We start from the raw sequence: 71472 nt of genomic DNA on the forward strand, positions 1-71472 counted from the left end.
GATGTGAGTTGGGAGGCATGAGAGAGGATGGTGAATAGATCCACCATAATTGATTTATCTAGTCTGCAACAAACGACTCGCGGTAAGGACAATGACAAATCCGCTGATGGCTGAGGTTTTGTCAAAAAACCCAAGAGGGTGAATAGATCCACCATAACGATCTATCTAGTCCGCAGCAAAGTGGGGTGACAATCTATAGCGGAATGACAATCATAGATTCAGTCCGTGCTTTTGATGCTCCGCTTGTTGTCTGTGCTTTTGATGCTTCATTTGCTATCAGTGCTCTTCATGGTTGAGTATTCTTGCTTGTTGTCCGTGTTCATCATTTTGTAATGCATGTAATGGTGTTTGTGTGATGTTGTGTGTGTGTGTGTGACGTTGTGTGTGTGTGTGTGACGTTGTGTGTGTTGGAACCCCAAGGTTGTTTTGGTGTGATCAACAAGTTAAGTTAGGTCATGTGTGTTTCTAATCTTGTGTCTAAGTGTGCAAGAGTTTAGGAGCACAGGTACTCGAGCGGAAGACGCAACTAGCGAGAAGGACGGCATGCGGTGCGTCCGAGGGACGAGGTGCTGTTGAAGAGTACCCCGGTGGACGAGAAAGAAGCGTGCGGTGGTTCCGAGGGACGAAAGCGGGAGTGGAAGATTGCTCGGGGAGCAAGAGACGCAGCTAGCGAGAAGGTCAGCACGGGGTGCGACCGAGGGACGAAGACTGCGGATGAGTATGCTGGTGGACGAGAAGGAAACACACAGCGATTCCGATCGACGAGAAGCCGGAGCAGAAGGCTGCTTGAGAAGACCGGAAGTCGGGTTCGGGTGAGCCCTTTTTCCGGATGGCAAAGATCACCCAAGCGAGCGGATCCGGAGTAGAAGACCCGGACTGAGCCGAACCGAACCAGAGCAGTGGTCCCGGATGAAAAAGTCAACACGGGTTGACTTTATTGGTCCGAGGCACCCAGAAGAGTCTGGGGCGCCCGGACCAGCCCGGGGTGCCCGGAACCCCTCCGGGCGCCCGGACCAGCATGTTTGACCAGAACGCGTCTAATGCGTTCTAATCTCTGGAGGATAAAGTTTTATCCCCCCCCCCCCAGGGCGCCCGGAACCCTTCCAGGCGCCCCGACCAAGGCTATAAATATAGTCTTAGTCCAGAAGCTTTTCAACGAACTCCAAGTAATCATTTCCAACGCTTGTATGCTTTAGAGTTGTAGTTAAGCTTCTGTTTCTGTGCTTCAACGTTGTAAGAGACTTCTCCGCCTGAAGGAGTTTTTAGTACTTAATCTTCCTTGGATTAACAACCACATCGGTTGTAACTAAGTAAATACTCGTGCCTCGTTCATTATGATTTTAATTATTGCTTTACTTTTATTATGCAAGTGTTAGCTAAAAGAGTTCGAGAAGGGTTGTTTGCTTTTGTTTTTTACAGGACTATCTAACAACTCCCTCCTAGCCGGCTGCAATGGTCCTACAAGTGGTATCAGAGCCGAGACGCCTCAGAAGGACTAACTGCCGTCTGAAGCAACAAAATAATGACCGGAGCTAGCGACTACCCACCAGCATTCGAGGGGGAGTTTGCCGTTTGGAAACAAAAATTCGAGGTATACCTTAACTCAAATTTTGGTATTTCTTTAATAATGAAATTTGGTTATGAAGAACCGAAGAACGCATACAGAGAAGAAATCGATAAACGTCTCTGGACCCACAAGCAACGTGAAGAGTTTATGGCAAACGGGCGAGCTAAATTTCACCTCCTAAGCACAATACCAAATGAAGATCTTGATAGAGTTGGTGAATACAAAAGCGAAAAAGAACTTTGGGAAAAGTTCTTGAAGATTCATGAAGAATCAGAAGAAGCCGAATCCGAGACTAAAGAAATTGTCGAAACAACAATCATAGCATAAGACCCACCTAAAGATGAAGAAAGCTCAACCGAGACAAGCATCGATGAAGGGGGAGAGTCTTCGGAAGAAAGTAATTCAACAGGGGGAGAACCAACGGCCGATGAGGTAAGTAAGGTATGGCCTCTACCCTTCCAGGCGCCCCGACCAAGGCTATAAATATAGCCTTGGTCCAGAAGCTTTTCAACGAACTCCAAGTAATCATTTCCAACGCTTGTATGCTTTAGAGTTGTAGTTAAGCTTATGTTTCTGTGCTTCAACGTTGTAAGAGGCTTCTCCGCCTGAAGGAGTTTTTAGTGCTTAATCTTCCTTGGATTAACAACCACATCGGTTGTAACCAAGTAAATACTCGTGTCTTGTTCTTTATGATTTTAATTATTACTTTGCTTTTATTATGCAAGTGTTAGCTTAAAGAGTTCGAGAAGGGTTATTTGCTTTTGTTTTTACAGGACTATCCAACAACCCCCTCTTAGCCGGCCGCAACAGTCCTACAGTGTGTGTGTGTGTGATTGGAGATTGGTTTGAATTTGTTTTTACTTGTGGATTGTCCCACATGAAGCTTGATGGCGAGAGGGAAGTTGAGTGCATGATGATGTAAGTGAATATATTGATGATAAAGGAGTTGCCCTCAATCATTGAGGATAAGCTCCTAACTATCATGTATGATCTGACATTCGATTTGAGAGTCTTTATCTCTCAAATCAGTTTTATATAAATGTACCTATTTCCATGAAAGTTCAAGTGGTTGCTTGCCTAGTGGTTAATATCACAGATTTTTCATTCCACATGAGAAAAATGCCCTATAGTACTAGCTAATATTCAAACTGTGGATGCTTGGGTAGTCTACTGTGATAATTTAGGTGTCTAGGCATTGGGCTAAATTGTTAGTGTAATATTCCCTAGGTCAAGGTTGACCGGGTTGACTGAGCTTGAATTGAGTCAAGCTCGAGTCATGATGTTTGGGTTTCAATGTTTGACAATACATGTAGACAACACATGAAGATTGCAGGTGCAATTATTCATGTAGGGAGTTTGTGAAAGAGAGTCAAGTAGGTCAAGGTTGACTGGATACTTGACTGGAAATCCTAGTGAGTGAAGCTAGGTGAAAGTTCTGGTGAGTGAAGCTAGGCAAATGGAAAGTCCTAACTGGAAAGTTAGGCAGAGGAAAGTCCTGGTGAGTGAAGCCAGGCAGATGGAAAGTCCTAACTAGGAAGTTAGGCAGAGGAAAGTCCTGGTGAGTGAAGCCAGACAGATGGAAAGTCCTAACTGGGAAGGACTGGGAAGTTAGGCAGAGGAAAGTCCTAGTGAGTGAAGCCAGGCAAATGGAAAGTCCTAACTGGGAAGTTAGGCAGAGGAAAGTCCTGGTGAGTGAAGTCAGGCAGATGAGAAGTTCTAGTGAGTGAAGCTAGGCAGAAGGGAAGTCCTGGTAAGTGAAGACAAGCACAAGAAAATCCAGATGGGTCAAGGTTGATCAGACATCTGGTGAAAGTCCAAGTAGGTCAAAGGGATTGACCAAATACTTGGCACAAGGAGAAAAGTCCAAGTGGGTCAAAGGGATTGACCGGACACTTGGCGAGGGTGTTCTAGTAGGTCAAGGGTGACCGGATGCTAGGCAAAATGAACCAACAGGTCATGGTTGACCAGATGTTGGTTTAGGAGGATTGAGACTTGATTTTGGGAGAAATCATGAGCTGGATCGATCAGCCGATCGATTGGCTCATGCCCAATCGATCGGCCGATCGATCGGGCAAGTCTTCGCGACAAGTCTCCTCTCAATCGATCAGTGGATCGATTGGGACGAGTACGCGATCGCACAGAATAGCATTAGATCGATCAACCGATCGATCTAGAGCCCCCAATCGATCAGTGGATCTATTGGGAAGTGTGATTTCGCACGATAAGCCTTTGATCAATTAGCCGATCGATCCAAGCAATTCCTGAGAGCACAGAGGCGCTTTGGATCGATCAGCCGATCGATCCAAAGCCTCCCCGATCGATTGGGAGCAATCCAATCGATCGAGATCCTACCGTTGGCGCAGATAAAGGCTGCAGGCGTGCGATTCCTTCGGCAGAACTCTTGGCCACTTCACCCGATCTTCACCGGCGAGCACAGAGCCTCTCCACAGGGTTCTCATCGCCAGTTCTTGAAGCTCTTAGAGGTTTTTCCAAGTCAAGAGGCGGACCTACAGAAAGAGGAAGAAAGCTAGGGTTAGGGTTCTCTATACTCATTGTAAGTTTTTGCTTGTATTTGTGTATCCTTTCCCTTTCTTCTTGTAGTGTGAACTTGTAGGGTTTCTCCGCCTTTGGTAGTTACCGAAAATGAGTGTTTATTAGTGGAGGTGTGTGTGAGTGTGTGGATCCTTGGACTAGTCACCTCCTTTGGAGGTGGATACCAAGTAAATCTACTTGTTAGCGTTGTGTGCGTTGTCTCTTGTATATTTCCGCTGCACATCTTGAAGAAACAAGAAACGCCGACCACGAGCACGCGACGAGCTATTCACCCCGCTACATTTCGGTCCCAACAAGTGGTATCAGAGCGAGACCGCTCTTCATCGGAATCATCGCCGGAAGGGGCAAAGCTAGAGGGTGAAGAAGTTGGAGCAATTCTACAAGTCGAAGACTTCATCAAAAGGCTCAACTTCAAATGGAATTCCAAGACGAGCTTGGATTCGATACAAGGGTGCCTCCATCGTTTACTTCAACAAGCTTCGATCTTTGGAAATCAAAGATCGAGAATTTCTTGATGATGTAGATAGAGCAATGGTTTGCTCTAATGAAAGGCTTCGAAGCTCCAAGAAAATCAAAAGGCAAGATTCTCAAGAGGAGCAAGTGGAGCCATGAACAAATCCAAAAATGTGAGGCCAATGACAAAGTGACCAAACTTTTGGTCAATCTATTGCCTAGCCACATTTTGGAGCAAATCGGAGAATTCAAATATGCCAAGAAGCTTTGGAGCAAATTGGCAATAATTCATGAGATCCCCAATTCATGAAGAATCCAAAGAGGGAGACTCATTGGAGCAAGATCAAGAGGAAGAGGACTCTGAAGTTGAGAGATGCTCAACTTTCGAAGAAGAAGTCCAACAAGCTTCATCCTCAAAGGAATTAAATGAAAAGGGCAAAGAGGGAGCATACTTTTTGTTTCACACACAAGATGAAGATGAAGAAGCCTCCACCTCTAGGATTGAGGAGGAGCAATTTCCATTGACACATGATCAAGAAGAAGGAGAAGTCTCCACATCCGGGTCAAGAGAAGAAGAGGATAAAGAAGCTTCCACCTCCACAAGTCAAGCAAAATCAATGGGAGGAAAATCATTTCCGGATCAAGAGGAAGCCTCCACCTCCGGATAAAAAAGAGGATCATGTGACATCCCTACACAAGAAGGTATAACTAGTTCAATTAATAGTAAAAATCATATTATATGTTTTGAGTGTAGGGAACGTGGGCACTACAAGAGTAAGTGCCCCAAATTGATCAAGAAGAAGAGCCAAGTGGCACTTAAGGGCAAGGAGAAGCTCATGGAGACCCCTCCCGGAATAAAGAAGAGCAAGGAGCACATTGTGTGCTTCTTGTGCAATCAAAAGAGACATTATAGGAGCCAATGTCCCAAGGAGAAGAAAGCGGTCAAGGCTCTTGGAGGAAGCACTAGTCAAGGGGGAGCCTCTAAGGTAAAAAGAAAGGTATCATTTATTGAGTCTATCCCCTTAAATAATGGTAAAAAGCATGCTAGTTCAAACTTATATCATTTCAATGCTATTTACCATGAAAATAGGAAGCATGGTAGTATTAAAGAAAAACATATGGCTCTTCATGCTAAGACTACCACACCTAGGGTTAGGAAGGTGAGTAAAAATCTAGGCAACAACACTAAGGACCATAGTTATAAGCCTAGAAACAAAAATGCTCAAGGATTCATTGAAAAAACTAAGGTTAAGGACTTAATGATAGAAAATCAAGTCTTGAGGTCAAGGCTTGATAAAATGGAAAAGACCCTAAAAAGGATGGAAAATATCCTAAAGGGCAAAATGAGCAAAACCTAGGTCTAGGAGTACAACAAGGGTCATCCAAGGGCCATAGAGGTTTGGGATACAAGCCTAAGGCTAAGAAGGATGTAATTTCTTACCATAGGGTTCTATATAACTATGGAACCAACCCTAGGTCTAGTGGTCAAGTGAAAAATACTAGGGAAGTTATCCCTAAGAGTATTTTTGCAACAAATGTGACTAAGACTTCTAAGAAGTCTAAGAAAGTCGAAAAGAATGTCACAAGAGAAGCAATTCCTAGGGTTGACCTAGAAAAGGTGACCAAGGCTTCTAAGAAACCCAACAAGGTCACTAGGAAGTTATCTAGGGAAGTTACCTCTAGTGAGTACCTAGAGCATCCAAGGAGCACAAATAGATGTTGGGTTCCTAGGAGTATTTTCTCTACCCCATAAATGGGTTAGAGAGTGTCAACTCCGATTGAAAAGGTAGTTAATCCAATCATGATGAAGTTGACACTCAAGGAGCATTTTCAAGGTTATTATTAACCTTTGAAAATGAAAAGGATAAAGGGTTTATTCTTGGAAAGAGTAAAATGTATCATATTTTGAGAAATTGGATGAAATTTTAAATGACACAATTTGAGAAAATCATAAGAACTACCAAGTTGAGATTTTGGTATGTTCTTAGGAAGTTAAAGGCAAATTTAAGCCTTAACTCAATTGATTACTCTTTAAAAGAGTAAATTGTGCCAAAATTTGAGGAATATGCTTAATTTAAATTGGCACAAATTAGGAAAAGCAAAAGAAATGTCAAATTTAGTTTTTGACATTTTCTTGGGAAATAGTGGGCAATCTAGGGTTTAAATGTTTAAGTTAGCTAAGAGTTAAGAATACTTAGGTAGGTAATCTAGGTATTTTATCTATGCTAACTTGTCATGCTTTGCTTGCCCATCAAATGCCATGACATCATATTTATTTATTTGTGTTTGCACTCATGCCTTATTATAAAAAAAAAAGGTACAAAATTACCATGTCATGTCATCCATACATCATATAGTTATAGGAAATTTTCTTTTGAAAATTATGTCTTTTTGATGTATGTCATAACATCATCATGCATCATTTTAATTCCTCGTTTATTAAGGACTAATGACATTAATTAATAAGTAACATCCTTGATGGATGTCTATAATTCAAAAATGCCTAAATAGATATGCATGATCCCTAGATTAGGGCAAAACCAAACTTTTCATCTCACAAAAATCCATAAGGTGACTTGTATGTGTTTTAGTGCACATTAGATACAAGTGAGGTGTTAGAATGATGAACAAAACTCAAGATGTTGACTTAGTGCATTCTTTTGAGTTTTAGGTTCATCAAAACACATAGTTATGTGTTTTCCCATCATTGGGAAAGCTAATGTGCAAGTGATGTGCATTAAGCCCAAGGAACATGGTGGGATATTGGTTTTGAAAATTGTTTTAAAATGCTTTTAGAAAACCTTAGCGAAGACTATCTTTTGATAGTAATCATCTTTGAATAGTTAGGCACAAACTAGAAGAAAACACTAAAGCTTTTGCAAGTTTTCTAGTTTGTGTAAATCTTTGAAAATATGAAGTATTTTCTTATAAAACTATTTTTTCATGATAATATATACCCTAAAAAGTGTCTACACAAATTTTCATGATTTTTAGAATTTTAGGAAATTTTTGGGGAGTTTCTGAAATTCACCGCAAGTGAATTTCAGAACTATCAGGCATTCAATCGATCACCCGATCGATTGAAGGGTCTCAATCGATCGGGTGATCGATTGAGAGCAAGCTTCTCGCGAACAGAAGCTTCCTGGATTGATTCACCGATCAATCTAGCCCTCCTGAATCGATCAGTGGATCGATTCAAGCTGGTTCAATCGATTGGGACCCGACTCCAATCGATTGAGGAAGCTGATTTTGGCTGGGAAAGCCTGATTTCAGCATTCCAAACCAAGTTTAGTCTAGGAAACCATTCCTAACCCCTCAAAATGTTAGCTAGAGCCCTAGAGCCAATCATTTGATGATTGTATTTTGGACTTATTGTATCATATTCTATATAAATAAAGGCATTTTGATTTTGGTTATTATACTTACTTGTATTGGTGCCAAATAAACTAAGTATAATAATATCCTTGAGTAGACGGTTCTCACCTATATCAATCGGTTAGTTGAACCGATAGTGAGATGATATAGGGAACACTACTATTAATCATTCCTAGTCGAGTATTAACATTCAGGGACAATGTTAATGCAATAAGACTAGCATGTAGGTCAACTCGATGACTTGATCTCATAAGTCATGGATATAGAGATATCAAGTTGACACATGGGTATACATTAGAGAATGTATACTGAATGACCCGCCATGAGAAAGTATCATGGATCGTTATATAAGTGTCATATACTTTCTCATGTGGCTATTAGTATGACTACTAGTCCTTAGACCTGAAGTCACCATAGATCCCTACATAAGGAGTTATGTATTTTGGTTTCGTCAAACGTCACCCGTAACTGGGTGGACTATAAAGGCGATTACTGGGTATATAACAAATTATGCAGAGAGATGTGAGTGATGTAGATGGGATCTATCCCTCCTATATGACGGGAGAGACATCAGTATTCTTGATAGAGTGAGACCACGAAGTGCATGGCCATGCCCAAATGAGTCAATATAGGATATTGAACTCATTTGATTTAGTGAGTCTACTTGGAGTTCAAGATTTAGATTGGTCAGAGGATGACACAGTCTATACCTCACATTGACCAATCTAGATGTCTAGGATAGAAGGACACTTGTCATATATTGTGAGGAGTCACAATTAGTAGTCACAAGGTGATGTTGGATCTCAACATTCTTGTAACTTGGGTAGTAATGATGTGTTGCTAGATACCGCTCATTACTTATGCTCCTAAATGGGTTTAGGGCATTGTCAACATTACAAGAACCTATAGGGTCACACACTAAGGACAATTAGATGGAGATTAGGTTCATATGATGAACCAAGAGGATTAGATTCATTTGATGGATCAAATTGGATTAAGAGTAATCCTAATTGGGCTAACTTGAGTTGGACTCAAGTGGATTCATGTATTCAATGAATCTAATTTAGATTATGACTCATTAAATCAACTTAATTTAATGAATTAGATTCATTATATTAAGTTGGCTTGAATCAAATGGTTAGATTAGATCAACCATGGAAGAGATTTGATCAAGTTTGACTTGACTTGAGAGGAAGATTAAAAGTCAAGTTTGACTTGACTTTATGCCACCTCATTGTGAGTTGACATTGATGTGGACCAATGATGTTACTCCACATCATCATGGGTGCCACCTCATGGAAGTTACAAAGCCATTTTCTTTAATAGCTTCACATTAATTGCACTTAATGCAATTTTTTTGGGAGTTACACAACTTGAAAGTGGCCGGCCACTTTTGAATGGGAATCAAATCGATTTTCCTCATTCAAGTGCATTATTCCTTCTTCTTCCTCTTGGAGCTCTCTTCCTCTCCCTCTCCTCTTCTTGCCGTGACCTATCAAGGTGCTGACACACCTTTGTTTAGGTCTTCTCCACCTAAGTTGTCTGTGTGGATACTTCTAGAGGAGTATCTATCTTGATACTCTTGAGATCCGGCACCGTTTGGACGAGAGGGAACGCGAAGGGCTTCGCTTCAAAGGTATAACTCTTTTCATGTAGATCTAGGAGTATATCTAAGGAGAAACTCGTACTCGTAATTTTATTTTTAAATTTTTTCTTCGCACGAGATCCGTTGGCTAGGGTGATTCGGGGTTTTCGCGATGCGAAAACGTAGTTTTCGCGGCCCGAAAAACCCAACAACATTTGTATACAAAAAGGTTGTTTTCATGTTGAAAACAAGGATGGATTGGTTGAGGAAGACTAAATTGAAGTTTAGGTTGAGGTTTGGTTTCAATATTGAATTTTTGAACCTCAAACTTCTAAATTTGGGTTTCCTAAAGGTTTAGGGATTCCAAGTCATTGTTGGTGCAATAACAGAAGTTACGTGCATGTCTTTAGGGGGAGTTACTCTTTAAGGACATGAAAATATAATTTTCATACACCTTAGAAGGTGGTTAACCTTCTGTCGTGAAAATGCTCAAGGTTGGGCATTTGACTACGATGGAGAGTAGATATCTTCATTGTTCAAGTAGTGCATGCTCATGGATGAGCATGTGATAATAATGAAGGTATGAGACCTTCGTTAGTGTGTTGTGAGCAACGAGTGAAGTTGTGAACAACGAAGGGTAACTCTTCAGGGGGAGAGTTTGTTTTTGATGAGTGCCCAAAGATGGGAACTGTTTGTGATGTATGCCAATAGGGGGAGAATGAGTGTGGTTAAGTTAGGCCTTTATTACCTAAAGGGGGAGTTTGCCCTCTAGAAAAGGAGGAGAATGAAGGGAACCATCATTCACATATTGGCATGAAGGAAGTTGAGGCTATGGGATTAGCCTAACTTAAAGGAGGTATTGTCAAACATCAAAAAGGGAGAGATTGTTGGTGCAATATTCCCTAGGTCAATGTTGACCGGGTTGACTGAGCTTGAATTGAGTCAAGCTCGAGTCATGATGTTTGGGTTTCAATGTTTGACAATACATGTAGACAACACATGAAGATTGCAGGTGCAATTATTCATGTGGGGAGTTTGTGAAAGAAAGTCAACTAGGTCAAGGTTGATTGGATACTTGACTGGAAATCCTAGTGAGTGAAGTTAGGTGAAAGTACTGGTGAGTGAAGCCAGGCAAATGGAAAGTCCTAACTGGGAAGTTAGGCAGAGGAAAGTCTTGGTGAGTGAAGCCAGGCAGATGGAAAGTCCTAACTAGGAAGTTAGGCAGAGGAAAGTCCTAATGAGTGAAGCCAGGCAAATGGAAAGTCCTAACTGAGAAGTTAGGCAGAGGAAAGTCCTGGTGAGTGAAGCCAGACAGATGAGAAGTCCTAGTGAGTGAAGCTAGGCAGAAGGGAAGTCCTGGTGAGTGAAGCCAGGCAGAAGGGAAGTCCTGGTGAGTGAAGCCAGGCAGAAGGGAAGTCCTGGTGAGTGAAGCCAGACACAAGAAAATCCAGATGGGTCAAGGTTGACCAGACATCTGGTGAAAGTCCAAGTAGGTCAAAGGGATTGACCGGATACTTGGCACGAGGATAAAAGTCCAAGTGAGTCAAAGGGATTGACCGGACACTTGGTGAGGGTGTTCTAGTAGGTCAAGGGTGACCGGATGCTAGGCAAAATGAACCAACAGGTCATGGTTGACCAGATGTTGGTTTAGGAGGCTTGAGACTTGATTTTGGGAGAAATCATAAGCTGGATCGATCAGCCGATCGATTGACTCATGCCCAATCGATCGACCGATCGATCGGGCAAGTCTTCGCGACAAGTCTCCTCTCAATCGATCAGTGGATCGATTGGAATGAGTGCGCGATCGCACAGAATAGCGCTGGATCGATCAACCGATCGATCCAGAGTCCCCAATCGATCAGTGGATCGATTGGGAAGTGCGATTTCACACGATAAGCCTTGGATCGATCAGCCGATCGATCCAAGCAATTCCTGAGACCACAGAGGCGCTCTGGATCGATCAGCCAATCGATCCAAAGCCTCCCCGATCGATTGGGAGCAATCCAATCGATCGGGATCCGACCGTTGGCCAGATAAAGGCTGCAGGCGTGCGATTCCTTCGGCAGAACTCTCGGCTACTTCTCCCGATCTTCACCAGCGAGCATAGAGCCTCTCCACAGGGTTCTCACTGCCAGTTCTTGAAGCTCTTGGAGGTTTTTCCAAGTCAAGAGGCGGACCTACAGAAAGAGGAAGAAAGCTAGGGTTAGGGTTCTCTATACTCATTGTAAGCTTTTGCTTGTATTTGTGTATCCATTCTCTTTCTTCTTGTAGTGTGAACTTGTAGGGCTTCTCCGCCTTCGGTAGTTACCGAAAAGGAGTGTTTATTAGTGGAGGTGTGTGTGAGTGTGTGGATCCTTGGACTAGTCACCTCCTTTGGAGGTGGATACCAAGTAAATCTACTTGTTAGCGTTGTGTGTGTTGTCTCTTGTATATTTCCGCTGAACATCTTGAAAAAACAAGCAACGCCGACCACGAGCACGCGACGAGCTATTTACCCCCCCTCCCCTCTAGTTACATTTCGGTCCCAACATAAACTAATTCTAGAGAAGGGCGACTTTCTCTTATTCATCCATTGATTGAAGCCGGTAGCACAAACGAGTCCATGCTTAACATCCAATGTTTCATATTTTTCATTTTACTAGAGAAAAATGTCTTGCAGTGCAATGTAACTAAGATTCCAACTGTGGATACTTGAAAGTTTGCTAAATGCTTTTACTGCACTGGAATAATACAACTGACATAATCTAAACTGTGGCAAAAAGGTGATTGGCTCGCCCTAGTACCTCCACCAATCCGTTCCTAGGCCAATACAGAGAAGGTAAATCATAGGTAACTATTAGCCATTAGTGCAGGTGGCCAAGACATAAAAAAAGGCATGCTTGGACGTACCGAATTTCGACCCTAAAATCTCATATGATAATACTTCATGTCTTAACCACCGTAATGCACCCTCCCGAGGGACTAAATAATGATAAGAATAGCCTAAAGCTATGATTATGCAAATTACATGATCAGTATTGGTGGCAGAACTCATAATAAAATAACAATAATTAAAAGGTGTAAGAGGAATTGATTCTTAATTATCTTGTGAAATTTCCATAAACAAGGCTACAACTCGGGGTGATTGATATTATTTGACCAAAACATAATTAATATTAATTATATGACCGAAACGTGAATTGATGACTAAGAGAAACTTAATGACCAAAAATTACAGCTCTGAAGAGAATGAAGCAACATTTAGAAGTATCAACCCACTCCGAGGATGTATCAACAAATCTATACCTAACATATAAAGTACCTAGCATCAATGAGATGTCAACTTAGTTGATCGATATCTTATACAATTGATCTTACAATTTGTACCATAGTGGAATTAACTAAAGATCAGCAGCAAGTAAATCTATGATTATTAGAGAATAATCATCTCCATGCCAAATTTGATTAACCCAAAAAAAAACTTTCTAGTTTTTCATGCTTCAAATTTAAAACTCATGTGTACATATATACAACATTCGACTTGCCTCCCACTTCTCAAAGAACTCAATAGCTTTAGTATTCGAGACATCTGGTGTCCTGCCTTGTATCTTGATTAGCCAAATAGCATTTCCTATAAGGGGGCAAAACTGTTTCATACAAATCACCGTATCTTTTTCTATTTTTTTTATAATTTAGATATCGAACTATTCAAATTGATTAATTATGGAGGCAGTTGCTCTATAGAATCATAGTCTCTTTCTCTATTTTTAAGAATAATTAAAGTTTTATTAAGAGAAATTTTAAAAAATATCAATTAAATTTTTTACTAGATAAACTAAAATTACACTTTGCCTTTCATAATTTTTAAAATTTTAATTTAGTATTATGCTTTCATTTTAACCCATATTTTTCATATTTCTTCATTGACTCCTCGAATAGTAAACTCTGAAACTATAAAATTGATTTAGATTAGTTCAAAGTGAATCAATTTTATACATAAATCTTATAAAAAAAAATTTTGGCCTTACTAACAAATTACTGTGCATGATGTATTCAAAAATTAATTGAAATTTTATAAATAAAACAAAAGATTATTTACTTAAAAATATAATTAATTATGAATATTTATTTGTAAAGAGGAACAAATTTAAATCATGACATATCAAATTGAATTTATTATATTTAGAAAATTTTAAATAATAATTTGATCCTTAAAATTTTATTAATATAGTATTTTTCAAAGACACAAAACCTCCGTGAGAAGAAAATGCCATTCCAGCTTGTCCGCGGCCTGTCTCCGCGATCTCGTCTTCTGGGACTGGAACGACGCCAGCCAATCAAATTCGTTGCATTTCTCCCCGTTTGTTCTCAATCACCGTTCATTTAGTTTGCCACCCAAATGCCAGGAAATGAGAGTGCGCTTAACGGGTGAGCCGAAGTTCAGCGACGTGCCCGACTCCTAGTGGTCCTTCGTCTCCATTTACCCACAGTGCGATATAGCGGATCTCAGGTAAAGCCTGCGCGTCTACTTAATTCATTGTCTTCAGTCCTCTCACCCACGTCCCCATCCCTTTCTTTTCCCTGTCCTTTCTCTTTCTTTCGTGTTTATCGACTCCGGCTGCGGCGGACAGCGGTGAGATCCCGAGTTGGGCTTCGATTCCTTGCGGGATCGATAGGCCGGCGTCGGAGTCGGGGACGGAGGCGTTATATTGGTGAGGACAGAGGCGAGATATGTCTTTCAATTTCACTGGCACGCAGCAGAAATGCAAGGTCTGCGATAAGACTGTCTACCTGATGGATCAGCTGACCGCCGATGGCGTCGTCTTCCACAAGTCCTGCTTCAAGTGCAAGCACTGCAAAGGAACCCTCACGGTGCCGTCGCTCGTCTCCGTTTGTTTTATTTTATTTAGCTTTTTCTCCTCTGGGATTTGAGTTCATGTTCAGAATAACGTAACGTTTCTTGTATGATAGTCCGCGTAGAAGTAACGAGTTTGACTAAGCCGACCTCGTCTGATTTGACTCAATAAATGGGAAAATATGGACTCCTGATCAAAGATAGATGCCGCGAGTTTGTACTCGAGCTAGTTCTGCATCGATACTATTTGATATTCGTTTTTTATGTTATACTGAAAGCGAAACAATTTTACCTCCAAATCTGTTACAGTGCTGTTAAATGTAATTCAAAGACATGTTTACTCTCTAAAACTTTTGCTACGAATTCTTGGTCATACGAATTAGTTTCCTTTCTAAATCTATTGCAACATTTTTTTTTTGATTTTTTGATCTATTTTCTTATATGGAGCAAAAACTTGTTAGGGTTTAATCTGATCTGGTAGAGTTTCCAGGTGCATGAACAATATGAAAAGACTTGAGATACGAACCGAATCTAGAACCATTATTTATAGACAGCATAGAACAACCAAGATAAATGTTCGAGTTAGAACTCAGAGTCCGCGCTGTGAATATTTAACAGCAAGGAGAAATTGCTGAATGCTGAGTGATACATTAATAGTATAGGGTTAAAATGGAACTTCTAAGTCAGAAGATAGGCCGTCACACACATCTGTTTCCAGTTTATGTTGATGAAAGATATTTTGCATAATTGCTTTATCTACACTTTAGCCCCTTTGCTGTTGTAAGTCTTGCCGCTGTATGGGAAGCTTACAAAGCTTCGGCTACACTGGTTTACAATGCCCTTAGTTATGAGACAGTATTGTAGTGTTTGCTAATCATGTTTTTCAAGATGGGAATTCCCATGCTAAATTGGGTAAAATTTCTGTGATCCTTTTTGTTCAAGGAATACATGGAAACTGCAGAAGTAATGATTATTAAGTGGAATAGCTTGTCTGCTGTTTATTTTGCTCTATCTTTCTGCTTTAGTTCTTTAAGATAAAATAGAATTGACCCATGATCCATCAATGCATTAATACAAACACTACTTGGCCCTGGGACTGGTTGGCGGGGGCGTTGGGGGCAAGCATAGTCACCTTTTGCCACCATTAATACAAACACTACAATATGATTATGTTACATAACTACAAATAAAATTCATAACTTGGCCCTGGGACGGGTTGGCGGCAAGCATAGTCACCTTTTGCCACCATTAATACAAACGCTACAATATGATTATGTTACATAACTACAAATAAGATTCATATCTTGTAAGCAACGTTCAGGATACATTTTAGGATACACAGACATTTGAATCTCAAGGTGATACGATCTGCAGAAGTTTCACTGCAAGTTGGGTTTGGATCTTGTTTAATTCTTTTCCTTATCTCAGGATGTATTCCATGTTCCCAATCATAAGAGACGACTTTAATAAATAAAAATATAGGCACTGGTCTTTAGTCATTCAATTTTACTTCTGGATCTCAAATCCATAGTTAGATGACTGAGTATTGGTCACTAGTTAATGTCAAACTGTTCTGCAAAATTAGATTATCACTTATATTTACCTAACCAAGAAATCCTTTTTTTTTTCCTTTTCCTTTTCCTTATAACCTACAATATTAGTCTAATTGATGGTGTGATTAATTGCTTGATAAGCACGCTTCTATGTGATAAAAAAATTAAAAAATAAGCAAATATATATTTATAAATATATACAATATATTTATAAATATATACAGTATAATTTGAAATTATTCTATTTACTTGTAAAATTGGTAAGGAGCTGAAAAAACAGTTACTTTTCTAACTACTTGTGCTAACCTTTCAGCTGAGTACATATTCATCGATGGAAGGTGTTCTGTATTGCAAGCCTCACTTTGAACAACTCTTCAAGGAGTCTGGCAACTTCAACAAGAATTTTCTGTCACGTGAGGATCCATAATCAGTTAGAGCTAATCTGATAATACTTGCGTATATACCTGAATTTTTGCTTGTTTTTCTGCTTTCAGCTCCAAAATCAGCTGATAAAGCTCCAGAACTGGTTAGTGAAATGTTCCTAACTACTAATTTCTAAACAAAAATTCAAGTCGCTTATCCAGCTTGTTCATAGTCTAACCATTTTTGAATCACTATATAATCTGCCTATCGTATCTGTCATTCAGACTAGATCTCCCAGTAAAGCTGCCAGTATGTTCTCTGGGACACAAGAGAAATGTGCTACATGCCGGAAAACTGCATATCCTCTTGAGAAGGTTGAACCAAATTATACTTATTCCATTAGTTTTGCTTGTCTTATAGTCGAGTGTCACATTTAGTCTGAATTTAACAAGCTTTGCTAGTTTATTCAAATTTCAAATTATGATTGATGACCATTTTTTTATTCAAGCAAATTACCTTTAACAAAATGAGATTCTAACACCATGATTTTCCATTAAATATGTTACTAATATTTTCATGCTACAACAACTACCAAATGAAGTTAGATGTCCCAACTATTTAAGGTTTGTGTGATCTTATTCCACCATTGAATTTGACATGTAAGGGTTTTTTTTGAACAAATATCAATTGTGTGGTCATATTTCCTTGGTTTCTATTGCTAACTTCAAATGTTCAACATAATCTTAACTGCTTAACTATTATTGTGCTTAATTACCTGTGGTATCTTTATTACTTTCTCCTTGTTCAACAATAAATTCAAGATATATACTTGAAAGACCTATTTCGTCACTGCATCAAAATCCCTTATATATTCATTTTGATTTAATCTTTATTGAAATTCCAGTCATTTATTACATTTAGTTGTTAATTTTGAAATCTTTATTTCCAAAATCTTGATTTCAAAATTCAAGTTCATATTTATTCTAACTTATTATAATTTAGCATAATATCATATGCAAATAAAATACAACATGGAGGCTAATGTTAAATACACGATAAGGTCTCCTTGTTAGATGTAAAGGTATGAGCACAAATTTATTATTAATTGATGCTAAAAATCAAAAGGGCACTCTTTAGTTTTAAAATAATCTAAAGGATGCTCCTGCTTTTTTTTTTTGTATTATTTTTTTGATAATTGTAAAAAGGTGCTTTATTACCACTAATATGTCCATTATATCCCTCTTTTTATTGATATGTCCATTATACCCTCTTTATCTTGATTTATTGAAACGTGAACAATTTCATTAAAAAAAGTTCATTATTATTAGAATTCATTATAATTTTTTTTTTTAATTCTAGATATGCTAGAATAGAATACTCACACCTTAGTTAAGGACAATTGCAATTTACACATTATATTCCTAAACAATAAAGGGATCAAGTTCAATGAAAGTATTCAATTTTGCTAATTTAAAGTGAAAAAGCCTGCCATGGTCGGATCCAAGCCCAGATGAGAAAAGGTGAGGGTTGCGTTAGGTTGTTAGCCAAACATTGAATTCAAGTAAATGTTCAATAAATGAAACCATCAAATTATTGTGCTAATGTTAGGTTGTTCCTTGGAAGGAATGCGTTGTAGGGTCTAATTGTAACACCTCATCAAGGATTGTTACATCGAGAACTCAGGTATAGTGTTAAATATGTAAGGGTTTGCATTGTAGGGTCCGAATATAACATATCAACAAGGATCACTACACATGAGAACTTGAGTGTAGTGTTAAATATGCAAGAGTTCTTACACACTATAGGTTTGATAAGAACAAATATTATAGGAGAACTAATGTTCTAAGATCTGGAATATGGAATATAGGAACACTTACTAGTAAAGCAATAGAGGTAGTAGATACGATAATTATGAGAAACAAATATTATTTTGTGTGTACAAGAGACAATATGGGTATTAGAGAAGGCAGAGATGATAGAAAACTAGGTTTTTAAGTTATGATACACAGGAAGAAGTAAAATATAAAATGAAGTAGGTATTGTTGTAAATAGTTCGTTAAGGGATAAAGTTGTAGGAGTTAGAAAGGGGATATGATTATTCTCAAGATACTAGTAGCAAAAGAAACTATTAACGTAATTAACATATATGCACCTCAAGTAGGATTATATGAATACACCAAATCTAAGTTTTGGGGCGACCTATATGAGGTAGTACAAAACATACCGTCAAATGAAATGATTTTAATAGATCTACATGGGTATGTCGGAGTGAAAAATGAGGAATATGAAAAGTTGCACGGGGGTTATGGGTTTGGAATAAGAAATGAAGAAGAAAAAAATTATATTGGATTTTATGATAGTATATGATCTTATACTGGCTAATATATTTTTTTAAAAAAAAGAGAAGAGCAGTGGTCACGTTTAAAAATGAGAATAATAATTACAAATTGACTTTCTTACGGTTAGGAAAAAGGATTGAAAAATTTATAAAAATTACAAGGTCATCTCTAGAAAAATTTAACTATCCAATATATGTTAGTACTTAGTAGTGTTGGATATACGCCTTAAGTATGATATCAATAAATGAAAAATATTTATGACTCGAAGAATTAAGTGGTGGAAGTTAAAGGATGGGAAACAAAATATATTAAGTAAAGGGTAGGAGTACAAGTATTAAGAGAAATATATGACTCAAATATGACATGAATAGATGATATCAAAATTGAAAATAGTAGTCAAGAGTATATTCGGTGAGTCAAAGGGACGTGTACCACAAAATAAAAATCTTGGTGGTGGAATAAGAAAATACAAGAGAAAGTGGGAAAAAAACGAATAGCCTATCATACATTCTATAGTTGTAAGAATGAGTAAAACTTTTAAAAAATATACAGTAGCTAAAAAAAGGCTAAAAAGTAGTGAATGAAGAAAAAAATGAAACTTTTGAATGCTTATATTATAAATTAAATACAAAAAAAGGGGAAAAACATTTACAGGATAAGTAAAACGAGAGAAAAGAAGGCAAAATATTTTATCCAACTAAGATGTATTAAAGATAAATGCAATATAATACTAGCAAATGATGAGAAAATAAAAGGTTTAAGTTAACTTAGCTAATTTAAGAACAAGCTTTAATGGGATGCAAAATAGAAAAATAGTTGGACTAGATGATATTCTAATAGATGTATGGAAGTGCCTAGAGAAATAAAGTATTGAATGACTTACAAAGTTATTTAACTTGATGCTAAAAATAAAAAAAAACTGATTAATGGAGGGTAAGGATTCTAGTTCTCTTATTTTGGGAGTTAAATTTTGGGATATTTAACTGACTTACAAAGAAGAGGTACAAAATTGTACAAATTATAGAGATATTAAACTAATAAGTTCTATGAAACTTTAGAAAAGAATAATAGAAAAAGATTAAGTAAGGAGATCATGTTGATCGAAAATTAATTTGGATTTATTTCTGGAAGGTCGATAATAGAAGTTATACATCTTCTCAGATAATTAATTAATAAATATTGGAAACAAAAATAAGATTTACATATGATATTTGTTGATCTAGAAAAAACTTATGATAGAGTGCCAAGAGAAATTATATGGAGAATTCTTGAGAAGAGAATTATTAGCGTAGCATATATTGAACTCATAAGAATATGTATGAAGATGTAACGATAAGAGTAAAGACTTCAGATGGATTAACCGAAGTATTTCCCATAAAAATAAGATTACATTAAGCATTAGATTTAAGTCCCTGTCTTTTACACTAATCATGGAAGAATTCATTGGATATATGTAAGACGTGGTACTATGGTATATAGTATTTGCAGATGACATTGTTTTGTTAGATGAGACACATGAAGGAGTAAATATTAAACTCGAATCTTTGCGGAAAACACGGGAAGTGAGAGGTTTTAGATTTAGTAAAGAAAAAATATATGGAATTTAAGTTTAGCAACGTTAACCGTAATGAGACAATTGTTAAGATAGAAGATCATGAGTTGTTTAGAACCAAGAACTCTAAGTATTTAGGATGTTTTTTTTGCATAGGACAATTTAAGTTTAACACTGTGTTAAACCTATTTTTCATCTAATACTTTTTTTCTTCTATGATAAAGCCTTTATCATCTCATATTTAATATGCTCTGGGTGGTTGTGTAATTTCATCAGGTAACTGTTGAAGGACAGGCATTCCACAAGTCCTGTTTCAAGTGTTCTCATGGAGGTTGCTCGATCACCCCGTCCAACTATGCAGCCCTTGAAGGGATCCTCTACTGCAAGCATCATTTCTCCCAACTTTTCAAGGAGAAGGGGAGTTATAACCATCTTATCAAGTCTGCCTCAATGAAGCGCAGCCCAGCAACTGCCCCAGATATTTAGTATCAGTTAGATGTCGCGGCTATTTATACTGCAATAGAGTTTTTATCTCATGTTTAGTATCTGTTAAGATACTTACAGCCATGTTGTTGTCCATTGTTGTTGTAGCTCTTTTATTCTGTCGACTCTGTAGCAAAACTTGACCCAGAGAAGCAAGTCCTATGTTTTAATCAAATGATATTTTACTCGGAAACTTTCTCATTTTGCGTGCTTAATATTTGCTCTAATTTTCCCATGTCTTTCTTTATGGTATGATTTAATGTGTCATTCTGTTGTTTTTGGTTTTTTGAATTTTTAATTCAAATATTAAGTTTTTATCTTAAATTTTATATTTTAAATAAAAAAATTATTTATGAGTTAATCTATCTTTTTAAAAATTTAGATGTTAAAATAAATAAATAAAATTTATTCTTTAAATATTAAAATATTATTTAATTTAGAAAAGGGAAAAAAATGAAAAGGTGAAAAAGAGAAGAAAATAAAAAAAAAATGAAGATAATAAAAATTTTAAAATAGTTGATATAATGTATAATGAAAAATAATAGAAAATAATTATTTAAATTTATTTTAAATTTTAAAGATATTATAAAAAAAATATAAGGATATTGTAACTATCAAATTATTCACTACGGAGTAATTCTATTTTTTTTTCTTTCCACACGTAAGTTGAAGGATATGTTATAATTCTAATCAACATTTATATAGCTTTAGTTAATATTTGAATAATTTTGACTAAAATTATTATAATAAGTTAATAACAATATTAGACCTATGGAATGAAAGAAAAGATAATTAAAAAAAATGGAATGACTTTTTTAAAAATATTCTTTAATACTCTTAATGCAATTTCTCCTATGGACCCTGTCGCGGTAGCTGGTAGGTCCCCAACGGAAAATCATGCACTCATGCTCCTACTTAGCCACTAAGAAAAAGAAAAAATTAGAAAACTCTCAAACGGAAAATGTTAAAAACTCGCTACCAAATAATCCACGCCCCAACACCACCTACGATCTTCTATCGTCCTATTTGGCGGCATATGCAAATGTCATGTTAATCCTGAGAGTGTGTTTGATTAAAATGATCATGTATAATTTTAGTTATGTGATTATTAGATAATTACATAACTAAAATTATGGGGATTAAAACATAATTAAATGTTGTTTGGTTCAACATAAGTAATGCAACAAAAACTTATTTGTTTGAAGGTTTTAATGAATACCTTAGTTTAATATTTTACCGTATTACCCTCAGTTACAAAATCAACTATACATAATAATAATAATAATAATAATAATATTATTATTATTATTATTTATTTTTTTATGTTTTTTTACTTTTCTTTTTCTGGTATATTTTTTTATTTTTATGTGCTTTTTTATTTTTTTTAAATATTTTTATATTATTTATATTTATATTTTTTTTACATTTTTAAATTTTAATTTTAATTTATTTATTTTATTTTTTAATTTATAAATTTTTTATTTTTTTATTTTTAAATTTTTTTTAAATTTTTAAAATTTTTGAAATTTTTAAAATTTTAAAATTTTTTATTTTTATTTTTAAAAATATATTTTTTAAATTTTTAAAAAATATATATTTTTAAATTTTTTTATTTTTTAAATTATTTATTTTTAAAAATTTTAAATTTTAAATATTTTTTTATTTATATTTTTTCTCTTTTTTTCATATTTTTCCTTATCGAAAAGTATTTTTGATAAAAAAAATTCATTGTTCTGTGCTCCAAATTGTGCGCATTACGGGCTGGAAATTGTGGGCCACCGACTCGACGGGACAATTTCATGGACGACGACGAACTATAAATACCATCACTCAGGTGGTCAATTTCCTTCGACTTCAACTGGACCTTCCCCCTCCGCGCTTTGCTTAGCTGATACTCTTCGATTTCATCAATGGAGCAGCAATCTCTGCTTGCATCAGGTACAACTCTATCTCATCTGCCCTCCCTATCAAAGATCCATTTTTTTGTTTGTTTTTTCACCTTCAGTAATCAACGATGTCTGTGTCGGAAAAGCGAAGCGGAAGGGAAGGGAGAGGAGTCTTGGAGGTCGTACCAGTTCGTAGGGAGGATTCCCTCCCTACACGTACCTCCCTCGTCCGTCGCCGCTGGAGAGGTGTTGAGCGTCGACGAGATTCGTGCCGCCTCCGTCCTCTCTTCTGATCATTATTACCCGCCTTCAATCCATGGTGTTCTGGTGGGATCGCCCGAACCTGATGATCCCCAAGGTACTTGCTTTACAGTTTTGGCTGTAGGGGTTGTTTACTTTCTTGTGCCCGTTGATTTCAAAAAATTGTACTGAAATCCCTTCCTCGATTAGAATTTTTGTCAATGCTATCTACGAATTAGGGCTTGTGGTTCTCTTTGAAAGTACTTAACATTCAGGTAGCTTTTCCCCCTTCTTATTAAGCAATGCAACTCCAAAAAGAAGGCCTTTTAAAAGAAAAGCCTCCAAAGAGAAGGAAGATTCTTTGAACCGTAGACTTGTAGTCTGCAAATTTTGTTGACCGCACTCTTATTTCAATTGAATTTTGGTTTCTTACACCAGTTGACCCTTTGTTTTTTTTTTTAAATGCAGCATGCCCAATTTCTAGATTTACACTACATTAAGCCTATGTTTTTTAGCTTGATGTAATGTCCTTTTCTCATTTATCCTAATATTGAGAGATCTGTTGAGTTTTGTGTTTAATTCAAAGTATTTTTCTTGGTTTTAGTTGTTATGGTAATGCATATGTGAATGCATTTAGTCCCACATTGCTAAGCTAAGAAGGTTGGAAGACCTTATATATGGATCCCTTCCATCCTTGTTTAGCAAAGTTAAGGGGACCTACACGCATGCTCAGGCCGAGCCCAAATCAGGTGGTTTCGGGGGGTTCGAGCCGGAAATCCATAAACCGGGCGCGACGCACACGATCATCGCGCGCAGGGGGGAGGGGCAGCTCGTGGGCCTCACGCTTGCAGGCGGCCTGGTTTGTCTTTGGTTTGGTTTTGTCCCGCGCGTAAGGAAGCGACACACTTCGAACCAATGCTTTGGTTCACTGGCGAAGTAGTATCCCGCGGAATCGACGCTTTTGTTCGCTGGCGAAGCAGTGCTTACTGCTTCGAAGTGAATAAATACTGCACCTCTGTTCCTCGTTCAGAATCACTTGAATTCTGCTCTTCTCCTTCTTCCCTCTCTCTGTGTGTTATGAGGCTTGGTTCTGCGATCTGAGGTTGAGTCCGAGTGCGCTCCTGAGGCTTGGTTCCGCAATCTGAGGTTGAGTCCGAGTGCGCCGTTCGTCTTGGAGTGCACCTACGGACGACGCGAGTGGTTGTCGGATTTTGCCGGAGAGCCTCTGCACCGTTGGCGGCAATAAATTCTCTAAAGACAGTCGGCACGCCGACGCTTCAACCGGAAGATACCAATTTTTGAATCTTACTCTTTTATTTACCTGTTTATTGCATGCTTGCTATTTTGGTGCAATTTCCTACTGTTTAGTACTCTTGTACAACAACAAGATCTATTTAATCTAACTAGTCTTTCCTTATGTGCAGTTATCACAACTCAAGCTCTTGTACCTCAGGGAGGGTACGACGGGTACTCTGGTGGTTACAGCCCAAAAGAACTTGGGAGGTCAGTTCAGCAGCTTTTCTTTTAGATCTTCCAGAATGTTTAAGTCATGTTCGTTTGTTCAATTTTCTATTTTTCTAATTCTCATGTGGTACTTGATAGGGGAAAAACAATATCTCCTCCTGTTCTGTTTTCTTTTGAAATTTTTTCTAACTGAAAACGTCAATTTTTCTGCTCCTTTACGTCCCAAAATTAAGTAAAATCTTTCATTGATCTTCTCAAATGTTTTTCTCCAACAGAATTGCTTATTCTCTACGGATTTTTCATCTTTCAATATGTTAGTGTCCATGTATGAAGTTCAGAACACAATAATATTGCTGAAGAATTTATACCCTTTGTCCTTAACGTTCCCAAACCTAATCTAATAGCAGAATATCACTACTAGTTATTTGGAAATTTTGTCTCATATAAGTTATGTCATTTTGGGTCTCATCTATTTGTTGTCCGTTCAATATACAGTATAAGATTTTTGACAAGACCAACTTATGGCCTGTTCCCAGTCATAGTAATGTCTATAATGTGCTAGCAAGAGATGATATTCTGACTGCCTAATTCATTTTACAGACAAATTCTGGATGAAGTGGAAGTGCGACAGTTACTTATTGATCATGTTGGGCATAGCTGTTGTTGGGGAAACCAACCTGCCCGAAAGTGGAAAATATCCTCTATTGATGACTGTAATGTATATGTTGGGACTCTAGAAACTTTTATAGAGGAGAGAGAAACTATTGAACAAAAAGAGCCATACTTGGGAGGCAAAGTTGACGGTAAAGAGGAAGGCCAGGAAACTGGGGTTTGGGAACTGGATTTGAGGTCTGAATTTCCAATTCTTTTTGTGCCACATAAAGAAACCAGAGTTAATATGCCCCATTCTGAAGCTGTTGAGAAATGCTGTGGTAAGTTCTAATGAAATGTCAGTTGTGCCTTATGATTTTCTTTTAAGTCAATGGTTATACTGGGAACAAAACCCGCAAATGTGCATTTTTGAAATTCAAAAACTAGTCCACCAGTTTTTGATTAGTTATTAGCCAGTAGATCTTTGCAAACTGAAAATGCATTTTGCTAATTCCTTTACATATAGATTATCCTTGAGCACTTTCTTTTGCTTCCAAGTCTTCAACCTTTTCTTACCAATACATGCTTTGTACCAAATTTTCTTTGTAAATTATACCTTGACATTCAAGTGATTTGCTTTACTCTGTACATACTATGTATTTCATCTTATGGTTAGAGCTTAGATGTACCTCTTTTTATATATGGTAATGCCGGTTCAAATGACCTCCGATCTTCCACCAGACTTCAAAGAACAATTAAAGTGTAGGGAAACTGCTACTTTTCTAATTCTAGTCACTTGCCAAACTAGTGGGTGGTAGACTCTTTACCTAAAAGCATTATGATAAACTCTTCAAAAGTCATATCAGACTACAAAACTTAGTTAATACCCTCTTGATAGTAGCTTTTGTTAAAATAATTCTTTGATTTCTAGTTCCATTCTGTTTACTTGATATGATTTGCATTATCTCTCTCATATGGATTACCATAGTATTCTTATTTGCTTAAATTTGCATTGTTGAAACTGGAAGAGTGTGATGGTCGAGGACAAATTCCCTGCCCTACTTGCAATGCTGTTCAAAAAAGTGGTTTTTATCTAGAAAATAAGATGACTGAATGCCCCTCTTGTTACGGAAGGGGACTAATTGCTCATAAAGATGGATCTGATTCAATGTAAGCCTGCTGAGCATTCTTCCTTTTGAGTATCTATTAATTTTTTTTATAGCCTTTGAGTACTTACTATTATGAAGATCATGACAGATGTACGAAATGCTCTGGTAAGGGAAAATTACTGTGTGGAACATGTTGTTCACGTGGGCTTGTAGAATGCCAGCTATGTGCTGGACAAGGTTCTCTCATCACACACAACATTGCACTGGTCAAATGGTATGTTTACAACTGATGTTAATTTGTTTGAATGCTTATATGTGTCTTTATTTTATTTATTGTCAAGTTTAAGCTTGCTCAAGAATTTATAAATATCATTGTACCTCCCTAATGGATCTAGGGCGCTTCAGAATGAACTAGGAAGATGCTTGGAAGTCTTATTTAGCACAAGCCTTAATGAGCAATTGAAGTTTGGTTTTTTATTTATTGTTTTTCTTTAAAAAAAAATTGCTGCTAAAAGTAGTTATTTAGAAAATAAACCCTGGTTCGTAAATCTTGCACTACCTGCCTCTACAATATGCGAGAGTTGCCTTCAGATCTATGGAGTTGGGGACTTGCACTTTTAGATTTGCTGCGTTAATTGTTAAAGAGATAAAAGTTGCTAGATTTCCTATAAGTTCTTTCTTCTCAATAAAAGAGTAATCACCTTCTTGAAGTCGGCTTTCACATTTGTTCTTAATTCTGTTTCCTCGAAGTTGGCTTTTCGAGGATGCCCCAGATGTCATGCTCCAAGAATGCGCCAGAATTAACCAATTCACCATACATTGGTTGTATCATATGCAGGAGGACACTGTCCAATCGGAAAATTAGTGCCACCAGCGCTGCAGCATCAGTACCAGACGAGGTGTTCCATAGAGCCAGGGGGGTTCAGCTGTGCAACATCCAGGCATACCAATGCACCCCTGCCTTCTTTGCTGATTCCTATCAGTTGAATAGGTTCTCCTCTGAAGTCGTTGCCAATCGGTCTCCTGTTCCTCCCTCGGCGAGGGTCATCTGCGAGAGGCACATTATCTCCGTCGTACCCGTCACTCATGTTACAATGGCCGACCGCAATCGGTCCTTCAGCTTCTACATAATTGGGTACAGCAGGGAGGTTTTCATAAGGGACTACCCTAAGAAGTTCTGCTGGGGACTGTGTTGCTGCTTTGACTGGCTGAAAGGTTAGAGTTTCTGAAGCAGAACTTGAAAGGAAATATAAATCGAGAGATATAAATTATGTATGTGATACGAAGAGTCTACATTGAAGTTGTTTGTATCCAAAGTATTTCCAATATAATAATTGTCTGTTTGCATTTTATTTGTATAGTTATTTTTGAGTTTTTAAATAATTTCACAGTTAGAATTTAAAAACCTAGGCATACTCCAAATTAGTGTACCACATAATCCAAGTTATCGAATACCTTGTAAAATTACTAAATTAAGTATCGAATTTCATTTTTCCCATTCACATTCGCCAACTAATCAATTGTTATAGTGCAGTGATCATTTGGATATTGTTCCTCAGTACATTGATCATGCCCTTACGGATTAGTTGAGATGACTATGGATTGTTTCTCGGGATTGGCGGGTATAAATCTCTGTAACTCATGTAAATCTCACCTCACCTGTCACTTGCCTTCTTAGTTACTATGATTTATCTCCTCCGTGTTGGTACTGGAGGTGAGCTGTGAGGGTGTTGTGAGCGACCGTATGCATCTTTTGCCATATCAGTATATTGATCATGAAAATTACTGTTAAAAAATAAAAACAACTATTGTAACACAGGACCGGGTTCATGCTAAAAAAGATTCAAAAAATGAATTTGATTCATGTTTACAAAAAAAATACCACTCTCAATATAACATATCAAAATTATATAGGAGGACATGAATATAATAAGAAGAACCAGTCAAATACTTAAGATCTAATTTTATATTATTCTAAGTTTTCTAGCTTTCATCAATTAATTTTGATCGAAACTGACTGATATTCTATATATATATTTCATATATCAATTAATTTTTTTTAAAATATGAATTAAATTTTTAATCGATTGTTATATGTTACTATGCTAATGAATAATATCTGATTGATTGTAGCAATCAATTTGAGAAAAGATAAAAGTGGAATTGAGTAATTTTAAAAATTAGACAATGCTAAATGGTTAATATTTGACCAGTCAAAATATACTTTGTAAATCATTATTAAAGATATTTTAGTAATATCATCTCTATATATTAATTACATGTATATATTATAATTTAATTTTGGCCAACTTCTGGCTAGATAGATTTACCGTTAAAAATTATTCGTGTGATTTAGATATTCAATAATTTTGATGAGATAAAGTTGTTACTATGTGATCAAAAGATCACAGATTTAAATCATGAAAATAATCTTTTGTAAAAAGTAGGATAAAATTATATACAATGAATCATTCTCTGGAACCTCGTATGATAAGAATTTCGTACATTGGACTGTCCTTTATAATTTTGACGAGGTAGTTTAGTAAATTGCGGCTTATTATTTAAAATAACTTGGTTAATGATTAACCGTAAAATGACAATAAATTGAAAAGGGGCATTTTGGTAATAAAGGTAAAGAACGTGGGCGTTTACGAAATTTTAGCTGCCCTAGAAGGCTAGAATTACTTGGGAGACGCCTTCCAAGCTACTACCGACTCTCTCGGCGCTTCTGCCCGCTCCTTCCTACGACAGTCATTCCTTCTGTTGTAAGTCTACTTCGATCTTTGTTTTTTCTTCTCGAGAGTAAAAAGTTGAAATGGCATGAGCAGCAGCGACTCCTCTTTGTTTGATCGTCGTTAAGAGTATCTAAATATGCTCTTTAAGCTCAATCAGGCGTCTTATTTGCTTGAAGTTTGGTTCTAAGGGCTATAGTGTATTTGGTTCTCGTATTCTGTTTCAATTGGTTTTATTTTGTCCAGTTTATTTATTTGGGGTCCATTTCATGTTTTATTAATTTATTTTTCTTGGCGATTTGTCGTTCATTTACCTCATCAAGATTAAAGCTTAAAATTCTTTGGTGATCTTTCTCTCAGGAGTCAGGATCTTCAACAAGTTTCTCAATGGCCGCCAACAATGTCGCAGATAATATTGGAAAGGAGCAGGTATGGAAACGGTGTTTTGTAGATTACTGAGAACCCTCCTCATTTTCTTCAGTGGAACGAATAGATAACAGTAAGAATCTAGAGAACCGTGGTGGAAACAATTTTTTTGTGCTCTTAGTATATATACACTCTTCTGAATACGTTATCTTTGTTTTCTGCAAATTATTTTAAGGTCAGTTTCATTGTCTAGTATTATCTAGTATAGGTTTACTGGAAAACATTTTTTTTCTTATGGGGAATCTACCGCATTGTTTGGTTTTATCATTATATTATTAATATTAAGTGTTTTTACCATTACAAAACAAATGAGTATTTTGATTTATTCAAAATTGTAATGTGGTTTATTAGTAGCTGACTGTTCTAAAATAGAGTGAATCTTTCGTTATATCTCTAATTAAATAACTCTCCTCATTAATTCTGATAAGGTGGGATAGGACAAATTCAATATAGTATTCATAGTATATAATTAATTAGTAATTATAGAATATTTCTTTTATTTTGTTATCATAGGATGAAACTTGGGGCTTGTTTCTTTCTATAACAGAAACATAACCTTGTCACTTCAATTTGGTGCAAGCAGTTTTTTTATACGTTCTTAGCTGTTCCTTGTCCTTATCTTGAGGTTATGCTTATGAAGCATCCTGCATTATGTAACATTAAGAAAAGGTATAACTTTACAGAACAATGTGATACTAGCCAATTCTGATTCCTATATGTATGATGATGCACATTTAAAATCCACTCAAGATAGACTTTGATAGGCATATCCATGAAGGATTAAGTCTCCATAAGGTGGGCTAATATGAGATTAATAACAACACATAACAATTTTGCCATTAAGGAATTAAACCTCAATTAAGTGATCTAATACTTTAAGTATGGAGGGGTTTAGATTATTGGATGTGGATTCAATATGTAGATCCAATAACCAGTTCATTAACATTAATGGGTTGTTAATGGGTTATGGACTTTAAGTGGATAGTCCTAGGATGGGCCAAGGTATAAAACTTGATTTGGACATCTTGACTTTGGCTTCTTCTTCTTCTTCCTCCTCCTCTCTTCCTCGTTGAGAAGGCACTCTGGTTGTTGCCCATTCTTGTAGAAGACTTCCGCTATGCTTGCAGGAATTCATACGGCAACAAGTAAGAAGCAATGATTTTAGCGATGGATTCAGGTTAGCCATTAGTTTGCCATTGCATTCGATTTCAGTTTTGCCTTATTCGAGTTAGGTAGCTAGATCCTTTAAATGATGCATCATATGGTTTTGTTTCAATGTATCGCTATTGCTTTCAATTCAGGCTTTTGTTTATGGCTATTAGAGAAAGCCAATAAATTGTAGAAAATCTTTATATTCCAAACAATAATTCAGTGGAACAAATAAATAATTTCTTTCTCTTTCTGCAATTAAATGAGCATACAAACCAATCAATATTGAGTTAAGTAACAGAAATATTTGCTGTCGGATCTTGTGCCTTCACTTGAGAAAAAACAAAAAAAAAACCTTAATTTTCTTTTCCACTTCTCTCTTTTTGTCCACCTCTCTCTTTTGCCATTTCTCTTTTTTTTTTCTCATCTATTTTCTTTAGGGCTTTATGTATATATATAAAATAGACTGCCTTAATTTATTTTAGTTTTTAAACAGTGGGTCCCTCCACCTTCTCGTGGAAGGGACCACACCAATAATGCTCATATTATGTTCAACATTTCTTCATTAATCATCTTTTACCATTATAATAAATGCTCAGATACCATGTTTTTACCTTGTATTTGCATCTTCCAATTATACATTTGTACTTGTTGGTATCATTTCTAATTTTTCTTTTTCTCAAGTGACTTGCTGTGCCAACCTGACCTAAAAATGTGCAGATACTTGAAATTGCAAAGAGCGAAATTGAGCTGAAAGTGGATCTTTTCAACAGGTATTACCTTCTGATACAAATATTTGCATCAAGATGCTATCGTTAAAGCTCCCATGGCCTTGCAACATCTATGGGTCTCTGAAAACAGAATTATGCTTAAGTATGCTGCCAATTTATTCACACTTTTATGTTCTTTTGTTTCCCTTCTTTCTTCATTGGGCATAAGGCTTTTCTCTAGTGCCATGCTACTTTTTTTGTCCCTATTATTGTTCATGAGTCTGCAATGCAAGTTAGAAGGTTAGTTTGGATATGAATAAGATCCTATTGTTCATGAGTCCGCAACCCATGTTGGAAGGTTTGCTTGCATACACATTAGATCCTATTATTGTTCATGAGTATCCAGCCCAAGTTGAAAGGCTTGTTGGCATACACATAAGCTGAGCTGATTCTTTGCTTAGATGACTTGATACATGTTTGCTTTTGCTGGAAACAATATGATTCCTGTTCTACTGCTTCTTCTGTTAGCTTTGGAAGGTCTTCCAGATCTTGAATTTGTCTCAGATTTTCCAAACAGTTCCCTTTGCTTCTCAGCAAATTTGCGGATTGCAGTGTAAAATCATTCATCATACGGATCCCTCTAGGATCTGGAGCATCCCCTTCATCAATCCAACAGCTTTTGTTGGGCTTATGATGGGGCCTGAAGAGTGTCTGCTGGTATTGGGTAGGTGGCAATTGGGACCAGCAACATCCCTAGCAAGGCCCAAGGATATACCAATTTAATCATCCTTTTGGTTTAATCACATGGTACTTACTAAATTTCTTGAAGAGCTTATGTGGCTTACAAATTCCTTTTCCCCCTCTCAAGGTATTTTGGCTTGAGGCAAATACATATTTATCCTTAAAACTCTGAAGTATCATATTTTTTCTTTAGCATAAACTTATATTCCATATTTATCTTTTAGCTCTGGATCCAGGATAATCTTCGCTAACCTGAACTGATAAAAAATCATGGTCATGGGTGTTAGATTAATTTATACCTAAAATGCTTTTATTGTTCTTTTGTTATTTGGTTAATTTGATCTTTTTTCACCTCTTTTTTAGATTAGATTTGTTTTAATTATGTTTCTTTGTAGAGTGCCTGTATGTCACCCCAAAATATTGAACAAATATAATAGATCAAGGATAAAATCTAGTAGAAAATATTGGCCAATTTCAAAATTTAGAGACACTTGTGTAATGTTTAAATGCTAAATGACATTTTTGTCAATTATGATATTAAGGAGGAAACTCTCTGTGACATATACACAAGCCTCATCATCGTCATCAAATCATTTTTTTTTTCCTACTGTTTGGGTTCAGCTTAACTTTTACAATGATATTTTTGTTAATTTGAAAGGGTAAATAAGACTACAATCATATGTACATATGTGCGTGCAAGTAAAATGTTGCTAAGGATTCATCAATAAAGTAATCAATTGATTCCAAGTATTTATATAATATTTTGCTTTGCAAAAATAACCATCTGAGTAATCCTTCTTTATTTATGAAACAGACTGACAAACGTATGTTTTGACAAGTGTATTGAGAAAAGGTATGTTATGCTTCAGTTACTTATTATGTTGCCTGCTAGTACTTTTTGTTCTGCAGATAAGCTTTTCAAATTTCATCCATTTCAAATAATGATATTATCATCTTGTACCTGTTTTTTTTTCCGTTCCCTACAGACAAGTACCAGTTTACTTGATGAGAATTGTTTTGCACCACAAATTAGAATTGTTGTTTTTCTGAGGAAGTAACTAAAGTGATGATATCTTTATGTCAGGTATAAGGAATCTGAGCTAAACATGGGTGAAAACAATTGCATTGACCGTTGTGTTGCAAAATATTGGCAGGCAAGATACTATAGTTATTCATTCTATGGAATGCTTTATATGCAAGTAGCCTTGATGCATACACTTTGCTTAAATAAAAAAGGAATAGATACATCAAAATTAAATAAAAGTACCTTTAATATATGAATTCATTAGTTAAACTACAGCCAGCGCAATAGAAGGAAAGAAAAGAAACATATTGCAGTTTCAGTTAGAATCTGTATTTAGTAGCTGCTGAATGAACAACAAAAGTTATTTATTTTATGCTGAAGCCCAAAGAAAAGGAACTCAATAGATGGATGATTTTGAAAGGTTAAACTTCAATTTGTTGCACTGTTAGTTCACTAAATTCATACCTCAGCGTAATTTTCAAAGTTGTTTTCCTTTGGAAGAAAGAAAATCAACTTAAGTTTTGTTAGCTGTTGTTTAAGTTTCTGTGTATCAACAACTTCTCTGAAGATTTTATCAAGTTAGTAAATGTTAGTCTTTAATATCCTTGTATTTTCAGGTGACAAATTTAATTGGGCAACTACTTGGTCCGAGCCAGCCTTCCATGTGAAACATCTTATCTGATTGAGACTGAAATACTATCTGGCCCATAGGCAACGCACTCAATTTTTGGTGCTAAAACATGTATTGTTTTGCGACATTTTGCTTAACACCACTTATTTCTTTTCATTGCTTCTATTATAGTTCAGAAGGCCAAATATTGTTTAGTTTCGTATTAAACTATATCACCTAAACATGATGATTCATGGTCGTTAACTGGCTGTTGAATGTAATTTTGACATGGCACATGTTGCTCAAGCGCCCTAGTTGAGATGTTATACAAGGGAGATGAAACAAAATGATACAATGCAAATCATTGTGTAATGCAATGGAAGCTACCTCTTTATTGTGCCACAGTTTGATAGTAACTTTGTTCCTTTTGAACTCTATCAAGTTGCTGAGCAATGACTTGCTAATATTAGAAGAGGAATTTCCTGGATTGATCAAAGTGTTTTGGGTTCAAAAAAGGAAAATCAGAGTTTTGTGGGGCGGTAACGGAGAGGCATATGAACACTCAGGTTTGGAGACCTGTGCCAAAGCCAGTTGAAGAGTGAAACTATTATCAAAATAAGGCAGTTTATTGATATTTAACTTTGGGGATGAAGGCTCATTTCATGTAGAAATTTCTTGATTCAAGCAATTTTTACATGAAGAGTCTTTGTTTAAGTTATCTTTGTAACGAGTTGGCTCATATCTTCACAACTATGAAACCCCCAAGTTGTGCGCCTGCGTTTTGACAATTCAGTTTTTGATTTTTTTTTTTTTTCCATCTAGTCTTGCTGTAGTTGTTTCATCTCAGATAATGTGCTTGAGGTAGAAAAACACCTTGGAATACTTACAGTTTGTTAGAAATAAGAGAGTTTGCAGACAAAGTGAGGTGAAATTTCATCTATTGTCTATCAGATTTGAGAGAATTTTGTATTAAGTATGAGCAAGAGCGTGTTCATATTTTTCTGTGCCTTTTATATCAAGTAGGCTGGAATTTCTCAGTGGAATAAGCTTTAGATCAATGCCATGCTATGCCATTCATGTTGTCTTAATTGTCGTGCTGGAGAAAATTGCATTCTTCTTCACAGATTGTGGATTCATAATGAGGGTCTGATCTCGGCATTCTAGATCTGATCAATCCCGATCTGTAATGGACGATTTGGGATGGCAAATTCAAACATCTTTCTTGTAGTGATTCATGCTGTTTACCATTTCTCAATAATATAGGTGCCTGCCATTATATCGTTTTGTCATCAATAAAAGAAAATGTCGACTGCCAGTTTTCTTAGCAAACTTAATTTGATGTAATGACTGGATTGCAACTAAGTTAAACTTTATCTAGCACAATGCTTGCCATACAAGTTTGATCAAGCATTCAAGGAGGCACACTATGGCTAGTAATCTTAAGCCATTCGCTCAAACAAGTTAAACTCCCACTAATAGTGAAACACACAAATTTGTAACTTTGCATTCACCACTTGTAATCCATCAACACATTTTACTCGGCCTCAGATTACTTGAGCTTCAGCTTTCATGCACTAAATTTCTGCACACTGAACAACATTACCAGAGTTCTTTCCCTTCACCTGGGCACTCAAATAACTCGTCAAGATTTTCTTCATGCCTAATCCGTGATTGTGGGACTTACCGTTTAAGATGGCGAATCTCTCTTCTCTCGCCGGATTAGTTACAGCTACAGGGGAGAAATTCTGTGTGGAGTAAGCAGTCACACGAGCAGTGTCTAAGCTAGGCACTGAGTGCAGAAATGATGGTCGCTTTGGCTCGACAAAACCAATCTTCAAATGCTTGCTGAGGTCATCTACACGAAGCAATTCATCGATACGAGCAATGATGTTGAACGCAAGGCTCTCTAGTACTCTAGAATATCCTTCGAGAATGGATTTTCCGATATCCTATTTATTTTTCAGATACAAAAGGCAGCATTATCAACGGTCTGAGTTTGGAATCAGCATTCATATATGTAATGGTATTGCAAGGCACACAAACCTTGTTGAACTGGATTTTGCAGACATCCAAGTTGGTTTGTGTTAGACCAGGGAACCTTTGCTTCAAGCACAGCAAGATGTTCTCAGCTCTATCTGCAAATGCTGCCCTTTTTTTGGCATCGACGACCATGTCCCTCACGAGGCCCCAAGATGTCCTGGTGGTGCTATTTTGGTGGCTACTTGCTGATTTTCGACTACGCCAAACATATATGGAAGCTTCAATGTGGTTTGAGATTTCAAGAGCTTGGTGTTCAGAGGACAGATCCAGACAATCCAGAAAGCGATTCGGTGAGAATTGTTCTGAAGTAAGATAACGGTATAACAACTCGCCCATGCTTGCTCTTAGATTCTGTATTCGAGGTGATGATATGGTCAATTCAAAATTTGTTGAGATAAAATTGAGCTTTTAGATAAAGACATTCGAACTCAAGTTGCATTTTGATACCATATCGAAAATTCTATTGAGTAACCAGGATCTCGAACTTAAGCTGTTATGACAAACTAATTCAAAACATACAATGTAGCAATCGATGTGATGCAATGAGTCGTGTAAATAAAGAATGAAGAGAAGAAAACACACCTTAGGAAGTGAATCAAGGTAAGAGTCAGGAACTTCCATTTCTGCCAAAGTATTGCTATTGATTGCAACTGAAGCCTTCAAAATCTGGTTTGCACAATCTCTCTTGTGTTGCAGATGTTTTCTCGCGCTCTCTCTCAGTCCATTGAGTGGGACACGAGGCACCGGAAGCCACCATTTCTCATTGTGTTGGTGAATCTTTTTTCTGAAAGATACCAAGCTATCAGAATCTGATCCCATTATCCCCTGATCAACGTACCAAAATTCTGGATCACTGAAGCTATCTAGTATTTCCTGCAAAAATCGAGTTATCGGTATGTTTAAGCTGAAATGAGCGATTACTCAGTCAAACTGGATCTCACAAGAAGCATATTGTCCAGTTTCCTGAGCGCTGGCAGATTGATGCATAAATCTGGCCTTGGCTTACAAGTCATGACCTGCGTATTGGAAACAGTTAACTAATGAGACGATATCAACAGGTTTTGAGATAGATCATTTATGACTGGCACACCTCATGCTTGCTTCCATCAGGAGATGTTTGCGAAGACGGTATGAGTTCAACAATGTAGTCACAAACACAGAGAAGCCACTCCATCTCCCTTCGCCACATCGATTTCTTCTCGGGAGGCAGAGGTTCCAACCTCCAGAGCTGCCCAAACACAGTAGCTGTGGAAGAATATGCGTGTAGAACAGCATTAGGATTAGGTGAATGATATGTTCCAGATTTTGCAAGAAGTAGAACGATTACCACACAGATTGGTGATTGCATTGGAGATGGTCAGTGCCGTGCACACCCCTTTGCCACAACCTGACATGTCTTCCCCTAGCAGCAATTTAGACAGCCTCTCCCTCATCAGCTCAATCTCTAAACGAATGCAAACGGCATGTAAAATAAAAGCATCATTTCTCATTTGCACAACTCGATCGCAAGCACTCATCATCTGAAGTGCACCTTTTAGCTTAGAAACTGCGTCCGGTTTCGAATCAGAATCAGACACCATCTTGCTCTCAAAGCTCGAGCAGCTTCTGCTGCTGTTCTCGTCTTCAGTCGAACAACTGAACGCCTCGCCTTCTTGACCAGCACCGCCGCAATTGCTCGTGGCATCCTCCATTGAGAGAAAGTGATCGATCACAATTCACAAGAGGATGGCAAGAAGCATTGGTGGTCCTCGTTGCATAATTAAAGAGGGTGCAGGGTGGTTGGCGTTAGGGCTCTAAAGTGCTCCGTTGGGCCCTCCTCGCGCCCTGCTTCTTCTGAGAAGGTGACCATTTCTGCAACGATCGATGGAGAAAAGCTGAGAAATGGGAGGACGTGTGTGGGGACTCTGAGACGGCAACTTTAGAGAGGGTTGATGGTGACCATGATACCTAAAGCTGGAACTGATACGTGAGTTGGGGAGGAAGGGGGAGGTGTACCGCCATTCTTTTCAAATTTCTTCTTTCCTTGAGGATACAATATCGATCGACGCAAAAGGTTGGGATTCAAAATTTTGAAACGAGGACGAGCGAAGCTAACGCAGGCTTTTGGTTGACTTGGAAGTCTAATGTAAGGGGTGAGTTAAACTGAATTAAACAATATGGAATTCGGAAGTTTAGTTTGGTCCATTTAAAAATTCAGATTTTTTTAAAAAGAAACTCGGTTATTTTAATTTATTCGATCAATTAAATTTCTAATTTGATTGTCCAATATCAATCGACTACTAAAAAAATAATTTAATTTAGTTATTAATTAAATTAATTGATATTATATTAGCTCGATTTATTTGATGTTCATTATAAAGTTTGATTGATGCCGTTTGTAAAAAAAGAATCAATTTAGTTGTCTTCAATTTAATCTATTTGATCGGTCTAGTCATTAGTAGAGCTCGCTCGATGATTTTAGAACAACAAAGATGAATTCTCGATTCAAAGGTCTAAAGCTGGCATGTTAGGTAGGGACCTCATTTGTTATGGATTGCTATTCCAGGTTAGCCAGTCTAAACTGAACCGGCGTCAGTAAGTCTCACTCAATTGGCTTTAAATACAGCCAAATTTGAATTTCTCATTGAATAGGAACGTCTTAATTCTTTCGTTTCGTTCAACTTTTAAAACAAAAACACCTGAGATTGCACGTAGAGCTCTTTGTTTATTAAAATGCGTGAAATGCACATGATTGTTTTCGTTAAAGACTTAATTCATCCAAATTTGGTTGCCCTATTTGACTGGGCATACTCATGTGCACCATAGAGCTTGATTAATCGTTCAAACCACTCGGTTCACAAATCTCCCCCTCCGGATCATTTAACTCACATGACTCATTTGGACTACTAGACCTGGTCAACTTGTTCAAATTATTTATCTAATTCAACTCGGTCGACCTATTCAAATGGCCTAACCCAACTAATCTGCTCTGCATATTGTAATTGTTTAACTAACTCGACTTCATCCTCTCTCTTCCTAGTTTTCTTAGAAATTTTTCCTTCAAATGAAGCATGTAATTAAAAGGATATTGGGCTCCTGCGATGTTCGTTACGAGCGCTTCCTGATTTATCCAGATGATCAGTGGAAAACTTCCGTGAGACTAGACCGGTCATTCCAGACTCAACGTTACCCAACTTAATTAATCATTTTTTTTCCACTGTTCTTTTGATCATCATCTGCGTTGTGACTTGGCCTTGTTACTGGAGTGGGCCAAGTGACACATGAACCTAGCAAATAATAGGGTGAGCAAAAATTCGATTAAATAGAATAAATGGAACAAATGGATAAAATTTTAAATTTTAATACGATCTATTTAGAAATTTAATCTTTTTCTTAAAAATCAGTTTATTGTTTAGATTTTAAATTTTTTATTTGATTAAATCGAATAAATTGAATTAATTAAATTTTTAGATTAAAAAAAATTTAAATCCTAATTTTTAAAAATAGAAATTGAATTTTATTTTAAAAAAATTAGTTAATTAAGTTTTTTATTAAATTAATCGATATTTTATCCGTTTAATTTATTTATTTATTTTTTAAAATTTGATCCATTCGATTTATTTTAAAAAAAATTAATTTAATTTAATTCGACTAAATTTTAACTTCTATCAATTTAGACGGATCGGATCTATTTTGATTCGGGCAAAAGGACAATGCCAACAAATATCGGGCCCAGTGGATATCGGGCCCAGAAAAGCTATTTCCAGATTCAAATATCCACCTTTCCCGGCCGTTCTTAACTTCTGATGTCCTCCCTCTCGCCTCCCGAAAACGCCGGGATCGCGGCCATTCTTTCCACCGGATCTGGCCTCAGGCAATTTATTTCTTCCTCTTCTATTCAAATGGCGATCTCCTTTTTCTCGTTCGATTATGGTTGTGGTTTATTTTCAATAGTTTGAGATGGATTGAGTTCCTGTGATCGAGAGGAGGAGGTGAAATGGCTCACCGAGTCGATACTGAGTACGATTACCTGTTTAAGGTCGTCCTTATCGGGGATTCTGGCGTGGGGAAATCCAACATACTCTCGAGGTTCACGCGCAACGAATTCTGCTTGGAGTCCAAGTCAACCATCGGCGTCGAGTTCGCTACCAGGACCCTTCAGGTACTCGACGAATTGCTTGCGTTCCTTTTTGGCTTCCCTGAATCCTGTATATATAAATTTAGATACCTGCACGTCCAGCTTGCTTACTAAGATTGAGAATAAGCCTTGTGAGATCACGACTTATAGCCTCGTTGTGATTACTAAATTTTCATCTTAATGCTTGAGAAATAAGCTGCATGCCTGCATAGTATTTTTCTTAAAATAATTGTTGTTCCGTCTACTGAGTGGACCGGAAGAATAAATATGACGCTCAAAATAGTTAATGCTTAATAAAGAGAGATTCAACTTTCAAGACCTTAATCTTTCATGGAGGTGGTAGAAATCCAAGGAAAGTTCAATTTTAAAAAAAAATTGTCTAAAGATCTTATGATACTTAAGGCCTTGTTTTCTTAGAGAGAGGGTAAACTGAAATAATGGATATATATGAAAGGTAGAATGTTAGAGAAGAGGAGTGATAAAAAAAAAATATCTTTTGAGTTGTCTCCTTGAATGGTATAAATTAAGAGGACGGATCACTTCTTAATAACTAATAACTAGTGAGTGTCAGTTTTCTGTCCAAATGATTGTACCAAGGATGAACGCTTAAATTTATCTCATTGAGTATTTGTCTTCCCTCTTTATTCTTCAAAGGAACAATAGATAAAGAATCCACCCTTTGACTTTTCTCTTTCTACTAACCCTTCGACCTATCTCTTTAAGAAAACTGATCACTTGAGGCTAATAAGAGACGAGATGGCTCTTATTACTCCTCTTGCTCCTACAATCTCAACATCATCAGAGGTGAAGAACTCAATCTGTTATCATGTAGAAGTCTAGGAAAATGCCCATGGAATGGAGGACAATCTAGTTTGTTTGAACAACAAGAGCATACCAACAAGAATTCCTTTTGTTTGAAAAACAAGAGCATACCATGGAGGACAATCTAGTTCAAATGTCTCTTACTAAAATATTCTCATTCTCAATATCATTAGAATTGAGTGGTGGACATACAGATGTCTCTTGACACATAAGCATGTCCAACAGGATCTCACTTACCATGTGAGTCTAACGGGAGTAAAATGTCTCTCTCTTAGCCTCAACATGGTTAGAGATAGGGGAGTGAATTTGATTCTATGTAGAAGTCCAAGCAGAAGTTCAATTCAATCTAAGGTGGCGTTTGGTTCTCTCTTAGGAATCAGAATGGAAATGGATATCATAGTATTGTGGAATGGGAATGGATATGAGCTTGGGTATCATTCTTAAAAATAATGTTTGGTTAGTTGAATATTTTCAATCGGAATGAACCTAAATTTCCTTTTTTACCATTAGAGGAAAATAAGAGAAAAAATTAGATGGGAGAGAAAGTTGAATGTGAGAGAAACATATGATGAGAGAGAATGTTGAGAGAGAAAGTGTGATGGGAAAAAATGAAGAGAGAGAAAGTGTGATGAGAGAAAATGAGGAGAAAGAGCATGATAGGAGAGATTGAGAAGAGAAAAAGTATGATAAAAGGGAAAGTGTGCTGAGAGAGAAAGAGTGATGAGAAAAAAATGAAGAGAGAGAAAATGTGATAAGGAAAAATGAGAGATTGAGGAGAGAGAAAGTATGAAGAGAAAGTGTGATGAGAGAGAATATGTGATGGGAAAAAAAGAAGAGAGGGAAAGTGTGATGAGAGAAAATAAGGAGAGAGAGAGTGTGATGAAAGATAATAAAGAGAGAGAAAGTGTGATGAGAGAAAATGAGGAGAGAGAGAGTGTGATGGAAGATAATAAAGAGAGAGAAAGTGTGATGAGAGAAAATGAGGAGAGAGAGTGTGATGGAAGATAATAAAGAGAGAGAAAGTATGATGAGAAAAATGAGGAGAGAATGAAGAGAGAGAAAATGAGGAGAGAGATTGTGTGATGAGAGATAATACATAGAGAAAATGATAGAGAATGTGTGATGAGAGATAATGAGGAGAGAGAAAGTATGTTGAGAGAGAAAGTGTGATATAGAATGAAGAGAGAGAAAGTATGATGAGAGAGAACGAGGAGAGAGAGAGTGAAATGAAATAAAAATTGAACAAATATATTAAGGGTATTTTCGTCCAAAACTTAATTCTCATTCCCATTCCATCAAAACCAAAGGGAGAGGGTGAGTTTCATCCATACCCAAATTTTTGGATTTCATTCTAAAATCTTGATTCCATTTCCATCAACCAAACACAAGGTTTGGGAATGAATCCATTCCTTCATTCCCAAACCCCTAAATCAAACGTCACCTAAATCTTAAGGTAGTTGAATGAACTCTTGATATATAATCATGTCCAAGAGAATATTGCTAATACTGACCCTAGGGGGGCTGGAATGGGTCCACCCTTTAGATTATAAATTTTCAAGAGCATTTTTTTTGAGTAATTATTTAGTATATGATAATGATAATTTGCCCCTCCTACTTTACCTTCCTAGGTTTACCATTGCTTACCAATCATATTGGACTAGGATTAAATAGAGAAGGTGAGTATTGAAACTCTCCTCTCCTAGAATACTTAAATCTTTATTTTCATTTCCATTATTTTATATGTACTGTATGCACTACAAAAAATATGAATGATAAAAGTTGTTTTGTGCGTAGTCAGCTAGGATCATGATTTGAATCATAAAATTTGATGAATTGACTCGTGTCATAAAACATGATGTTTGTGATAGAACTGAACATAAAGGAGTAGTTTGGGGGAAAAAAATTCAGTTAATGTTTCTTCCCTCTTTCGAACAAAGTTAACATCATATAATTTCTTTCGAGATTATCACTATAACTGCATAATGAACTTACAGTAAGATTTATGTCACGCTCACTTGAATATGCCATGTGGATGATTCATCAACTATACTTTAGCCTTACAATTGGCAATAGTTCAATTCCAAGAAGTTTTTTATGCCTGTTATTGATTGATGTATGCATTTTGTTACTCAAATTTACTGCCATCTTACCTTTTCCAATAGCCTCATCCATTAAGCAGTATCAGGCTCATTTCAGATGATATTTTTACATAAATTTCATATTGATTCACACCTTTCTTGATTTCCTTTTTGCATCTTATTCCTAAAGTGAGTTGACTTGATTTCATAAACAGCTAGAGGGAAAGACAATCAAGGCTCAGATATGGGACACAGCTGGGCAGGAAAGATACAGAGCCATCACCAGCGCTTACTACAGGGGTGCAGTTGGAGCGCTCCTGGTCTATGACATAACAAAGAAGCAAACTTTTGAAAATGTTCAAAGGTGGCTCCGCGAGTTGAGGGACCATGCTGACTCTAACATTGTGATTTTGATGGTCGGGAACAAGGCAGATTTGAGGCATCTCCGAGCAGTCACAGAAGAGGAAGCCCAGATGTTAGCTGAGAAGGAAGAACTATCTTTCCTGGAGACATCAGCTTTGGAGGCGGTTAACATCGACAAGGCATTTCAAACTATTCTAAAAGATATTTACCAGATAATTAGCAGAAAGGCACTTGCTGCTGCAGAGGCAGCAGGAGCAGTTCCCGGCCAAGGCATGACCATCAATGTATCTGATCCCGGTGGAGGCTTCACAAAGAAAGGTTGCTGTTCAAATTAGCTGATTTGCCTTGTGTCCATGGTTTACCCAGAAATGAGGATCCGCTGCACAAGGTGCTAAGTATGATCCAATAATTGTTCATTTATAGTTTTCAAATTTGCATTGAAAAGCCTGTTTTGTTTCTTTTCTTCTGGAGGCTATTAGATGCTGATTTCCTCCATATATTTTGTTTTCACTTTTCACTTAAAAGTAAATGAGCGTGTAAAGTTCATTTGAATATTGATTCTGTAAATTTCAAGCGTTTGTAACAGTAATATCAATCTCACAGTTTTGTTATTCTTCTCTTGAATGTTTATGCGGCAAAAACTTGATGGGCTTCAACTATTGTTGAATCAATTTATGGATGATGTTTGTCAGAAAATTTGAGTAATCATAGCGGAATTGCATCAAGAGATAGTTGTTTACTCATATTTTCATCAAACTGATAAACAACATGAATCATGTGGTCCATTTCATTTCACCATTAAACAATGAAAAGAATAGAATTGTGATTGGCTTCTATATGCTCACTTGTCTGAATGCCAAATCTAAGGTAGATGGGCATGATCTCGAGATAAAGAATGGACAATTATTGGATGAAGCACATTCTTCTCTAAGTGTATACCAGAAGCATCATCGCCCCCACGAGCATAATAGATTGTCACATGAGAGCAAAGATCAAATCTTCTTGGGAATAAAATCCCTGTCACCTAAAAAGGTCACTCGATCACTATGATTTACTCCCTTTATTTCACTGTGGGGCCAATGATGAGGGGCGCTTGGGTTGGGTGAGTCACCTGTTTGCCACATACTAGAAGCATAATCAATCATGCACAAATATGAAGGCCATAAACCATGTGACCAAACTTCCAACAATTTGAATCCCTCAAATTTTTTTCAGTAATATAGATTTGGTTTCAAAAATACGATCAGAGTTTAATTATTTTAAAAAATATTCTTAAGATTTAAATGTTGACAAAATATTTTTATATTTTTTTAATTATATTTTTAAATATCCCTTCGAATTAAGAAGATTAAAAAAAAATTAATGTTCATCGGCATCACCTCCGGTGTTTGCCCTTAGTGTTCACCCTCACATTGATAATTAGCAAATTCATACATTCTTACTATCCACAAACAATCATAGACATGACTCATCTTCACGGAAATAGGTACATATATATATAATCTAGTTTGAGAGGTAAAGACTGTCAAACCGCATGTCAAAACCATACAAGCATCAAGAGTTTAATCCTCAACATCTGAGGTAAACTCCACTATTAGCCTTCTCTTTTGTCACAAGACCAACTCCACATGAGCACATGACACCCAATGTGGTGGACTCACATCGCACTTGCATGCAATCAAAAACAAACCACACATGACATTACACGTTCTTAAGCCCACAATTGGACTTTGCATTCACACTTATATCAAGAAAAACTACAAAATCAAGCACCATGTAGTTACCAAGCCATGCACGGATGCAAGCCAAAGCCACAAGCAAAGTTCGGACAGCAAGCAAAAGCCATGAATGCAAGCCAAATCCAAATGCAATCTTTGGAAAGCAAGCACAGTGAGCTCAAAAACAGCAACATTAGCATTGTATCTTCCGTTTCCTTCATTTTCAATCAACATTATACCTTCAAACACCATCCAATCAGTGGCCCACAAACCTCATCAAAAATCGAATAGCACTTGCAAAGCATCCTGTCATAGATCGTCACTCCACTTTTAGCAAGTGGTCAGCTATAAACGGATTTGTCGTGTCTTTACCGCGAGCCGTTTGTTGCGGACTAGATAGATCCTTATGGTGGATCTATGAACCCTCTTAAGCTTTTTAGCAAAGCCCCAGCCATCAACGGATTTAGCGCCGTCCTTACCGCGAGTCATTTGCTGCGGACTAGATAGATCATTATGGCGAATCTATTCACCCTCTTGGGCTTTTTGGCAAAATCCCAACCATCAACGGATTTGGCACTGTCTTTACAACAAGCTGTTTGTTGCGGACTAGATAGATCAATTATGGAGGATCTATTCACCATCCTCTCCCAAGCCTCACATACAAAATCAAAAGACAAATACAAAGACCTGCAACAAAAATCTATCAAACCAATCATCATGTGCCACCAACGTTAAAAATTGTCCAAGCATGCATGTGCCCCCAACACCACTGATGTAAAATCTACTCAAGCCTCCCTTGTGTCACCGAATTAATATTTGCTCCATTCGTCGATGAAATCAAACATTAAATTGTAAATCATTCTCCTTTCGCCGATGAAATTGATTCGCCGATGAAATAATATCAACACTATCTGCACCATTCTTATAATTTGTTCCATCTATGCTTTTGTGAGGTGAATCACTTCAATTTCTACATAAGTCCACAAAACGATGGACATGGATTTGAATTTTGCGAAACATCCTCCCTGCAGAAATTAAGAGAAGGAAAAAACTAACCATCTTATTAGATCTTGAAATTGATACAAAGTATAAAGTCTTATATAGTTAAGTTAAGAAACCCTAAACTCTATAAAAAAAGGAAAAATCAAAATTGCCCTAAAAGCTATAAACAAATAAATATATAATCTAACATCCCCCCTCAAACTCACGATGCTACAGCTAGAAGCATTGAGAGTTTGTCAGATAAGAAATGAAAACATGAAGTGGAATGCGCCTTAGTAAATATATTAGCAATCTATAGCTTTGAAGGAACAAAAGGCAATGTGATGGTGCCAATCTGAAGATGGTGACGAATAATATGACAATCAATTTCAATATGTTTCGTCCGCTCATGAAAAACTGAATTGCGTGTAATTTGAATAGCACTCTGATTATCACAATATAACGGAGTAGGTTGATGAAGAGAGACACCCATATCCACAAGCAACCAATGCAACCAAACTATCTCACAAGTAGTTGATGCCATGGCACGATACTCAACTTCTGTGGAAGATCTAGAAATAATATCTTGCTTTTTACTCTTCCAAGAAATGAGAGAATCACCAAGAAAAATGCAGAAGCCAGTGGTAGATTTGCGATCCGTGGGATCACCAACCCAATCCGCATCAGAGTATGCACGCAGCTCAAGAGATGAAGTAGAAGGAAATAAAAAGCTTTGAAATTGAGTGCCCCGAAGATACCTGAGAATACGAATGACAGTAGCCCAATGAACCGTAGTTGGTGCAGCGACAAATTAACTAACCACATGAACAACATACGCAATATCTGGACGAGTCAATGTGAGATAAACCAAACTTTCAACAATAGTTATGTACAAAGTAGGATCCGGCAAAGGTGAGCCATTAGATGGAGAATATCGAGCATTAGTCTCAATAGGAGTATCAACAACTCTATTATCAGTAAGACGAGCACGCTCAAACAAATCAGATATATACTTTGACTAAGATAAAAGATAACCTTTCGGGGAATAAGCAACCTCAATGCCCAGAAAGTAGCGTAGTATACCCAAGTCTTTCATAGCAAAATAATGAGCCAACTCAGACTTCAAGGAAGCAATTCCATCAAAATCATCACCAGTAATAATCATGTCATCAACATATAATGATAAAAGAATACGACTTGCACTCGTACATCTGACAAAGAATGCTGAATCATGATTACTAGGATGAAAATCAAACGAAGTAATTGCTGTAGAGAACTTCTCAAACCAAGCACGAAGTGCTTGTTTGAGACCATAAAGCGCTTTACAAAGCCTGCAAACTTCACTAGGTTTGTGTGAAATACCAGGAGGAGGTGTCATATAAACTTCTTCATGAAGATCACCATTTAGAAATGCATTCTTGACATCCATCTGAGATATTCTCCATCGACAAACAGAAGCAACAACAATCAGAGTACGAACAGTTGCCATTTTTGCAACGGGAGCAAATGTTTCTTCATAATCCATGCCATACTCCTGAGAATAACATTTAGCAACAAGACGAGCTTTGTATCGTTCGATAGATCCATCAGATTTAGTTTTGATCTTATATACCCAACGAGAACCAATAGTATGTTTTCCTGGTGGCAATGGAACCAAATCCCATGTATGACTCTGATGCAAAGCAGTTAGTTCCTCAATCATAGCACTGCCAAAGTGGGTTACAAACAGCTTCTCTATAGGATTCAGGCTCAGAAAGACAATGAATAGATGTAACAAATGAAGCAAAAGAACGAGAATAACAAGAGTACGCACAATCTGGTAGTTTAGTAGACTTACGAACACGAGTGGATTGACGATGGTGGAGAGAAGGATCATCCGCAACCTTAGGAGATAATTGGGTAGTGGCAGAAGGAGGAACATGTGGAGCGGATATCTCAGGAACCAAAGTACTAGATTCAGTTGAACTACTAGTAGGATTTGTGGATGAATCTTCCTCAGTATTGGTATTGAAAGGATCAATACAAAGCAGATATGACTTTGTCATATTATGCGAACTAGCCGGAATAAAAAAGAATGGAATATGCTCAAGAAATACAACATGACAAGAGACATACAATTTTTGATTAACGGGATCAAAGCAACGATATCCTTTTTGACTAATACCATAACCCAAAAAGACACAAAGAGCAGACCGAGAGGCTAACTTATTAAGCTTTGTATGTGGATGAAGGACAAAACAAGTACAACCGAAAACACGCAAAGAGGAATAGACAGGAGCATACCCATACAATTTTTCAAAAGGTGACAACCCTGAATTATGTGAGGTTGGAATTCTATTAATGATACGAGCAGCAGTAAGGATTGCTTCCCCAAAAGGCAATAGGAACACTGACAGACAATAAAAATGAACGGGATATTTCAACAAGATGTATATGTTTCCGTTCAGCCACGCCATTTTGTTCAGGAGTATCTGTACACGAGGTTTGATGAATAGTACCATCAGAAGCAAGTAAATATGAAAATTGATTCGAAGTGTATTCACCCCCCAAATCACAACGAAAACACTTTATGACACTAGAATGTTGAGTTTTTACAAGAGCTCTAAAGTTGTTGAAAATTGTAAGATAATCAGACCTGTGTTTCATAAGATAGACCCAAGAGTAACGAGTGTAATCATCAATAAACGAAATATAATACCTTGCCCCCCCTTATGTAGGAATAGGAGAGGGTCCACACACATCAGAATGAATAAGATCAAATGGAGCAGAAGAAAAAGAAAGACTTTTAGAAAATGATAAGGCGTAAAATTTGGCCAGTTTACAACTACTACAATCAGAAATATCAGAACTTTTTAAAGGTCCTAATGCTCCTGTAGAAGCTAAAAACTACAAACGAGGCGCTGAAACATTACCTAAGCGAGAGTGCCACAAATAAAAATCAGAAGATGAATGACTCAGATGAAAAGATGATAAATCTACACTCGAAGCTACAACTTCTAGTAATTTGAGTTGATCTAAAACATAGAGTCCTCCTTTCTTATGACCTGCCCCAATCAACCACTGAGATTGCGGATCCTGAACATAACAATTGGATGAAGAAAAAGAAACTAGGTATTCAGACTCACATAATTGACTAATAGAAACAAGATTTAAAGTAAGACTCGGAATATAATAAACATTAGTAAGAGATAAAGAAGATGTAATAATTGAATCAACACCTACTAATGACATAGGAGTACCATCAGCAGCCACAATAGATATAGATGAACTGGGAGAAAAAGAAATAAAAAATGACAAATTGGATGACATATGATGGGAGGCACCAGAGTCCAAAATCCACAAGGATGAAGATATACCTGAAATATCAGACGATGACAAACCTATATGAGAGAAAACTGATATGACAGAGGGCTGTGAAACAAGGAACTGTTGAAACTGCTCAAACATATATGAATCAGATTTCCATGAAGCATCTGCACGACTAGGCATGATGATAGAATGAATAGTTCTCAGAATAACCAGACTGTAAGGATACACATTTGTATGATCCGCAAAAACTGATGTCAAGATGACCCGTGGTCACACAAAGAATCTGAGGCAGAAAAGGATGTCAAATGTAGAAATCAGTAGCACAGGGCGTCAGTGTCAAAATCAATAGAAAAGGACGTTAGTGCCGAAATCAGCAACATAGGGCTTCGACACCGAAATCAGTAGAAAAGAGTGTCAGCGTCGAAATTGATAGCACAGGACATCAGTGCCGAAATTGGTAGAAAATAGTGTTGGCGCCGAAATTAGCAGAAAATAATATTGGCGCCGAAATCGGTAGGACAGGATGTCGGCGTAGAAATCGGCAGAAAATAGATGTTGGCGCTGAAATCAATTGTAGTAGGATAGAAAATAGATGTCAGCGTCGAAATCAATAGTAGCAGTAGGAGACGGCAATGACAACATGAAGGAATAATAGGGGGCGGTAGAAAAAATTAGGTTAGAGAAAGAGAACCGCTCTGATACCATGTAGAAATTAAGAGAAGGAAAAAACTAATCATCTTATTAGATCTTGAAATTGCTACAAAGTATAAGGTCTTATATAGTTAAGTTAAGAAACCCTAAACTCTATAAAAAAAAGGAAAATGCCCAAATTTAAAAGCTATAAACAAATAAATATATAATCTAACACTCCCAACATTAGGAGCTATCCCCTCATATATTGCGGGCTTCCCATAGAGTATAAATCATACTGGAAATGCTAAGGTAGCGAGCCTTCGTTTTGTGATTGCCTCCTTTATAATGTTGTCTGAAAACTTGCAACAACTCCCCTACTGATCTGAAATCATGTTGAAGCCCCAACCAAGGCTTTACCTTCCTCCATAGCTCACACGTTATGGGGCATTCAAAGAACAAATGCTCATTTGACTCATCTTGTTGTCGACAAAGCATACACTCCTGGTTTGGTTCATAGAGCATCCTATCCGCAATTCGTAACTTTCCATGTACAAGTAGCCAAACAATGAATCAATGCTTTGGTAAAATTTCTGGCCTCCAAATCAAGGATCCCAAAGTCACTGAAGCCCCTCTCGATCTAAAGAAATCATAGGCATTTGCTACCCCTTTTTTCCTCACCGCAAACCACTCAATCAACATCGTATTTGCTGCCCCATTTCCATTCATAGCGACTTGAATCTTGTCCCGAATTTGTACAAGTCTCTTGATAAGTGGCGAATCCGAAGCCTTAGTCTTCCATTGCCAAAAATCAGCCCCTTTGACATAGTGATGATGAACTCATTTTACCCAAAGTGAGTCCGTCTTTGATTGGATTTCCCAAAGGGTTTTGCTTAAAAGAGCTTCATTCCACGCACTTAGATCTCGGAGGTCATATCCACCATCATACTTAGGGAGACAAAAAGTGTACCATGCAATTGGAAGGAACTTAGTAGACCATACAAACATCCGACATATTACTTTAATTTTTTCAATAACTCCTTCAGGTATAGGAAGCAAAGAAAGCTAATAACATTCCATATCTTGTAGCACCGATCTCACCAATTCAAGCCGCCCCACATATGATAATGTGTGTTTTGGCCAAGAGTTTATCTTCTTTGTAATAGCCTCAAGTAGGGTCTAATGTGTGTTTTGACTCATCTTCACAATTTCAGTGTTGCTTGTATTGTCATTGAATTTGTTATCATCCCCATCATCTCATGCAATATCGGAAAGGGCTAGGTCTCCGCTTCAGTCTCTACATTATCTTTATTCAAAGTTGCCACCATTTTAGAGTCAATACTTTTTTTCACATGTTATAGTTGTTGGTGCAATCATACCTAAGTAATTGAGTTTCAATAGATTATTTGGATGTAATTGACAAAGTGTTTTAAGTTGGATTTTATCTTTTATTTCTAATATGTTTGACTAATGTACAAGCGTAGAAATTTGACAGATAACTACAAGTACAGTGATAACTCAATAAGTATTGAAATGGAAAGTTAGAGAAGTTCAATAAGAATTGACCGAGGTTTAAGAGGTTTTGGCAAATAGAGAAGTTGAAAATATATCGACAAAAGTCTTAAAGGTTTTGGTAGATGGAAAAGTTTATAGGTGTTGCAAGAAATTTAAAAGATCTTAGCAAATGAAGAAGTTCAACAAATATTGACAGAAATGCAAGAGATCTTAGCAGATGTGAAGACACAAACATGAGACTTCTAGATAGATGGATGAAGTGTAAAGAAACAAACAGAACCAACAAGATAAAAACCTTGTCACTCCAAGCGAATCGAAATGACTAACCGTGAAGAAAACTCTTGATATGAAGAATAACGTGAAGAAATTATCAATAATAATTATTTGAAAGATGGAATACAAGAAAACTCTCTCACACTCTAACGAAAAGGAAAAAGCCTATATATAGGCTTTACATCAAAATTCTTCAACCTATCACAGATCCTATAAAATAGGATTAGAATCACACCAGATCCTATAAAATAGGATCACACACGTCACATTCTAAACGCCTAAAGACTCAGACAAAATTATCAATGATTAGACTTCCAAATTATAAAATAAACCATTTAACACGCAATAGACTAGATTAACTTAGTCTTCTAAGAACACTTTATAATTCAACACTCCCCCTTAAAATGATGTTCTCATAACTAATCCGAGCTTTGATCGCAGATCTTCGAATGCACCATTCGAAAGTGATTTTGTAAAAATGTCGGCAATATTATCTTCACTTTTAACTGCAATTATATCAATAATGCCATTGAGCACTTTCTCACGAATGAAATGATGCTCAAGTTCAATATGTTTTGTCCTTGCATGGAAGACAGGATTAGAAGTAAGCTTGATTGCACTTAGATTATCTCCATGAATAGGAATAGGTTGATCAATGGTTATGTGCAAATCTTCAAAGAGTCTACGAAGCCATATACACTCTTGAGTGGCATGAGCATATGCTTTGTATTCTGTTTCAGTCGTGGATAGAGATACCAAGCCTTGCTTTTTGCTACACCATGATATACTTGTAGTTCCACACATAAATACAAAACCAGAAGTTGATCTCCGATCATCCAAGTCTCCACCAAAATCAGCATATGCAAATCCTTGCAAGGAAAACTCTACACCCTTCTTATAAAATAGACCCGGGTTAAGAGAAGAGTTAACATACTTTAGGATCTTCTTTGCCTCTTCAAAGTGTGGCTTCCGTGGCTCTTGCATATATCGACTAACCATACCGACGGAGAAGGCAATATCTGGCCTTGTTATTGTCAAATAAATAAGACTTCCCACAAGTGCACGAAAGGGACGAGGGTCCGATAAACATGTTCCTTCATCACGACGAAGTCTTGCACTCACATCAAGTGGTGTAAACCGTTTCTTTCCATCAATCAATCCAAATTTCTCAATGAGCCATTTAGAATAGTTGAACCGAGACACACAAATTTCCTGTTCCAGATTTTCAATTTGCAACCCAAGAAAATTTTTGAGCTCCCCAAGTTTCTTCATATCAAACCACAATGAAAGTTCTTCTTGAAGACGAGTGACCTCTGCATAATTGCTACCTATTAGAATTATGTCATCCACATACAACAGAATAATCACTATGAGTCCTTGAGGTTTCTTGATAAAGAGACTTGAATCTGCTTCAGAAGCTGCATATTCATAGAATCTTAAATATTCTGCAATTTTTCCATACCATGCACATGGAGCTTGCTTTAATCCGTAGAGGGCCTTCTTCAACTTACACACAAAATCCGGATGATACTTGGACACAAATCCAAGTGGTTGATCCATATAAATATTTCTATCAAGCTCTCCATATAATAAAGCATTTTTAACATTCAACTGCCACAATTTCCAACCCAGGTTGGCTGCTAATGCTAGAACAATACGTACCGAAGTTATTTTTGCCACGGGGCTAAATGTTTCTACATAATCTTCCCCATACTTTTGAGAGAAACCTCGAGCTACTAGCCTTGCTTTGAATCGATCTATGCTCCCATCATCCTTCCTCTTTATTCGAAAGACCCATTTACATGAAACTGGTTGCACTTTAGGGGGTTTAGGAACCAAGTCCCACGTCTGATTTTTCTGCAATGCATCCATTTCTTCTTTCATGGCAGCTTCCCATTCTTTTACTCCTTTATCTTCATTATAAGAAGAAGGTTCGTCATCATCAATAGGATTAGCAAAGAAGCAAGAAAAATTTATGACAAAATTATCATCTCTATAACAAGACGGTCGCACAATATTTCGTCTCGGGCGTTGGCTGATTGTTTCCTCCTGAGAATCATCGTTTTGAATAGAACGCAAGTTCTCCCTTTCTCCTTGATTTTCTTCGGATACATTTTCTGAGCTATGGGATAATGGCAAAGTTACTATATCATTTTCTTCCTTATAGACATCTGTAGAGTCATGGACAGAAATCTCATCAAAGATAACATCGCGAGAAATAACACATTTGTTAGTCGTAGGATCCATACACCGCTAGCCTTTTCTTTGTTCATCATAATCGACGAAAATACATTTAAGTGCTTTGGCTTCCAACTTACTCCTTTGAGACTTAGACACATGAACGTAACAGATTGAACCAAAGACTCGAAAATACTTCACGTTTGGTTTAACACCGAAGAGCAATTCATAAGGTGCCTTATTATTGGTTGGACTGAGTGGCACCTGGTTAATAACATAAGCTGCACACTTCATACCTTTTGCCCATAACTCCTTGGATAAATTCTTCGCATGCAGCCAACATTTGCAAGTCTCCACAAGATGTCTAATTTTTCTTTCAGCAACGCCATTTTATTGTGGCGTCTCTGGACAAGACATTTCTCTTTTAATGCCATTATTTCAGCAAAATGAGAAGAATTCATTTGAACAGGATTCTCCTCCATTATCTGTCCGCAAAATTTTGATTTTTCTACACAATTCTCCTTCCACAGTTTCTTTGAATTCCAGAAATCTTGAGAATACCTCTGATTTGTGTTTCACAAAATAAACCCATGTGAACCGCGTATAGTAATCCACAAACAGTGACCCATCAAATCACTATGGATTTGTTCCAGGAGAATTGTGCATCGTGAATTTGAGCTCTCAAAAGGAAGTTTATGTGCCTTTCCAAACTGACAGCCTTCACAAATTTTGCCATCCTCAACCTTTGATAGATCAAGCAAACCATCACCTAATTTCCTCTGAATCATAACCTACAACTTAGTCATGTTTATATGACCAAGTCTTGCATGCCACAAGGAGGAATTATCATTGCTACTCATCTTTTCAATGTATGAATTTGATGCAGATAGAATAAATAAATCATTTACACACGTACCAGTGGGACCAATGTTTGCTTTAATTTCTTTAACGTTCCAAACTGACAGCCTTCACAAATTTTTCCATCCTCAACCTTTGATAGATCAAGCAAACAATCACCTAATTTCCTCTGAATCATAACCTACAACTTAGTCATGTTTAGATGACCAAGTCTTGCATGCCACAAGGAGGAATTATCATTGCTACTCATCTTTTCAATGTATGAATTTGATGCAGATAGAATAAATAAATCATTTACACACGTACCAGTGTGACCAATGTTTGCTTTAATTTCTTTAACGTTCTAAACAAACTTCACATCTCGCGGTCCGAAGAGCACGAAGTTTCCAGCATCCACTGCATTTGCAACAGAAAAAAGATTCTTTTGTATCCTCGGCACATGATATACACTTTTTAGTGTAATTGATTCTCCACGATTGTTGTCAATAACAACGGTGCCTTCTTTTTGAATTTTATGAATTGTATTATCAGCGGTGATAATACGCCTGCCACTATCATGTAATTGAGAATATGAAAAAGTTGATTCGTCTCCGGTAAGATGATGACCACAACCAGAATCTACAATCCATTCATTTTTGGGTGGATGCTTTGTGTGAGAAGTTCCTTCTACTATTAAGCATGTTTTCCGTTGAGTATCAACAATATCAGTAAGGAAACAATTCTTCCAATCATCTTCTTTTTCAGATTCTTTGGCCACATCGACCAACTTTGCATAGTTTTCTGATTTCAATTTAACTCGACAATCCTTTCTAATATGACCAAGCTGTTAGAGTGTATACTAAAAGCCTTGCTTTTATAAACATTTATTTTTGAAATAAAAGAATCACATTTGTCAAATGTCTACATTTTATTTGTTAAGTGTAGTTGTTCAATTAATTTATATTGTAGATAACATGGTGTGTGGTGTCACTCACAGAAGATCATGTTATCAGTTCTTTATAAATTATAAACAGTTGCTCACGACTAAGATGGAAAGGAACAAACCATTGGAATAGTCATAGTGTAATTAGGTATTAGTTTATCTTGACTAATAAATTACACTAGTACACTCTAAGTATATTGAGTAAGACCATTTTAGGTAAGTTCTTTTTATACTGACTTAATAAAAGAACTAGACCTTAGTTATTATGGAAGTGTGTGCTCTTAATCCTAATATAATAACAAACACATATATTTAGTATTTATTTCTTTAACTTATCAAAGGGTGAGATTTAGCTCGATAAATCAATAGACCCGATAAGTTGGGAAATGATATTACTTATAGTGTGTGTTGTTGATTATAGAAGGAAACTGTGTCCTAGTTATCTAGGTTGAGAATGTCCCCAAGAGGAGATCATAAGGATTGTCATGTTAAACCCTGCAGGTGGACTTAGTCCAACATGACAATGAAGTTGAGTGGTACTACTCTTGGAGCTAGATATTAATTAAGTGAAGTTGTAAGTGACTTACTTAATTAGTGGGCATTCGTTATCTTAAACACAGGGAGACTAACACACTCATATATGAAGGAGTTCATAATATAATTTGGGATTAGTGCGGTAGTGCAATAATAACTCTCTAGTGGAATGAGTTATTATTGATGAACTTGAGTTGTGTGTTCGGGGAGAATACGGGATACTCAAGCTCATCGGAAGGCCAAAACCAATTTCTCCTCTAGGTCCCTGTCGTAGCCTTATTAAAGCCTCAATTCCACCCATATAAAACCCTTCTTGGTGTCCAAGAAGAGGCCGGCCTATGGCTTGGTGACCAAGCCAAAGGGGCCGACCAATCTCCTTCACAAAGGGGCCGACCCTTTGCTTAGTGTCCAGGCAAAGAGGGGTCAGCCATAATATGTTAAATAAGGAGGGGTGTTTTGAATTTTTAAAATCTTCTCTTTGTAGAAAACTACAAGTTTTAAAAGAGAGTTTTTAAAATATAAAACTTTCCTTATTTGAATTAGGCCACATGGTTTAATAGAAAGTTTAAAAGTTTTAAAACTTTCATTTTTTAACCATCCTCATGGTTTTTAGAAAAAAGGAAGAGAAGTTTTAAAATTAAATTTTTTTATTTTTGTAACCATGTTAAAAAAGGAAATTTTAGAAGAGAAGTTTTAAATTTTAAAACTTGGTTTTAATTTTTTAAAACTTTCTTTTTTTTAACATCCACATTGGGAAATTAAAAAGAGAGCTTGTAAAATTTTATAAGAGATTTTCTTCTTTGCTTATAAAATTTTTACAAAAGTATTTCCTTCCTTTTTAAGTGGCCGGCCACCCTTGCTTGGTGCCCAAGCAAGGGGCCGACCAATCAAAGATCATCCAATCATTGATTTGGTGATTGATTCAATCAAGAGGAAAGAAAAGGAAAAATAAAAAGGGAAAAGGAAAAATAAGAGGAAGATTTTAATTTTTATAAAAAGTCTTTCCTTATTTGCCTTGGGCAAGTAATATAAAACAAGGGGAGGAGAGGCCTCATGAGATAACAATTCTTATTCTCTTGTTGGTGCTCCTCTTGTGGCCGACCCTCTCTCCTCTTCTTTTCCCTTTGCTCTCTTGTTCCCTTAAGGTGGTGGTGGCCGAAACATAGAGAAGGAGAAGAAAGATTTTGGGTGGTGTTCATCTTGGAGGATCGTCACCCACACGACGTCCAAGGCGAGGCAAGGAATACGGCAGAAGATCTCGAGGTCATTAGCATACAAAGAGAAGGTATAACTAGTAATTTTCTTCCGCATCATGCTAGTTATTTTTCTTTGTATGAATTCCAAACACAAGAGACATTAGATTCTAGTTTTTCGGATTTGTTTCGAAGTTGTGTTTTTTTTATTATTTTTCAAATTTGTGATTCGATTGTTCTTTTTGGTTAAACCTAGAGTTATATAAGGAAATTAAATATTAGCTTTCCTTAAAAGGCTTTGTCTAGGAAGTGGTGGTTGCTCCCATATCCAAGAAGGCCAGTGCCTCACCATATTTAACCTGGAAGCCAATTTTAAAAATTAATATTTAATTGAATTTATAACATAGGTGAATTTGGATCAATAGTGTTAAGTTCCGCTTGCGATCCAAGTCTAAACTATTAAGAACAGATAAGTTAAATTTGGAATCAATAATGTTAAGTTCCGTTTGCGATTCCTAATTTAACTTCTAAAGACCATAATAGGTTATTTAGGAAAGGTTCGACACTTGTACAAATTTTTTGTACAGTGGAACCGGTATGATCTTCCTAGGACTAACCAACACAAGCTTGCCGCACCTGTAACATTTGAACGTCTTCTTAGGTGCATTTGAATGATCTGGAGTACCTTCTTCTATCTTACTTTTTTCCTTTATAAAAATTCCCTTTTTTAACAAACAAGACACTCTTTGACTCCTCCTTAATATTCATTGTAGCCATTTATTTGACCAACGATTCTTGTGATGAGAGCAGATTTTCAAGTTCTTCTAGTGATGGTTGTTGAGCCCATCCTTGAATTGAAGTGATAAATGGAGTATACTCATGTTGAAGACCATGAATAATATATCGCTTCTTTCTTGCTTCCGAGATTCGTTCTTCAGGATTTAGAAGAGAAATTTCTGAACATAAATTTTTTACTTTGAGAAAATATTCAGAAATAGAGATACCATCTTGCTTTGCAGCCGTTGACTCATTTTTGAGCATTTGCAATCAAGCCTCATTCCTTTTATTGAACAACCGATCGAGAGTTTGTCAAATTTCACGGGCAGACTCACATCCGATTACATGCTCAAATATTCCATGAGAAATGGTTCTCTTCAAAACAAATTCTGCCTTAGCATTTTGTTGCTTCCATTTCTTAAACGCTTCTGCATTCTCGGTGATATTTGCCTGAGCGACAACTCCATTAGTGGAAACGACATCCCACAAATCTTCACCGACAAGATATGACTCCATACATGTCTTTCATATTCAATAGTTGGACTGATTCAATAATTCCAAACCAAGTCTCGCTACACGACCAGTGCCTTCCATATCGAGAGAGCAATAACCTTCTTCACGAAAATAACTTGGCTCTGATACCATGTAAAGAAAAAAACAGAACCGACAAGATAAAAACCTTGTCACTCTAAGAGAATCGAAATGACTAACCGTGAAGAAAACTCTTTATATGAAGAATAACATGAAGAAATTATCAACAATAATTATTTGAAAGATGGAATACAAGAAAACTCTCTCACACTCTAACGAGAAGGAAAAAGCCTATATATAGGTTTTACATCAAAATTCTTCAACCTATCACAACCCCTATAAAAGAGGATTAGGATCACACCAGATCCTATAAAATAGGATCACACACGACACGTTCTAAACGCCTAAAGACTCAGACAAAACTATCAATGATTAGACTTCCAAATTATAAAATAAACCATTTAACACGCAATAGATTAGATTAACTTAGTCTCCTAAGAACATCACTTTATAATTCAACATGAAGACCAAGAGACAAGAATTTAGAGGCAAATGGATGAAGACCTAAAGGTAAAGCTGTTGGGTTTTAATTCAATTCCTTTTGTTTAGTCCCACATTGCTAAGCTAAAAAGCTTGGAAGTCCTTATATATGAAACCCTTCCATGCTAGCTTAGCAAAGTTAAGGGGACCTACACGCATGCGTGGGCCAAGCCCAAATCAGGTGGTTTCGGGGGGTTTAAGCCGGAAATCCATAAACCGGGCGCGACGCACGCAATCATCGCGCGCAGGGGGGGGGGGTGCAAATCCCCAGCTCATGGGCCTCACGTTTGCGAGCAGCCTGGTTTGTTTTTGGCAGTCTGGTTTGGCGACCTGGTTTATTTTTGTTGGTCCGGTTTAGTTCTGTCCTTCGCACCTGGTGGTCCGGTTCTGTTCGCGTGAGGAATCGAAGCAGTGCGACGACACCTGCTCGGTTGAGGAAGCGAAGCAGCGCACCCCGCATGAGGAAGCAAAGCAGCTCACCCACGCGTGAGGAAGCAGAAGCGACGCACGCATTGTTTCTTGCACTGCTTCAAGTGTATAAATACACTTCCTCTATTCCTTGTTCAACACACCCAAAGCATTATGCTCTCTTCTTCCCTCTCTAGTGCGTGCTTCTTCTTCTTTTCCCTTTGTTCTGAGGCTTGGTTCTACGCGATCTGAGGTTGAGTTGTTGAGTTCGAGTGTGTCGTTCGTCTTGGAGTGCACCTACGAACGACGCGAGTGGTTGTCGGATCTTGGGAGAATTTTTCCGGAGAGTCTCTGCACCGTGGGCGACAATAAATTCTCTAAAAACAGTCGGCACGCTGGCGCTTCAACCGGAGATACCAATTTCTCAACCTTACTCTTTCATTTATCTGATTATTGCATGCTTGCTACTGTTTTGGTGCAATTATATTACTGAGTTACTACTGTAGTTCAAACAACAATTTTAGAGAATTTATTGTAAGCATTAATAAACATGATGAATGATAGGATAACGTGGTCTGATGAGGCTAGTGCCATACCCGAGAAATTCTTTGGGCAAAACTTCAGATGTTGGCAACAATGGATGAAATTTTGGCTTACTACGCTAGGGCTATTCTCCGTTATAGAAACAGATCCTCCTTCACCTAATGAAGAGGAACCTGCTTATGCTGCCTTACAGAGGTTTAAGCAAAGGGATTATCTCTGCCATGGGAGGATTCTGTCTGCCCTCTCAGACGCACTATTTGATGTGTATTGTTCAACGACTTCGGCTAAAGAACTATGGAAATCTTTGGATAAAAAATACAATTCTGAAGATTCTGGTTTAGAAAAGTACACTGTGGCAAAATTCCTAAACTTCAAAATGGTTGAAGGCAAATCTGTGGTTGAGCAGACACATGAATTCCAAGTTCAAATTCATGGTCTTGCTGAAGGAGATATGCCATTACCCAAAAAATTTCAGGTCTTATCTATCATCGAAAAATTGCCTCCGAGTTGGGAAGATTTTGGCATGACTCTTAAACATAGAAGAGGTAAAATCTCTGTAGAAGATTTGATGATTGCCTTAAATATCGAAGAAGAACATCAGAAACAACATAAAGATAATGATAAAAGAATGCCCATGGATTTTATTCCAAAGGCAAACGTAGTAGTCTCATCCGACAAGAAAAAATTCAAAAATAAGAAAATGAAGAACAAGATGAAACCCAAACCAAAAATTTAAAAGAAAAATTGAACCAAGCCGTGCTGGGCATGTGGACAAGTTGGACATTATGCCAAATTCTGCCCCAAGAAGAAGAACCAGAGCAATATGTCCAACACCAATGCACAAGCAAATGTTGTGATTGCTAGTGACAGCACCAGCGATAGGTTTGTTACCTTCAAACCTGAACTAAATTTGATCTATCAACCCAATGAATGGTTAGTTGATACAGGTGCTAATGTGCACTGTTGTGCTGATCGCTCTGCCTTCCTTACTTATCAGGTAATTGAAGGTACTTCCGTGGCCATGGGGAACCATTCTGCAGCTAGGGTGTTTGGGATAGGACAAGTTGACCTGAGGTTCACCTCTGGAAAAGTCCTATCACTACATGAGGTGCATCATGTTCCAGCGGTCCGTCGGAATTTGATTAGCAGGTCAAAGTTAGTCCGTGCTGGTTATGAGTTAAACTTTAAATGTAATAAAGTTGTAATATTACATTTAGGAACCTTTATTGGAAAAGGTTACCTTAATGAAGGTTTATTTAAACTCAATGTAGAAAATGCTACCTTAAATAAAACTACTGATATTGGTTGTTCATATAACATTGAGTCTTATGATATATGGCATGACAGATTAGGACATGTCAATTTTAATACCGTGAAAAGGATGATGAACCTAGACATGATTCCTAAGCATGCTATAAATAATAAGAAAAAATGTGAAGTTTGTGTGCAATATAAACAAACCCGAAAACCCTTCAAATCAGTTGAGAGAAATTCTGATATTTTAGAATTGTTCCATACTGACTGTTGTGAGTTTAACGGTGTAATAACGAGAGATCATAAAAGGTATTTCATCACCTTCATTAATGATCACTCTCGTTATTATTATGTTTATTTGCTGAAAACCAAGGATGAAGCTTTAGATAAATTTATGATTTTTAAATCTGAAGCTGAGAATCAAACAAATAAATCTGTTAAGAGGTTAAGGTCTGATAGGGGTGGAGAGTTTACCTCGAACCTGTTTCAAAAATTTTGTCAAGATACAGGTATATTTCATGAGGTAACTGCTCCATATAGTCCTCAATCCAACGGTATAGCAGAACGAAAAAATCAAACCCTTGAAGATATGATTAATTCCATGTTAGGCAGTTCTGGGTTACCCAACTTCATGTGGGGGGAAGCTCTATACACTGCATGTCATGTGTTAAATAGAGTCCCCATGAGGTCTAGGGATAAAAGCCCATATGAGTTTTGGAAAGGCCAGAGGACAAGTTTGAAATATCTTAAAGTGTGGAGGTGCCTTGCAAAGGTACTAGTACCTGAACACAGAAGAAAAAAACTTGGTTCAAAGACCGTAGATGATATCTTCTTGGATTATGCTCAAAATAGTATTGCATATAGGTTTCTGATTATTAAATCTGAAATCTTTGGAAGAGATGCAAATACTATTGTAGAACTTCGTGATACTACATTTTTTTCGGACATATTTCCTATGAAGACGAGAACACCTCAGTCTATATCTAGTATTCCTACTAGAGATATGCTTGCTTCCGTAGAGGCCCCATTATCCGTAGAAGGTACACCTTCCTCAAGTCACTCTAGACTAGATGAATCTAGTGAGCATACAGAACTGAGAAGGAGCAAGAGGCAACGTGTGTCTACGGATTTAGGCCAAGATTTTATCACCTATAATATAGAAGGTGACCCTATGACATATAGAGATGCTATGACTTCTCCTGAAGCTAAACACTGGAAAGATGCCGTTAAAAGTGAAATGGACTCTATTATCTCTAATGCCACTTGGGAGTTGGTAGATTTACCTCCTGGGTGTAACACTATAGGATGTAAATGGGTGTTTGATAACTCATATTTTGTGATTAAATGTTTATCATTCTTTTAGGTGTTTTAATTAGTTCGTGCGAATATTTGCAAGTATTTGGCAGGTTTCATAAATATGGTTGGTTTATTACTTGGTTGCAAATATCTGCTAAATTAATGGTATTAGTACTAATTTGGTGTTATTGAATGATGTAGGAAGCTAAGGATTAAGTGGAGGGATGTTTGGTCACACAAGTAACCAACGGATGGATGGATGCAGCTTAAGCCTCATGTTTTGTGTGTGGTCAGATGTGTTGCTGGGAAGGTGGTATTAAACCTTGCAACAACAACTAATAGAGCACCTTTTTCGACACCAGAAGCCCTAGCAGCCGCTTCCATCTCCTCCACACCACCGTCTTCCTCGGATTCAAGGAAGAACCACCTCATCAAGGCATACCGGCAAGCGTCCTTCACTCCACCATCATTCATCTCCTCCTACGGATTCGAGGAGGAGTTCTGCGTCCGACGTCATATATTCGAGTTTAACCAGATCTGGCTGAGCTCGGATTGCAACTGGGTTTCTAGATTCAGGATTCTGACACACCTCACTCTTATCATCCGCCTTCGGAGTTTCAATTGAGACCCCGACGGACTCTTGCTACGATGTTTTCTTCATCTCCGGGCATATTCTGGTGGAATTGGTCATTTTTGTTTTATTATTTTCTTGTTTGCATCTAGTGCTACTTCATCAGTTTCTCCTATATCAGATTTATGGTATTGTTTTGTTTGCATTAAGTTTGGCTTAATTAGTTTCGTTTGAACTTAGTTGTTTGTGTGTTGGAAATGTTCGTTGACAGATTTTATTTCTTTAAATCAGTAATAGATTCATTTCTTTAAGTAGTCTGCTAGTTGTTAATTAGCTGTGGACTTACGTGTCTTCCAAGTATAGGAGCATTTCAATTTGCAAGGTAAGAATTTCAACCAACCTGAATAATTCATCTTAGAGTTAGCTTCCATCGCAATTTCTCTGGGAAACGATCCGTGTCTTTTGCTATACCTATACTATTAAAATTTCAGTAGGGACGGAATTTAAGTTGGTATTGGAGTGTGAACCTTGCAACGACATGATCATTAATTATTGGTTTACATTTTAGTACCAATTTTTGGCGCCGTTGCCGGGGAACTTGCGGTGTTGGTTAATTTTTAGATTTGCAATATATTCATTGCAATTTTTGGTTGTTGAATTTATTAACTTGGTGAAACAGCAGCTAAATGTATGACCAGATCATCTATCAGTGAACTACTAGATTTTGATTCAGAAATTGATAGGACATTTCATATTTTGTTGAGAAATCAGAAGAGAGCAAAAACAACTTCAACAAGTAGCTTCCCAGTGACTGAATTTAACATGGAGAACAAACAAACACTTAGGGAGTTGGCTGCACCAGATGTCTCTTATAACTCATTGTGCATTCAATATCCAGAGTTGGAGGTGGATTTTGAACTACGTTCAGGGCTCATTCATCTCCTTCCTAAATTTAATGGATTATCTGGTGAAGACCCTTCTAGGCACCTTCAGGAATTTCATGCAGTCTGCTCTACCATGAAACCCCACGGTATTGGGGAGGAAGATATTTATCTGAGAGCTTTTCCATTTTCGTTAGCAGGAGCAGCGAAGGATTGGTTGTACTCTAGAACTCCCGGTACGATTACATGTTGGGTGGATATGAAAAGATCATTTTTGGAAAAATTCTTTCCTGCTTCATGAGCAGGAGCTATTAGGTGAGCAATCTGTAGTGTCCAGCAACTTTCTGGGGAGACATTGTATGAGTATTGGGAACGTTTTGAAAAGTTATGTTCTAGCTGTCTCCATCATCAAATCAGTGATCATTTGCTCATACAGTATTTCTATGAGGGACTCCTGCCCATGGATAGATGTATGATCGATGCAGCAAGTGGGGGAGCGTTGGTGAATAAAACACCTGCAGAGGCAAGAGAGATCATTTCTACTATGGCAGCCAATGCCCAACAGTTTGGGAATCGACAAGCATCTACTAAGGGAGTAAATGGAGCCCAGTTAACTAAGTTAGATGCTCAAGATATTAAGAATAGCTTGTTACAGGAGATGACTTCAGCATTTAGGCAGTTGGCACTTAGCCATTCACAGCAACCCACAACCCAGGCAGAGCCAACAGCAATGATTTGTGGACTTTGTTTTTGTTCATCTCACACTACTGACATTTGCCCTTTGTTGCAGCAAGAGGGAATTTCTTTTGTTTCCGACCACGTGGCAGCAACAAATAACTTTCAGCCCCGACCCCAATTTTACCAACAGCCATCTGGGAATAAACAGCCATACGATCCTTTTTCTACTACATATAATCCCGGATGGAGAGATCACCCTAATTTGAAATATGGGAATCCATATCAGCAGCAGCCATATTATCAGCAGCAGCCATATCAGCATCCATATCAGCAGCAGCCATATCAGCAACTATCTTCTTCATCCCAGAGGCCAACAGTGTGTCCATCACTTCCTCAACTCCCTTACCGTCCATCACAACTTCAATTGCCCAAACCAGAACTTACCACACAAAAGCTGGAAGAGCTTATACAACAGATGCAGTTAATGACAAGTAATCAGCAGAACTTAGAGAGACAAATTGGGCAGATGGCGACAAGTATCACTCAACTGCAGTCACAGGGATCGGGCCAATTACCATCACAAATAGTGCCAAACCCAAAAGGAAACGTCAGTGCTATTACACTTCGAAGTGGGAAATCCACTGGGGAAGCAGAGCTCATACCATTAGCACCAGTTACAAATTCAGTAAGTTTGGAGCAGGAAACTGAACAATCTGGGCACTTACCTTTTCCGCAGAGATCTGTAGAAATTGGGAAGGATGATCGGAAGGCAGAGGAACTACGAGAGTTAGTGGATACCTTCAGCAAAGTAGAAGTGAATATTCCATTACTAAAAGTCATTAAGCACATTCCGAAGTATGCAAAGTTTTTGAAAGACCTGTGTGTTCATAAGAGGAAACTAAAGGGCAGCGAGCTAGTCAGCATGGGTAAGAATGTTTCAGCACTAATTCAGACGATGCCACAGAAATGCAAGGATCCAGGAATCTTTACGATACCTTGTGTTATTGGAGATAGTGACTTTGGAGATGCAATGTTGGATCTAGGAGCCTCAGTTAATGTTATGCCAAAGTCCATTTTTGAAGCACTTTGCATTGGACCTTTACAGACAACTGGAATAGTTATTCAGCTGGCCAACCGTAGTTTAGTTCATCCTGTTGGGGTGATAGAAGATGTCTTGGTGAAGGTAAAAGATTTAATTTTTCCAGCAGATTTTTATATTTTGGATATGGAGGGGAATGTCTCTCCGGGACAAGCACCATTAATTCTTGGAAGACCGTTTCTAAAAACTGCTAGGACTAAAATTGATGTACATGTCGGGACACTTACCATGGAGTTTGGCGATACAATCGTACAATTCAATATTCTAGATGCAATGAAATATCCATCAGAGGATCATTCACTCCTGAGCATTGATGTATTTGATGAGCTGGATTTTGAGATGCTAGGTGATGCTGCAGCAGAATTAACGAACATTTTTAAAGAGACCAACTGTGCAGTAGATGAAATATCCTCCGATCTAGAGGATAATGGCAATGACTACAGTCTGGAAAATGGAGCTACTGTAGAATTCATGGCAGAGTTGTATTCAGAAAAGTCAGATTCAGTAGTGGAACAGGAATCAAAATTGGAGTTGAAGCCCTTACCAGATCATCTCAAATATGCTTATTTGGAAGCTGGGAATTAGTTGCCAGTAATCATTTCGAAGAATTTGGATCCGAATCAAGAAAGCAAGCTTTTGGATCTATTACGACAGCATCGGAGAGCTATTGGTTGGACGCTTGCAGATATACCAGGTATTAGTCCGGTCATATGCAAACATCGGATATTTCTGGAGGCTGATGCTAAGCCAATAAGACAGCCACAACGCCGTCTTAACCCACTTATGCTAGAGGTAGTCAAGGCTGAAGTGACTAAGTTGCTGCGAGCAGGAATCATATATCCCATTTCAGACAGTCAGTGGGTCAGTCCGGTGCAGGTGGTACCGAAGAAATCCAGCCTCACCATGGTGGCAAACAAGGAAAATGAATTGATACCTACCCGAGTGCAAAATTCATGGAGAGTCTGCATAGATTATCGCAAGCTCAATCAAGCCACAAGAAAAGATCACTTTCCTCTACCATTTATCGACCAAATGTTGGAAAGGTTAGCAGGAAGGTCACGTTATTGTTTCTTGGATGGTTTTACAGGTTATTTCCAAATTCCGGTGGCTCCAGAGGACCAAGAAAAGACGACTTTTACGTGCCCTTTTGGAACTTTTGCATATCGACGAATGCCATTCGGACTATGTAATGCTCCAGGTACTTTTCAACGGTGCATGATTAGTATTTTTTCCGATTACCTCGAACATTGTATGGAAATATTTATGGATGACTTCACTATTTATGGTTCATCTTTTGATTCATGTTTGGATAATTTGGCTCAAGTGTTACTTAGGTGTATAGAAACTAACCTTGTGTTGAACTTTGAGAAATGTCACTTCATGGTTGAGAAGGGTATAGTCTTGGGTCATATAGTTTCAAATGCTGGAATACAAGTAGATCCTGCAAAAGTTAATGTGATATTATCTTTACCTTACCCCGTATGCGTACGGGATGTGCGATCATTTCTTGGACATGCAGGATTTTACAGACGTTTCATACAGAATTTCAGCAAGATCACGTTGCCACTGACTCAATTGCTGCAGAAAGAAGTGGAGTTTAAGTTTGACCAGAATTGCAGAGATGCATTTGATAGAATTAAGAAGGCTCTTACTTCTGTCCCAATTATTAGACAGCCGGACTGGACACTTCCGTTTGAAGTGATGTGTGATGCATCGAACTTTGCAGTGGGAGCAGTTTTAGCTCAGCGAGTTAGAGGAGTGCCTCACGTCATTTATTATGCTTCCAGAACTTTAGATTCAGCGCAGTCTAACTACACTACAACCGAGAAAGAATTGTTATCTATTGTGTTTGCACTAGATAAATTTCGATCTTACTTATTATGCTCTCACGTGATTATTTTTTCAGATCATGCAGCTATTAGGTACCTTTTAATGAAGCCATCGGCAAAACCAAGGTTGATTCGGTGGATACTCCTACTGCAGGAATTTGATATAGAGATACGCGACAGCAGCGGAAAGGAAAATTCTGTAGCAGATCACTTGAGTAGGATTGAAGGGAATTTGAGTCCATGTCCAATTGCTGATTGCTTCCCTGACCAGCAACTTTTGCAGATTCAAGGTAAGGAACCATGGTATGCTGACTTGGTAAATTATTTGGTTGCAAATGTTTTCCCTACGCATTATTCTAGAACTCAACGTGATAAATTGAAAAGTGATTCCAAATACTATGTATGGGATGACCCATATTTATGGAAATTTTGTAGTGATCAAGTGATTAGGAGGTGTGTTCCAGATAATGAATTTGACTCTGTATTATCTTTTTGTCACTCACTTGCATGTGGAGGCCATTTTGGGCCGCAGCGCACAGCTAAGAAAGTCTTAGATGCAGGTTTATACTGGCCCACACTATTTAGGGATGCATCTAGATTTTTAAAGAATTGTGAACGTTGTCAGCGAACAGGTACCATAGGTCAGCGACATGAAATGCCTCAGCAGCCTATACTATTTTGTGAGATCTTTGACGTATGGGGCATTGATTTTATGGGACCTTTTCCTAATTCTTTTGGTTTTATTTATATATTGCTCGCTGTTGATTACGTTTCTAAATGGGTAGAGGCAATTGCTACCAAAACTAATGATGCTGCTGTTGTTGTGAATTTTGTTAGGAATAACATATTTTGTAGGTTTGGGATACCTAGGGCAATCATCAGTGATCAGGGATCGCATTTCTGCAATAGACATATGAAAGCCCTGCTGAGCAGCTATGGCGTAATTCATAAGGTGTCGACCCCTTATCATCCTCAAACTAACGGGCAGGCCAAAATTTCTAACAGGGAAATCAAACTGATTCTGGAAAAAACAGTAAGACCCGACAGAAAAGACTGGAGCAGAAGATTAAGTGATGCGTTATGGGCCTATCGGACATTCAAAACACCAATCGGTATGTCACCATACAGAATTGTCTATGGCAAGTACTGCCACTTGCCTGTGGAAATAGAGCACAAGGCATACTGGGCGGTTAAATCCTGCAATATGAATCTGGAAGAGGCTGGAATTGGGAGAAAACTGGAGTTGCAGGAACTCGAAGAACTTCGACTGGAAGCATATGAAAGTTCCCGTATTTACAAGGAAAGATCTAAGGCCTTCCATGACCAACATATATTGAGGAAAAATTTCAAATCTGGGGATAGAGTGTTGTTGTATAATTCAAAGCTTAAATGGATGCCAGGTAAATTGAAATCGCGATGGGAAGGTCCATTCATTATTGCTAATGTGTTGCCCTATGGTGTTCTAGATTTGCAGGATCCTACTACGGGGCGTGTATTTAAAGTAAATGGGCACAGAGTCAAGTTATTTCAGGAGTTAGATAAAGATTCAATGATGGAAGCTGCGTCTTTGATTGATGCCGAGTATCAATTTTGAGGGAAGTTGTTGTTTTTATTCAATAATTTTTTTGTCCAGTTTCAATTTTCTAGCAGTTTCATTAGATGGTTCATTTTAATTATTTAGCAGTTACATTAGTTAAGTTACTTGGTGGTTGTTGTTCTCAGTTTCTGGAAACTAAATTCATGCCTCAAATGGTTCTCCTTTCCCTTTAATTTTTTTCAAAGGCTGTGTCGTTGATAGTTGCTCCTGGGTGATCTGTTTACCTGATTGATTTTGTTTATTGCATGTGGTTGGAGGTATGGTGTTGGATATGATTTTGTTGGCTTGGGATGATGTTTTTTTTTTTTACCTAGTGAGGAATTTAGCCTGCTATTTTCTTGTGTGCGTCGCTCTTGGTATTTAACTCCAGAATTTGCTTTGCTCTTTTCGAAATCCAGTGACCATTGGTGCTTAGCTGGGGTTTCCTTCCATCTGCTCTTGTTGGTAGTGCATGCTTTTGTTTTGTTTTGTTCGATCCTTCCGTGTCTCCTTTATGTAATTGTTGTGTCTTTCTACTTCCACCTTCTACGCTTGGTTTGTTCCGATCCCTTTTTGTACCTGGATGCTACCAATTGCTATCACATTGTTGACCGAGACGGTCTAGTTCAGGTGTGGGGGAGGGAAATGGAGGATGCTTGTGTGTTATGCTTGTGTGTTTGACATGTTTTAGTTATTTTAAGCACACCAAATTTCTGTGAGTGCTGGATTTATTTTAGAGGGTGATTGCAACCAGTGTTTGCTTAGCACCCTGAGGTTGTTTCAAAATGCAGGACTTGACAGTAACTGCGAAATGTTAAAAAAAAAAAATTGCAAAATGTTGAAAAAAAAAAGTTCGAAATATGAAAAAAAAAATGTCATGTACGTGTTCTTTTGAGTTTTTCTCAAACCATTTTGTAGTTGGCTAAGAGAAGAGGGATTGTGTTTGAAAAAAAAAAAAAAATTACAGTGAGCTCATTTTGATAGCATGCTGGTAGCTTTGGGTTCTTTCTGCTCTGTTTCCTCTTGTTCTTTCTGCTCTGTTTCCTCTTGTTCTTTCTGCTTCTGTTCCAAATTTCTGCTTGTGTTCCATTAAAAATTTCCTGGAAGGCCTTCACCAACAATGCGCTGGTATGTCATAGTGATGGAGATTAAGATATGAGCAAGCCTATGGTAGTTGGATATTATGAGTGGCTTGGAGTGAGATCCACTTTGATGATAATTGTGTGACAGAGAGCATCCACAACTCTATACCTTTGGTGAGGATTCATCAATTCTGGGCTATCAAGATCTATTGAAAGTGCTATACTTGTTAGCCGATGTAAAAAACTGGGTCATGAATGTTGCAGTTTCGAGGGGTTGACGATTCAAACAGCAGTCTTTGATAATTCTTCTTGATGTTAGGAGAAGTTGTTTGGGGCAATGAATTTGGTTACCTGTTGAATTTTGATTACTTGCACGAGACGTGCAAGAGTAAGTGTGGGGGAATTGATAACTCGTATTTTGTGATTAAATGTTTATCATTCTTTTAGGTGTTTTAATTAGTTCGTGCGAATATTTGCAAGTATTTGGCAGGTTTCATAAATATGGTTGGTTTATTACTTGGTTGCAAATATCTGCTAAATTAATGGTATTAGTACTAATTTGGTGTTATTGAATGATGTAGGAAGCTAAGGATTAAGTGGAGGGATGTTTGGTCACACAAGTAACCAACGGATGGATGGATGCAGCTTAAGCCTCATGTTTTGTGTGTGGTCAGATGTGTTGCTGGGAAGGTGGTATTAAACCTTGCAACAACAACTAATAGAGCACCTTTTTCGACACCAGAAGCCCTAGCAGCCGCTTCCATCTCCTCCACACCACCGTCTTCCTCGGATTCAAGGAAGAACCACCTCATCAAGGCATACCGGCAAGCGTCCTTCACTCCACCATCATTCATCTCCTCCTACGGATTCGAGGAGGAGTTCTGCGTCCGACGTCATATATTCGAGTTTAACCAGATCTGGCTGAGCTCGGATTGCAACTGGGTTTCTAGATTCAGGATTCTGACACACCTCACTCTTATCATCCGCCTTCGGAGTTTCAATTGAGACCCCGACGGACTCTTGCTACGATGTTTTCTTCATCTCCGGGCATATTCTGGTGGAATTGGTCATTTCTGTTTTATTATTTTCTTGTTTGCATCTAGTTCTACTTCATCAGTTTCTCCTATATCAGATTTATGGTATTGTTTTGTTTGCATTAAGTTTGGCTTAATTAGTTTCGTTTGAACTTAGCTGTTTGTGTGTTGGAAATGTTCGTTGACAAATTTTATTTCTTTAAATCAGTAATAGATTCATTTCTTTAAGTAGTCTGCTAGTTGTTAATTAGCTGTGGACTTACGTGTCTTCCAAGTATAGGAGCATTTCAATTTGCAAGGTAAGAATTTCAACCAACCTGAATAATTCATCTTAGAGTTAGCTTCCATCGCAATTTCTCTGGGAAACGATCCGTGTCTTTTGCTATACCTATACTATTAAAATTTCAGTAGGGACGGAATTTAAGTTGGTATTGGAGTGTGAACCTTGCAACGACATGATCATTAATTATTGATTTACATTTTAGTATCAGTGTTTAAGAGAA

At 37.4% G+C, this 71472-nt stretch overlaps 5 protein-coding genes across 6 annotated transcripts; 4 read left to right on the top strand and 1 right to left on the bottom strand.

Annotated features, from left to right (window-relative positions):
- Positions 1-14057: 14057 nt before the first annotated feature.
- LOC121980305 (LIM domain-containing protein WLIM2b-like) lies at positions 14058-20858 on the top strand. The gene is made up of 5 exons (XM_042532292.1): positions 14058-14384; positions 16234-16333; positions 16415-16446; positions 16568-16657; positions 20451-20858. Exons 1-5 carry the CDS (start codon positions 14244-14246, stop codon positions 20658-20660), a joined length of 573 nt encoding a protein of 190 aa, XP_042388226.1. The 5' UTR covers positions 14058-14243; the 3' UTR covers positions 20661-20858.
- A 1649-nt stretch (positions 20859-22507) lies between these two features.
- On the top strand, positions 22508-27299 carry LOC121980304 (protein SSUH2 homolog). The gene is made up of 7 exons (XM_042532290.1): positions 22508-22595; positions 22695-22901; positions 24208-24286; positions 24848-25179; positions 25867-26008; positions 26096-26221; positions 26786-27299. The coding sequence occupies exons 1-7, from the start codon at positions 22568-22570 to the stop codon at positions 27165-27167; spliced, it is 1296 nt and encodes a 431-aa protein (XP_042388224.1). The 5' UTR covers positions 22508-22567; the 3' UTR covers positions 27168-27299.
- A 1297-nt stretch (positions 27300-28596) lies between these two features.
- Positions 28597-33686, top strand: LOC121980307 (mitochondrial import inner membrane translocase subunit TIM10-like). The gene is made up of 6 exons (XM_042532295.1): positions 28597-28712; positions 29040-29108; positions 30975-31027; positions 32520-32558; positions 32790-32859; positions 33347-33686. Exons 2-6 carry the CDS (start codon positions 29067-29069, stop codon positions 33395-33397), a joined length of 255 nt encoding a protein of 84 aa, XP_042388229.1. The 5' UTR covers positions 28597-28712; positions 29040-29066; the 3' UTR covers positions 33398-33686.
- Positions 33687-34655: 969 nt separating this feature from the next.
- LOC121980306 (rop guanine nucleotide exchange factor 7-like) lies at positions 34656-37208 on the bottom strand. Of its 2 annotated transcripts, XM_042532294.1 has the most exons (7): positions 36911-37208; positions 36707-36823; positions 36470-36624; positions 36321-36395; positions 35962-36252; positions 35383-35730; positions 34659-35288 (listed from the first exon to the last, which is right to left on the bottom strand). In XM_042532294.1, the coding sequence occupies exons 1-7, from the start codon at positions 37068-37070 to the stop codon at positions 34914-34916; spliced, it is 1521 nt and encodes a 506-aa protein (XP_042388228.1). In that variant the 5' UTR covers positions 37071-37208; the 3' UTR covers positions 34659-34913. The 2 variants fall into 2 exon arrangements, with proteins under 2 accessions (XP_042388227.1, XP_042388228.1); XM_042532293.1 differs by having other exon boundaries at positions 34656-35288; positions 36707-37208.
- Positions 37209-39139: 1931 nt separating this feature from the next.
- LOC121982682 (ras-related protein Rab2BV-like) lies at positions 39140-43354 on the top strand. The gene is made up of 3 exons (XM_042535799.1): positions 39140-39232; positions 39313-39520; positions 42612-43354. The coding sequence occupies exons 2-3, from the start codon at positions 39356-39358 to the stop codon at positions 43092-43094; spliced, it is 648 nt and encodes a 215-aa protein (XP_042391733.1). The 5' UTR covers positions 39140-39232; positions 39313-39355; the 3' UTR covers positions 43095-43354.
- Positions 43355-71472: the final 28118 nt, after the last annotated feature.

The sequence above is a fragment of the Zingiber officinale genome, chromosome 5A (genome assembly GCF_018446385.1).
Source record: "Zingiber officinale cultivar Zhangliang chromosome 5A, Zo_v1.1, whole genome shotgun sequence".
In the NCBI taxonomy this organism is placed as follows: domain Eukaryota; kingdom Viridiplantae; phylum Streptophyta; class Magnoliopsida; order Zingiberales; family Zingiberaceae; genus Zingiber; species Zingiber officinale.

Excerpts from the sequence above, each read along its gene's own strand:
- LOC121982682 (XM_042535799.1), top strand. The coding sequence starts at position 39,356 with ATGGCTCACCGAGTCGATACTGAGTACGATTACCTGTTTAAGGTCGTC. Across the intron at positions 39,521-42,611 it reads TCGCTACCAGGACCCTTCAG|CTAGAGGGAAAGACAATCAA; the intron begins GTACTCGACGAA and ends TTTCATAAACAG.
- LOC121980307 (XM_042532295.1), top strand. The coding sequence starts at position 29,067 with ATGGCCGCCAACAATGTCGCAGATAATATTGGAAAGGAGCAG. Across the intron at positions 29,109-30,974 it reads ATAATATTGGAAAGGAGCAG|ATACTTGAAATTGCAAAGAG; the intron begins GTATGGAAACGG and ends AAAAATGTGCAG. Across the intron at positions 31,028-32,519 it reads AAAGTGGATCTTTTCAACAG|ACTGACAAACGTATGTTTTG; the intron begins GTATTACCTTCT and ends TTTATGAAACAG.
- LOC121980305 (XM_042532292.1), top strand. The coding sequence starts at position 14,244 with ATGTCTTTCAATTTCACTGGCACGCAGCAGAAATGCAAGGTCTGCGAT. Across the intron at positions 16,334-16,414 it reads CAACAAGAATTTTCTGTCAC|CTCCAAAATCAGCTGATAAA; the intron begins GTGAGGATCCAT and ends TTCTGCTTTCAG. Across the intron at positions 16,447-16,567 it reads CTGATAAAGCTCCAGAACTG|ACTAGATCTCCCAGTAAAGC; the intron begins GTTAGTGAAATG and ends TCTGTCATTCAG.
- LOC121980304 (XM_042532290.1), top strand. The coding sequence starts at position 22,568 with ATGGAGCAGCAATCTCTGCTTGCATCAG. Across the intron at positions 22,902-24,207 it reads CGAACCTGATGATCCCCAAG|TTATCACAACTCAAGCTCTT; the intron begins GTACTTGCTTTA and ends CCTTATGTGCAG. Across the intron at positions 25,180-25,866 it reads AGCTGTTGAGAAATGCTGTG|AGTGTGATGGTCGAGGACAA; the intron begins GTAAGTTCTAAT and ends TGAAACTGGAAG.
- LOC121980306 (XM_042532293.1), bottom strand. The coding sequence starts at position 37,070 with ATGGAGGATGCCACGAGCAATTGCGGCGGTGCTGGTCAAGAAGGCGAG. Across the intron at positions 36,625-36,706 it reads TGCAATCACCAATCTGTGTG|CTACTGTGTTTGGGCAGCTC; the intron begins GTAATCGTTCTA and ends ATTCTTCCACAG. Across the intron at positions 35,731-35,961 it reads ACCTTGATTCACTTCCTAAG|AATCTAAGAGCAAGCATGGG; the intron begins GTGTGTTTTCTT and ends CCTCGAATACAG.